The following is a 72,089-nucleotide window of genomic DNA, read 5'->3' as shown; positions in this document are numbered from 1 at the left end:
TTGAATTGAATTGAATTTTATTTGATCCTGTAAGATTACATTGTGTACAGTAAATGTACATCTAATATAGGACATGTCAAAGTAGTAACATTCATTATCACTTATTTTTCTACCCCTTTAGCTTACATTTTTGCATCATTGATAATGAATAACAATATATACAAATTTAATGGCATAAATATTCTGCAACACTGTAAAACTCTTTTTCAATGGGATAGTCTTCAAGTTTCTTTGGAAAGTCATTGTCAAGTACACTATCTTGCAGGTTTTTAGGCAGACTTCTTAGTAGTCTGATACCAAAGTACTCGGGTCCTTTTTCTAGCATTGCCAGTCGGTGGGGTATGCTCCGTACTTCTTTCTTCCTTCTTGTATTGTGGGTCTGTACACTAGCATGTGTAACTAACCTTCTGATATCCCTACATATATGCATAGTTGACCACTGTGTACAAAGTATTTTCAATAGACGCTGTACTTTTCACAAGATTTGAACTATTTGTTGAAGAGAATAAGGTAATGCAGTTAATGCAAGTTTCCTTTCAGGTACTTGTCAATAAAATAAAAAAAAAATTTTCATTAACATTTCGTTTATATTATTCCCAAAGGTATTAATTTTTCTTATGTTTCTTGCACCATCATGGTTTCTGCTCAGTCAATGGCTCACCAAATGAATGTTTGTCATCTAGGTTTGGTGATTGAACACACTGGTACTATCTTCACTATTTTTAATATTTGTTTTCGCACAAGGAAAAGTTTTGTGTGAGCAACTTCCCAGAAGTGGATGCCATATGCTATTAAGGATTGTACGTTTCTTTGATACATTGTTTTCAGAATGTTTATATCAGTGGCTGTCTGAGGATTCTAAAAGACTTAACAGTGGAGATGAATACACTAAGCAGATTCAGAGGGATGTAGGTTGCAGTAGGTACTGGGAGATAAAGAAGCTTGCACAGGATAGAGTAGCATCGAGAGCTGCATCAAACCAGTCTCAGGACTGAAGACCACAACAACAACAACAACAACAACAGTGACTGCCCAGTATTTTTAGTAGTTTCTCTCTGAGGTGTTAAAATTGAAATGTATTGTCGGTTCAAACTCTCAAGAATGTTGTCATTCCTTCTTGTTCTGCTCATCTGTAATTTATTTTTAAGGGTTCTATGTGGGGAGAATTATTTCTGGATAGATGGTTTTTAAAATCCAAGTGGTGTTTCGCCAATGATTCCATTTCATTGAGAATTGCGGTTATTATATTTTATATTATTATTTCAGTTACCTTGGTTACAGCTGGAGTATGGAAATAGAATGATAATTATGTATATCATGAGTGTCCCCCTTCTTGAAGTTTGGAATTAGCTTTGAGTTACTTAGTATGTCTAGGAACCACTCTCCACTTATTGAGATGTTTATCACGGTACATAGTTGTTTGATAATCTCCACAGAAATATGCTTTAATAATCTGGAAGACCATCAACTATACATGAATAAAATGATTTTTTGACTCCTATGAATTTTAATCTGTATAGTTAAGTTACTTGGGTCAGAAAATTGGCATGGCTGATGCTGGGAATGAAGGTATGTATGTTTCCAGTGGTACAGAGATTCCTGACAATATATTATCACCAGTCTGTGAAAAATGCAGATTAAATAATTTATCTGAGAAAAGCCTTTAATTTTGTCTCTGAGAACTAAACAGGCTAGATGTAAATGTGATTGGTACCTATATATGCCACATTGTAATGTGATTACCTCAATGAATCACTCTTCAGGGCCAGTTAGCAGTAAAATGTGATTATCATTCTTATTATTTTACTGACCTGATTCAATTAAAATTGACATCTATTCTTTCTCTGATATGTGAAGGACTTGAAACTGTTAGCTTGTGTCTACCTGTTGACAAAACCAATCGAGATGTTGAATACTCAGTCACTGATTATTCACTTGGTTATATTTTCAAACCCACACCTTCATGAGATTATTCCAAAGATTAATTTCATTTCAACTTGCAACATTTATCATTAATATTTCATATTAATCAGTGGTTAGGTAACACATACAAATATTTGTGCTACATCTGTGACAGGGGGTAGTGTAAGTTATAGAAAATAAATTGAAATATAAAACTGATAATTCTAAGAATCTAAAACAATTTGTAAATGTTGTTCTTTCTGTTTCACTCAAAACCATTAAGATGCTACAAATGGTGGACAACTACCTGAAAAATAACTGTAATCAAGAGAAAAACTGATCAAATTGAAAATATGTATGACAAAAGGAGGAAACTTCCATTGGTGGAACTTGACACGAATGAGAAAAATCTTATCTATTCCTATGCTATCTTGCTTGCTAGCAAGTTGCTCTCTTGGACTAGTTAAAAATTAGCAGTTAAACACAGTTCCCTCTGATAATAGTGATGTAGCTGTTCAGATTTTGATGTTATGGTAAAAATAGCTTAGCAGTTAAACAGGGATCCCTCTGATAATAGTGATGTAGATTTTTGTCCATGCAAGCAACTATATCAACAACACAGGCTAAGATTTCAGCAAAAGAAAATGGTATTATGAGGAAATTTTGGAGAAGCAGGACACACTATTGCCCAAAATTTTCGAACCAAAGTTAGCTCAAGCTAGCCTACCAGGAGCAGTGCACAAATTAACTGATGAGATTGTAGTTATGAAGCAACCACAAGCTGTGCTGACTGAAGCTTTTCATCAGCTTTTTGAGAAAGTAAATAATAAAGCTGTTGAGCAAGAAAGAATGATGCATGATCAGTTCAAAATACAGAGACAAAAACTTGCGGGTGAATTTGCAGCTTGGGGGCATGAAAAAGATGTACCAATACTACTGATGTGAAATTCCAAGTGGCAGTGAATGTGACTGTTCAAAAAGACAATTTCAGACTGTATTATGTGATATGAAGGATAAATTAGGACATGACTTTTCATGATGGCTTGATGCCATAAGTGTACAGATTGAGTAGGTAAACAAGGAACAAACTGAGATATGGGACATGATGGCTTACAATCAATTGATTGCATGTAGCTTGGAAATCATGCACAATTCGAAACTGATGTCTAATACACAGAAGCAAGCCCAATGTGAGCCAATGGTCAGTTATTGAATGAAATCGTGTTTACTATGGGGGTTGCATTGATTTTTACCGCAGCATTGCTGGAAGAAAATTTAATAATACACAGGCAGTTTCAATTGTTTTTACCTGATAGGAAGAGCGTCCATTCTGTGGTTTTTATAAAGTCATTCTGCAAAATATTGTTATTCTTCCAGTCTGATGTTTAGATGGTAGGTTTCATAAGAAGCTGTATTCAAGGGAATGCTGCCCTCTGGGCTACAGAGTATATAAACAAGATATTGTTGAAAACAAGACAAAACACACACACACACACACACACACACACACACTCACACTCACACACACACACACACACACACACACACACACACACACACACACACACACACACACACACACGACCACACTCTCTGGCAGCTGCCAGAGACTGTCATCATGTGTGCGTGAGTTGCATTTGAAAGAGAGACAGAGAGAGAGTCTGTTGTCTTTTTTTTGGCAAATCCCTTGTTGGCATAAAGTTCATTTTGTGACAGCCTCTTTGTTGTGCCTATGTGTGACTCAGCACCTCCGCAATGTGGTGAATAATAGTTATCCTTTTCATAATATTGTTACATTCCATACTGGATTTTCCATTGTTAGATGTGATACTGCGATGATCTGATATCTTTCAGAACATTCAGAAGGTACCCAAGGCAACATTTCTGATCAATATCTGAGAAAAATTGGTCAATGTACCTGAGTCAAATTAAGAGGACTTTATGTCTCTCCTTGATTTAGTTTATTTAATTCCTGAGGATGCAAAAGCCAGAAAAAATTACATAAGTCAACTGACAGCTGTGACCTACAAGCCTGATAATAATCAAAATAGCTCAGCCCACTGTTTGGGCATGAATTATTGAGAGTGTCACACTGAACAATAAGCGAATGTGAAAAATGAACAGCACAACAACAACCATAGCAACTCTTCTTCTAGGCATAGACAGAAACGTCAGGAGTGCAGGTACAGCTCTGGTTACATGAATGATAACAATAATCAGTGACAAGCTAACCAATAGAACCAACAGAGAGACCAAATCTGGCATGGAAGAACTTCTGGGAGTATTGTAGAGGACCAAAAGAATTGCCCATCCACCTCTAAGCAAAAAAACTAGATATGACCTCATTATACCCTAAGATGGCAGCCACAAAGAGGGGTAGGGGTTGCAACAGACAAGTTCATCTACTGCGCTACAATAATAACAATGATATAAATCTGTGTGAATATCAACATTCCACAGTGCTACAGTCAGCTATTAGTGTGCATAAGTAGGTAATATTCTGGTCATCATAATTTTAGACATAAGTTCTGCTGTTAATATGGCTCAAATGATCTTTTCAAAAGAGTATGAAGCTCCAAAAGTGCCCACTTAACGCATCAATAAAGACAAGAGTCTGGGAAATTAGGCATCAAATCTTGTAATATAAAAACGCATGGCCTCCTGCCTGTTAAGCTGGGAAATGTGATAGAATTCACGTTCTTAGTCATTCATTGTTTAATGATGGGCTGTATATTAGGCATTGAGTCCTATAGGAAAGGAATACAAAGATTTACTTTTCTTCCAGGAAATGTCACTTTATACTTGACAGTATTGAGATATTTGTGGATTTGCAAGAAACTGATGATGACTACAGTAAATTTTTGCAGGGCATAAAATTAAAGTTTACAAACAGAGAGAGTGGCAGTATAAATAAACACCACCCATACTGTATTGCCATTCTTCATATTAAGGGGCACATTATGAATAAAGTAGCCAAGACCATAGATCTGATCTAACAAGGATTTTGTTAAGGTATTTACACGCTTTTGAAGGAAAATCTGGTAAAATCTATGTAGGTATTAGTCAGTTAGTTTCGTTTTCCATGGATCATTTTGTACAATAAATCTTAGTGGTGTGGCGTGGAACAAGTCATTTTACATTCAAATTGCAAATTAATTTGTAAATATGGCTAGATACTGAATATGTATTAAAAAAATTGTACACACAAAAGAATTCGTAATTTCTGCCCACAACTTTTTACATTTTACAATAATAGATGATGATGATGATGTTTGGATTGTGGGACCCTAAACTGCGTGGTTATCAGCGCCCGTACAAATTCCCAACCTTTTCTCAGTCCAATCTTGCCACTTGCACGAATTATGATGAAATTATGAGGACAACACAAACACCCAGTCATCTCGAGGCAGGTGAAAATCCCTGACGGCGCTGGGAATCGAACCCGGGACCCCGTGCTCGGGAAGCGAGAACACAACCGCGGGACCACGAGCTGCGGACACAATAATAGAAATTCATGTACAGAATAATAGATGGAATGGTAAGGAGAGACTTTTTCAGTTGTTTTCAAATTTTACTTTGCTGTCTGTCGGACATTTTATATCACTGGGTAAGTGATCAAAAATTTTAGTTGTACCAGTGTGCCCCTTTTTGTGCTAGAGACAACCTTAATGTGGAGTAGTGATTGTTATTTTCCTTCTGGTATTGTAATTATATATGTAATTGTTCCTTTTGAACTGCAATGGATTATTTACAATAAGCTGCATGGGAGAATAAATGTACTGTAAAGCAGTAATCGAAATGCCCATCTCCTCGACAGATATCTATAAGATGATCATGGGTAAGCACCACATTTTATTGTTACAGCACATTTTTGAGCACTGAAGGCTTTTTTTTTTTTTTATAAAGATGAGTTACCCAGAACATTATTCCATCAGACATTATTGACTGAATATATGCAAAATATGTGAACTCACTGATTTGCATCTTCGAAAGATTTGCAATAATTCTAAGTGCAAATGTGACTGAACTAAGTTGTTTTACTAATTCCAAAATGTGCCTTTTCCAGATCAAATTCTCATCAGTATGGACCTCTAAAAATTTTGAGGTTCCACCATATTTATTATTTCCTTACCACATGTTAGACTTATCATTGGTGTGGTACCCTAAATGTGCAGAACTGAATACATTGTGTCTGTTTAAAATTGGTGGTAAGACCATTTGCAGAAAACCAGTCAGTAATACTTGTTTTCTATTTCTTCTGTTTCTGTATGTGTGATTGGATTGATTACAATACTAGTGTCACCTGAAAAAAGAACTAATTTTGCGTGTTGTATATTAGACAGAAGATCACTTACATATAGGAGGAACAATAGTGGACCTAAGACTAGTTCATGGGGAACACCACATGGGATTTCTCTCTAGTCATGATAATGTCCCTTGACTACATTGGCTGAATTACTAAGTACAACTTTCTGCGTTCTTTTGGTTAGATACGACATTATCCACGGGTTGGCTATACTATCAATTCCATAAAACTCCAGTTTATGTAGAACAATACAAATACAAATATTTTGTTCCACCTTTGAGCATATTTACATGCAATTGGTGTTGTTAGTATGAACACAATAATAATAACAATATAAACTTGGACAAATGTCATTAACTACAATATAATAATCCAAGAGGGATACAATACATATTTATGCAAATGTCAAAAACAACAAAAAGTGTCCTAACAGATCATTTACAAGATAAATGAACTACATAGTTCAGTGAATGACAAATAAATAATCAAACAGATAACTAACAATAAGTACGTGAAACAGCAATAAAATAGTTGCACATTGTGGCATATGTATAGTTTGCAGTTAATTTATTGTTAATTCTCATAAGGAAAGTGGGTCATTTGTCACATACTCAAAGAACTCTTGAGCAGAGTAAATTACTTTGCTTTTCATCCACCTTGAAAGACTAGTTTTAAATTTATTCACTGGCACTGTGTAGGCATTTTCAGGTAGTTTGTTGAAGTAGACAGGACCCAGATATTTGTAACTGTTACGTGTCTTTGCAAGCCTAGCATATGGCATATTAACTGTATGTCCACTTCTTACGTTATGGTCATGAACTGTCCTCCTTAAGTCAAATTTACTCAGATTCTCTTTAATGAAGGCAAGGAAGTTATAAATGTACAGGCACTGTTGTTATATTTATTTCCTTAAAATAAAAAACAAAGATGAGGTGACTTACCGAACAAAAGCGCTGGCAGGTCGATAGACACACAAACAAACACAAACATACACACAAAATTCAAGCTTTCGCAACAAACTGTTGCCTCATCAGGAAAGAGGGAAGGAGAGGGGAAGACGAAAGGAAGTGGGTTTTAAGGGAGAGGGTAAGGAGTCATTCCAATCCCGGGAGCGGAAAGACTTACCTTAGGGGGAAAAAGGACAGGTATACACTCGCACACACGCACATATCCATCCACACATACAGACACAAGCAGACATATTTAAAGTCAAACTCTTTGACTTTAAATATGTCTGCTTGTGTCTGTATGTGTGGATGGATATGTGCGTGTGTGCGAGTGTATACCTGTCCTTTTTTCCCCCTAAGGTAAGTCTTTCCGCTCCCGGGATTGGAATGACTCCTTACCCTCTCCCTTAAAACCCACTTCCTTTCGTCTTCCCCTCTCCTTCCCTCTTTCCTGATGAGGCAACAGTTTGTTGCGAAAGCTTGAATTTTGTGTGTATGTTTGTGTTTGTTTGTGTGTCTATCGACCTGCCAGCGCTTTTGTTCGGTAAGTCACCTCATCTTTGTTTTTTATATATAATTTTTCCCACGTGGAATGTTTCCTTCCATTATATTGATTTCCTTAAAATAATCTTGACATGATTGATATGACCTAAGTGCTGCTTGTGCCTTATGGCTTTCTTTCGCCATTTAAACATTAATTTTGAGCCTACAGAATTGCCCCATAATAGTATTCCATAACTCAGGTGGGAATGGAGGGATGCAAAATATGCATATAACAGAAGTTCTTTACTGACACTACTTCTGAGCTTCTACAGCAGACAGATGACACATGCCAATTTGCCACATAACTTCCCCATGCGAGTTTCCCAGCCGAGCTTTTGTTCCATATGAAATCCTAATAATTTTACTGTTTTGTTATCATGATTGGGAGCATTCAGACTGAATACAATAGCTGCAGTTTTACTATAATTCTTCTGCAGTACATTTACCTCAAATGAAGTAGTGAACCTCTCCATTGCCACTGCTATGTTGTGTTGCACATTTTCAATGTTGGTATCACATGTAATGAGTGTTGTGTCATCAGCATATAGCAATGCATCACATGGTACAACTGCAGATAAATCATTTATATAAGTAAGGAAATTGAAGGATCCAAGAACAGATCCTCGAGGTACACCCTTTACAACTTGGAGACATTCTGAGATTTATTTATTTATCTTAAGTAACTGTTTTCCATTGTCCAAGTAAGATGGCATTAGGCTTAGAGCATTCTCTATCACTCCATAGTGGTAGAGCTTCTTTATGAGAATATTGTGGGAGACCATATCAAAAGCTTTCCTGAGGCCAAACAGTGTTGCACAGATAATATCTTTATTTTCAAAACAATTGTATGTTTGTGCTTCCAACTGCTTTGACTGTAGAAAGGCTGGATCTGAAACCATACTCTGAGGAGGTAAATATATCATTACATTCAAAATATTGACTCATCTGTTTATGCATGCAGTATTCTATTATTTTTGATATTATAGGTATAAGTGATGTTGGCCAATAGTTATTTGGAGACACTATATCTCCTTTCTTATGTACTGGTTTAACTGCAGATATTTTTAAACATTCCAGATAATCACCTTCATTTAAAATTCTGTTGATTATTTTAGTCAGTGCCATTATAATTTGATTTCTGATGTATTTAATAACAATATTAGAGACCATAGTAATTCTCTGCTCTAGAATTACTAAGCTTAGCTACTGATTCACTGACCATCTTCTCAGTTATATGATCCACTGAAAGCTGTCTGTCTGTTTACTGTTCATTTCTGGCAGCAGTGCCTCTGCCTTACTCAAATCCTCCATTATGCTGTTATCTGATAGAGTACTGCCAAAATGTTCATTTAGAATATAGGTGGAATTGGTGTCTGATATACTTTATCACCACAGCTTATTTCTGTTTTAATAATTTCCCATGCAGCTTTGCATTTATTCACTGAGTTCAGCATATATGTATCATTTGCTTTGCACGTAGCTGCCTTGATTTCAGACCTGTAAATCTTTTTCACTTTCATATACATTTCCTTGTCAGCTTTATTGTGCTTCGACCTATCATGATAGAGTAGCGTTATGATTCTTATTCTACTTAGATGTGGGCTGTACGAGCTTTTTAGATTTTGTGGTTTGGTGTAACAATTTTGCTTCAATATTTTCTTGCATTGTTTAGGACAACATGCTTCAAAACTGTCAGTTAACAGTTCTAAAAAATTTTTGGTAGATTCATTTGCACCTGCAGTGATTATTATTTACTTATCAACTTGTTTAGCTTTGATTTGTTAATTGGTCTTATAATTTTTCTGCAGTCTGTGGTAGTTTCAGTTGCTTTACTGTTAAATAAGAGTTTGTCTGAGCTGTAGTCCCTAATAATCTGAAATGCCTAGCTTGATTGTGTCGAATTCTGTTTTGTTTAGATGAAAATTACATGTTATATTATCTAGACATGCTTCCTGTCTTGTGGGTTTGTCATTTATGGAACTGAAGTTCAGGGTTTTTAATGTATTTAGCAAGTGATCAACATTTCTATTCTTAAACCTAATGTCTATATTGATATAACTGAATAGTAGTATTGTGTTTTATTTATTTATTTTTAATTTATATATTTATTTGGTCCTGTTGATTACATATTATACACCCAGTGTACAAGTAATATAGGACAAGTCAATTGATGCAATTACAAAAGTACATGAACATTTATACATTACATTGCACAGACATTGGTTTATTTAACAAGAACAATTACTTGCGTGCAGTATTAAAGCCTGTATTGTGCCAAAAACAGTTTAAGTGATTGTTTAAAATAGTAGAATAAGTGACAGTGCATATTTTTATGCTACTGACATATATAAGGAAGTAACTTTTCTTCATGGTTGTGGTTTGAATTGAATACAGATTTTAACTGCATTCCTTAAGAAGAGCTTTAAGTGAATGCTCAAGAGAGTGGGATACATGGGAGTTCACATTTTCTCGTAATGAAACAGATAAATTTACATTTACTACAAGTAACAGCATCACACTTTATCTTTAAGGGAGTGCTTTTCTTAGGCAGTTTCCCCCACTCTTATACCTTATAACTCAAAGTATTAATAATGTTTACATTTGAATAGCAAGAGTATCAGTTTCTCCAGAAGCTCCACAAAAAGGTCTTCATTGTGTTCTGGGGAGCGGTATACTGAAGCTATTGTAATGTCCTGTTTTGGCAACTTCATGCTTGCAACATCAAATTTTGCTTCTAAGCACAGTCTACTTACATCTATAACTTTACAGATTAGGTTCATACTATTTTAACATGTGCAGATACACTACCGTGTTTAGTACTTGTTCTACAGTAGCTGGTTGCCAATTCATATCCAAATGGCACATTTAATTTTAGTTCCTTGTTGCTAATGCAGTGTTCATTTATTGAAATCACAATGCAGTTTAAGTTTTCCAGCCAATACTGCAGTTCATTAACTATGTTCTTAAGAGACTGCACATTAACATGTAAGAACATTACACTTGTACTTATCTTACTGTGGTTTTCCTGTAGCCGTTCAGCAAAAAACCATTGTGATAGGATGGAACTGCTGCTTTCCTGCTCGTCAGTATAAGACCATTTGATGAGTTTTCTAATGTTGACTACTCCTTCAGATTGCATGCTGGTGAAATTCTTGTCTTGTTAAGGAGATGAGTGGCTTCTCTTACTTCTGCCAGTGTTGATGTTGCATGTTGCATTTTCTGTTGTTGGTGTTGATTCTTCTCTTGTTACCTGTGTTTCTGATCATAATGATTCTGGGGAATACTGTGATGCACACTGTCAAATGCCTCAGATAGGTCAGAGAAAATAGCACTATTTTATTATTTAATGCTTGTAAAATTTGGTGAGTAAACATGTAAAAGGCATTCCCAGTAGAAGAACTCTTCTGACATTCAAATTTTGATTTATTGGGCATATTATTGCTGCTTGGGTGAGTTAGTTATCTAGAATACATCAGTTTCTCAATTATTTTGGAAAATGATGTCACCAGTGAAACAGGTTGGTAACTATGGACACCTCTCCTATGACCTTTCTTAAGCAAAGGTTTGACAAAAGTATATTTCAGTCTCTCTGGAAAAATGCTTTGAGTTAGTGATGCATTACATATTTAATGTAAAACTGGGCTTATCATAATGGAAGTGATTTTTCTCTTGACCTGTTTGTTCTTATACTTCCCACTATATTTAAGAATTGATCATTAAATTTATTTACTTACTGTGACTTATCATTTATAGCCCCTCTACTCATTTCAACAGTGATTTTATTCTGTTCTGTGTCATGTTGTACTGTCTCTTGTTTCCATACATTCCACATAGCCTTAAGTCAGTTGTTGCATTTTAAATAACTTATCTTAGTGTTTTTTAGTAGTTTTTGTAGTGTCCAACTACTGAAAGATCTCTACTTGTTCTTGCCAACAAGTATATTTTACTTTTCTTTTCACAAGATACTCTAATCCCTATTTTTCATTTTCCCTTCTGATTTTTACTATGTCACTTTTTGTTATAATTACTTCCATGCCTGCTTCTTCGATTACCCACTGCCATTATGAAGTTGTAATATTAGACTAAGAGATGTAGAAATATCAAGTGTTTCTATGGAATCATTTCACAAAATTGAACTGACAAATTTTATAGTGATAAAATCACGCAGAATGGAAGACTGCCCCATGGGAATGATGCGCACCTTGCAAGAGTACCTTATATGCCTTCATAAGGGATACATTACATTGATAGTATCTTTGCATCTTTGTTGTGGTCTGTTGTTCAAACTGCTTGACAATCTTCCCATCTGAATTGTTCCATTACCACACTGTACATTCAGCTCCCTTCATACTGGTCCCTCATATAAGTTGTCCTCATGTGAAAATGAACTAAATTCCAGACAATGGAAAACCCAGGATGGAATAATGAGAGTATTATGGGAAGGGAAGATTACTACTCTCCATTTAGGGGAGATGTTGAATCATGGACAGGCACAATGAACAGACTGCTGTACATTTGAGCTTTTGGCCAGAAGGTCTTCATCTAAAGCAGAAAAATGTGTGTGTTTTCTACTTTAGAAGAAGGCCTTTTGCTCAAAAAGTCAAATGTGTAACAGTTGTTTTGTTGTCCCTGTCTGTACTCAATGTCTCCTCTATAAGGTGAGTACTAGTCTACCGTTTTCATAATACTGACGTTATTCCATCCTGGGTTTTCCATTGTTTGATTTTGTCTAGCAGCTTTTATTCTATCCAGCAACCCTCTGTTATCTTCATTAGTTATTATTCTGTAACACATTACATTAGTCAGTGTCTGTCCTTCCCTTATCTTCTCTCCTGAGTTTTGTCTGTCACATTCCAGAGTTTGGCCTCAGCAGCCAGAGACTGTGGTCATGTGATTGAGAATTGTGCCTTTGTGAGTATATGTGTGTGTGTGTGTGTGTGTGTTTTCTACTTTAGTAGAAGGCCTTTTGATTGAAAGCTGCAATGTATAGCAGTCTGTTTGTTGTGCCAGTCTGTGACTCAACTTTTCCTCTATATAGTGAGTAGAAATCTACCCTTTTCATAATACTGTTATTATTCCCTCCTGGATTTTCCATTGTTTGTTTTTGCCTAGCAGCTTTTCTTCCATTCTGCAGCTCAGTGTTGTTTTCCTTTGTTACTATTCTGTAACACATTACATTACTCAGTGTCTATCCTTTCCTTTCTCTTCTCTCCTGTGTTTTACCTGTCATGTTCAGAATTTGGCAATCCATCCTTTTCATAAAATTGTCATTGACCTAAATTCCAGTTTAGACAACTACTAAATAAAGGCTAGTGTTCTCAGCTTTACCCACTCCTATATGACTGTCTTTATCCACTTCACTGTGTTCTATCAAAGAGTGGCAATATTTGATTACAGAGGAGTCTCAAAAACCTGCTGGAAATATTGCTCTTTGTTGAAAAATTTAATTCTTAGTGTGTCAATACTTTTCCTATATTGATCAACAGATGATGGGAAGATGCTTATTTCAGTGACAGATTTGAGGAAATAAAGTTTCAAAATATATACACAATTTGGTTTTATATCTTGGTGAATACAGTTTTATTTCACTGAAAGTACACACATACTTTTTTTGTTCAGAAACACGTGTTAATGATGAATGTATATAGACATTACCTTTAAATATACTTTCCATATCTTTGAAATGGTAATTATAGAATTCATACACATTATTTTAATGCTAAAAATTTAGCTTTAAAATTTATGTTATAGTACTGTTTATTACTAAACACCATATTGTAAAAATAATCAACTACCATTATCCCAAATAAAACAGAAACTTGTACAATCCATGATTAACATGTTGTTCTACTCTGTGCAGAAAAGCAATCTGCCTCATTAATTTCTTTCTGGCTATAACAAGAATGACAGTGTTGATTGCTGGTGTGGATGTGATAATGATTTTCCAGAAATCCTTCTAAGGAAAGGGGCTGGTGGTAGTCCATTCTTTTAATCCATAGTGCTCCTCTAATATGAAGTTTTCTTCTTATCGACTGTTCAGGTTCTGAAGCAATGTGTAGTAAGAGTAGGTCACCTGCAAAAGCTGCCATATTGGTGTAACAATTAAAATCCAGATTGGCTTCACATTTACAAGAATAATAACTTTTCCAAAAAATCATGTAGTCAAAAAAGACAAAAGGATAGAAATCTTTTTTGTCCCTGTTATAAGTGTAACACCTCTTTAAAAATATGCTTATCTACCTTCATAATATAATATAGCACTAAAAGTAAAGAAATTGTTTGTAAATGTATAAATATTATCATCAATACTATCTACATTGTTATGCCAAGAAACTGAAAATAGTTTTAAAATGAACTCCTCCTGTGGCCATGGAAAAGTGATTCATAGTTCTTCCAAGATTTTAGACAATCTTACAGCCATACAATTTTAGTTTCTTTGTTAGCTAATTTTACACACACTACAATTTGTGAAAATTTTATCACTAAGAAGGATACACCTGATCAAAATAAGCTTTATACCACAAATTAGGTTATCAACAATACACTAATGATCAGGATTCCAGAACACTATACAATATCTTATTTTTACAATCCATTATGTGTGAAGCCCCCATATGCTGGAATCAGAGCCTCTAAATATCAAGACATGGAATCAAAAGGATGTAGAATATGTCTCTTGGGACTTTCCCTCTACATTATTTTATGTAAATCTACAAAGCATAAGAGCAGTTGTTAGTGTACCTTGAAGAACAAATTTTCTACCAACCAGGTCCCAGGAATTCTCTACATATGGCACGCAAAAAAAAAAAAAAAAAAAAAAAAAAAAAAAAAAAAAAAAAAAAAAAAAAAAAAAAATCGAGAAAATATGTTGGTCAGGAAAACTGTACTTCTTTGAAGAAAGCATGAAAACTCCTTTTCCTCATGGTCTGGCCTTTTTATGCTATAATATGGCAAAGGGTTCCTCAGCTGCCGAAAACCTCCCTGATGTAGCACTTGCTTGTTACAGAAAAATGAGCAAGAGAGGAAGAGACTGAAATCTACAGCCATTGTACATTTTTTCATGAGATTAATTCAAGTGGCTGAGGAGAGCTTGGACAAAAATTTGGGAGTTTAACCAGCTGACGTGACTGGAAGCCCAAGAAGATTTTATTAATTCATATCAACACAATATGATGCTCCTCTATTAGAAGGATCCCAAATAGATTAGTTCTCATCATTTGGCACTTACTACAGGACTTGTGATAAAACTTCACTAATTTTTGGCTGCAGAAAACTGTTTACATTTTGTCAAGTAACAGATAACATCTCCACCAAGTGACATCAGAAAATAATGATACTTGTTCACTTGTGAGCACATATTCACTGAAAATTGTTAATATAAACTAAACTGACAGTCAGTACACTACAAAAAATTGGAAGTAATAAATTAATACATGATATGAGACAGTCTGTTTATTGCTCATGGTAAGGAAGTTTCAACTTTTGAATATTTTATTAATTTTATGATTCTGTTTTATTTATTGTACCCATACAGGATTTTACAAACATTGGAAATGCAAAATCAGTTCATCAATTCATTCTCCTCTTCAGTTTCTCCATCTTCTCTCTAAGCAATTGGCAGGGAAGTTTGTGAAACCAGTGTAACCAATATTGCTCATGGAATTTCATCAAAACTCACATTCTGATAACTTGTTCTCAAAACTGATATCACCCGTGGGTTCTGAGTTCAGGCTGAAAAGGCTCTGTGACAAACTAGACTGCAACATCCCAGACTCACATCTTGGGTTGAGAACTATAAGGTCTGGCTCAGGTGCGCACCCCATGTCAGAGAATGCTACCCAAATATCTGATTGTATGTGGGTGCATTCTCCATCCAGTCCAGATATGAGAGGTGTAGGAGGCTCTAACAACTACAGCAGATGAGGCTATTAAAATAGTAGTGATCAACTGCCAAAGCACCTGCAACAAAGTGCCACAGTTTGAAGTGCTCCTAAATAGCAGTGGAGTTCACACAGTACTTGCTACAGAAAGCTGATTAAAACATGAAAGTGATAACAGTGAGATTTTTGGGGTAAAAAAATTGACTGTATATTGAAAGAATATGTTACTGTCAAATGGAGCTGGTGTATTTGTCATAGCAGACAAGACTCTCAAAGCACAAAAGATAGAAACTGAAGCTACATGTAAGAACATTTCAGCAACACTCAGTATTAAGGGTGTGCATAAATCTGTAATTGACTCTTTCTACTGACCACTGGACTCAATCCCATACGTATATAAAAACTTAAGAGGAAACCTAAGTTTGCTGATATGCTTGTTCTCCAATCACAATGTCATCACAAGAGGAGTCTTTAACCATCCCTCAATCAAGTTTTGTAAGTGAAGGGCATGAAAAGACAAACTGTGAAAAAGTACCAAAGACCTTCTCTGAAAGCTATCTAGAACAGATAATGTGGAAAAATATTGAAGTAAAGGCAATAACTTGGCCTTATCTCGTTGATTTTATTATCGCTGAAACTGGGATCAGTGACCATGAGCAGATTTTCTAACAATAATGTAATAAGCAGGGCACAAAATAAATAATTAGGCAAGTAATGATGGAATGATAAGGAAGAAATACAGTAATCAAATACTAACTCAGGACACAATATCCAGGAAATGCGCCAGCAGAAACAAACTCACCAAAAACCTCATACTAATTCTAATACAGTCAGGTAACAAGAGTAATAGTAAATAGATAACAAAAACATGGTACAATGCTGTGGACTACAAATATCTACATTAATACAATGTTACATGTACAACTAGTACACTTTAATAAACAAATAATTGCCATAAATTGTTTATTAATTTAACATTATAAAATTCTGTTTCATTCTGAGAGGTGTTCATTTACAGAGTAGAAACTGTGGTCCATCAGAAATGACTTCTGCTTTTTTTGAACAAGCTGTCTTGCTTTACCAACTTGATCCTGTTAGGAAGTTGGTTATACAATTGTGGCCTCTATGAAGGACACTCTTCTGGTAGGCTGATGTTCTGGCATATGAGAGACGAATGCTATTGCCATTTCTTGTTGTCTAATTGTGCACAGAGCTGTTCAGCTGATAAGCATTGGAAGTTCTTAAATATTCTCTTACAAAGACTATTGTTTCAAATATATATAGGCATGGAAGGTTCAGTATCTTTAGAGTAGGAAAAAGAGAGCAACATGAACCTTGCCTCTTTATGTTACAGATGATTCTGATAGCTCATTTCTGGGTTTTGAAAACTGATTGACTAAAGGGTGCATTTCCCCAAAATATTATTTCATATTGGATTGCTGACTGGAAATTACTATTTCTCTATTACAGCTTGTGCTTAGTATCCATAGCATGTAATAGATTGATGATAGCTTGGTTGTAAGAGCTTTAATGTGTGTATTCCACTTGAGATCACTCTGCAGATATATTCCTAGGAACTTAACATCATCAACTAATTTTACAATTTTGTTGTTTATTTACAATGTGTGTTCATTTTGTTGTTTATAGTAGGATATATGAAAGTTCATGGCCACCATTTTCCCAGTGTTAATTGTAAGTTTATTTTTTTCAAACCAGTGTGTTAGCTTCAGCAATAGTGCATCGGTAGTTAATAGAAGCTCTTTTTGGTCTGACCCTGTAATCAAAATACTGGTATCATCTGCAAATAAAGTTTTCTGTTTGGCATAAACAGTGTCATTCAGGTCATCAATATACAAAAGAAAGAGGATAGGACCTAATGTTGATCCTTGTAGCACACCTTACTTGATGGTAGTTTTTTCTGACATATATGTTGTTGTTCTTGAAATGTTTTCAGTTATTGTGTCTTGTTTGAGAACAACTTTTTGTTGCCAGCTAGTAAGATATGATCTAATCCATTCATTTGGAATACCTCTAATTCTCTTTCTTTCCAACTTACGTAGTAGAAGACCATGATCTAAAATGTCAAATGCTTTGGACAGGTCCAACAATATTTCAGTAGCCATTTCCTTTTCATCTGCAGCTTTTAGATTGGAGTGTAATTATTCATAGACTGCTGTGGTTGTGGATCTAGATTGCCTGAAGCCATGCTGATGATTTGACAGCAATGAGTTTTTGTTAACAAACTCTAGCAGCCTATTATAAAAGAGGTTCTCAAAGATATTTGGGAAGCCACTAAGCTGTGCTACAGGTCTGTAATTGTTAACATTGTCTGTGGCTCCCTTTTTGTGCAAGGGGGTTACTTTTGCAGTCTTTATAAGATTTTGAAAGGTACCTGTGGAAAAGGAATGATTGACAATATGCTTCAGAGGTTCTACAATATGATATTTTGTTTGGTTTATAATACAATCTGGAATCTCATCAAAACCACATGAAAGCCAGTATGAGGTCACTCTGTGTGACCTGCTTGAGAAACATAGACCCCATGGGAGGTTTACAGTTCTCAATGTAGTGCATATTAGTATTCTGAAAGTTGCTTTAGATAAGATCATTTGCAGCTTTGATAGAGTACTCAGTGAAGATATTAGCTACAAAGATAGCATCGGATACTGGTTTGTTTTCCAGCTTTAAGTTAATATTTTTTGCGACTGATTTTGTGTTTCAGATCTGATGATGTTCCATGCGCCCCTGTTTTGTTTTTTCATTTGCGGATATATTCATCATTTCCCCTTTTCTTTGCCTCTTTAATAACTTTGTGGTAGATCTTACTGTATTCTTTGACATAATTTTGCATTTCTAATTATATATTATTTTGTTACTAAATGCTGGCCACATGTCACAATAAATGAGATCAATAATCCAAGCAATACCAGCAGTAAAAGACACAACAGAAAATTCATTGAGCACAATCTGCAAATAAAAAAATATAAATCCTTTAGTGCTTGACAAACTAGGCCCTGCAACATCCTCACTGTTGTGGAAGTGTAATAGCCAGAATAATTTTAACCAAACCTAGCCAAATACATCCATTTATACAACTGAAGCTATGCACTGAAGACAACTGCCACAGCTTTTTCTAACACCATAGCTAATATCAGGTCATATCTTGCCAGTGCTTCCCTGTCTGGATCCAAGATGTCAAGCACCATCTGTTTGCCCAGTGAGAACCAATGCCCTGTGTTGACAGCAAGCTGCCTCAAGCCAAGACCACAAAATCCACCAGGCTGCCTACACTGCTTTGCTGCCTGAACTTTCTGCTCCGCCTGATCCAGCTGACTGCTTTCTCAGATACTCACTTGCTGCTGTGCCTTCTTACTTGCCATCTTCATACTGTCCTGTCTCTGCTGAGGCTCTTCACAGCTTTCACAATGACAGTGGTCGCACCATCCTCTAGATACATGGGTCACTATCACCAGCTGCCAGCAGCCAAACACTAACTGTCCTCAAAGATGCTGCCACTCACTGATCATCTCCCTGAGCTAGCTGTTACAGTACATAAACTAGGTTGGGGAAAACATCAACCACGGCCTGGTGCCGCACGCAATGTCTTATACCACTGCTGTCCAGAGCCCCTGATGCTGGCTTTAAGCTGATGTCAGCTCACTGTTTCACCAATGATCCTCTCCACTGTCACCACAGGCTGCTCTATCCTTGATGTTGTGCTGCATTAAGCAGTTTTTTAGATGTGGGCACACTCTGGCATGGAAGGAATGCAACACCCATGCTGGTGCCAACTGTGTTGTGGATCATTAATTCAAGGCACAGAAGAATTGTCACACATACCCAAGAGTAACGATGTATGGGGATACTACATAAAATAACTGTGTGGGTTCAGTTGTTAGCATACATACATACAAAGCAAATGTCAAGGATATTTAGGAATTGCAGTATCTGTTTGAAAGAGACAGTTTGTAAAACGCTTGTGTGGGATACGTACCAGACCATACAAGCAGTGTATACAAAAAAGGCACAGAAGAATTGTCACACATACCCAAGAGTAACAATGTATGGGGATACTACATAAAATAACTATGTGAGTTCAGTTGTTAGCATACATACATACAGAGCAAATGTCAAGGATATTTAGGAATTGCAGTATCTGTTTGAAAGAGACAGTTTGTAAAACGCTTGTGTGGGATACGTACCAGACCATACAAGCAGTGTATACAAAAAAGAGTGGTGCAAATAGCCACAGGCTTATTTAGACTCCCAGGAGAGTGCCACAGTAACTCTGAAAAACCTCAAATAGTAGATATTTTAAGAAAGGCACCAGGTACATTGTGGCTAAACAATCAGAACATTCTAAGAACTGGTTTTCAGATCAGAAACTATGATAATTTTCCAGGTTTCCAAGAACATGATGATAAAAGTAGTCTTATAACACATAACACAAAGGCAAATAAGTGATTGGTCTTCCCTCTATTGACTCATGAAAGGAATGGGTACAAACAAAACATTTTGGTACAATGGAATATAGATGTGCAGGATGGTTCATAGGTCTACCATGATCTTTCTAAAACAAAAGAACAAGTGGATAAACAGAATTTAAAGTCAACTGGTATGAGATGGGAGAGGGGGAAGCCCTATGATGCTATGTTACATGGTGGTCATTGCTGAAGCCGCCATCTTGAATGCAACTAATAATTTTCATGTGGAAAGGGGGTCACATGACCAATCAAACAGACAGAGTTACCCAAGAAAAACAGTGGTGCCTCTTACGTAAGCATATATTTATTCCTTCTCTAGTTATGTCTTATGTTTCATCCTTACAGGTGATGTGAAAGATGGTGATATTAACACAAGCCAAACACACTGAGTTCATCCTGATACCAGAAGATTTCATTCTTGTCACCCAGACTGAAAATCCATTACCTCATCCATTAACCACAGTATGGCAGTGAGCTTCTCACAAAATTCTGAGAAACTGGCTACATTGCAAACAGAAAGCTGGATTATTGAATATGGCTATGGGTGAAGCAACATCAACCGCTGTTCAGGCATCATTTGGTAAGAGTCCAGAGCACAGTAATTGCCAGATACTGTAGGAAACAGGTCTGCCGTACATCCACTTCTTTTGCTTGTACCTTTGTCCTGCATCGCAACAGGGTCAGCATGGTTATTAATGATTTGTGTGCTTAGATTAAGGGATGACTGGCTGCCCTTCCTGTGGACACCCCAGTACCCACACCAAGACACAGAGTGTACCCCAACTGCAGGCATATAGTGTTATTCATGTAAACGCAAATGAAAGTTTTGTAAATCTTTGTGAATTGTGTAACTGAGGTGAGACTTAGATACCAGTCTGGTATTAACTGAATGGAATGTAGGAAAATGGTCAAAAACCACACCCAGTCTGACCGGCACACCGGCTCTCATTGTTAATCCAACTGACAGATTCAGTCAAGAGCCAGTGCACCTCCCTATCCCAGAAACGAAGCTTTAACACACATATATCTGGATGGGTGAGGTAAGTCAAGTATCAATAATGAGAATGTTGGCTACACACAGATGCCACCTTTACAAACTGCAAATGTTACATCATATCTGAGAGAATGATTCATACTGAGGGTTCAGTTCATAGAATGGGTAACAAGCAAGCTGGATGGAAACTGTGGTTACCCCTATGATGTACTGTTTATGGAGAAGCTAATTTCTATGTGTTTTGGAAAGTTAAATGAATAGAGTCATAGATACAGGTCAGATGTCAACCCTGTTTGGAAGGATCCATTGAAAGTAGTTGGTGTGTGGTACAGGTAAATGGTACAGATCAGATGTCAACCCTGTCTGGAAGGATCCATTGAAAGTAGTTGGCATATGGTAAGTTATGTTTTGGTGTCAAATATGGGTTTCTAATATTATTGGTCCTTCTCCGTTCAGTGTACACTGACAGCAAACTGATAAATTTAGTTGTTAAATGAAGATATGCTGCCATTACTGCTGACTGAAGATGGGCCATATTCAACTTTCTTTCTGCATAATGGTGGCCCACCTAATTGTACCTGGATATCCAGTTTCCCCGTAGGTGGAAATGTCATAGAGGTCTGGTGGAATGGCCACCACATTCTCCAGATTTTAGTCAATTAGTCATGTGAAGGAAATTATGTATGTGGAGAAGGTCAGAAAATTTGCATACGTCAGGGAGCGGATTGGTGGTGCTTGGGCATGCATTCTGACAAACGTATTGGTTGAAGTTCATGAAAAAATTGTTGAAGCATGTAATGGGACACCCTCCTTTAACATTACCTTTTTTATAAAGTAGCTGATACTATGAGTACTCTTGAATCTGGTGTAGGTGAACATTCTCAGCTGTTTAACTGAATGAACTTCATATGATTCTTTATACTATGTTTATATTTCAGGCTAAAATGTATAAAAAGAAATTGTTAGTACGCTGTATGTATGGTTAAAATTACTCTCTTTTTTTTAAAAAAAAATTTAATTACAAAATTTCTGGCATACTTAACATTCATATTATTAATTGTACAATCTAATGCTAATCATTAAATTTATTTCTGGATGCATTTACAAAATCATGATATATTTAACTGACGATTCTACTAGGAAAAGTCTTTGAAGGCATAATATATCAGCAGATGTATGAGTACCTAGAACTAAATGATATGATAAGTGCATCACAGTTTGGTTACAGAAAAGGAAGGTCAACTATACATGCTATAGAGCTCTTAGTCAGAGATATTTTAGCAGCATTCGAGGACCATGCTCACGCACAGGTAACCTTACGTGATCTGAGCAAAGCCTTTGACTGTGTTGACCACTCACTTTTGCTCTCTAAACTTGAGTACTATGGAATATGGGATAAAAGTTTAAAACTTATCAAATCATACCTCAATGAAAGGAAACAGGTGGTGAGTTCAGGAAGTCATCTGTCAAACACACTCGAGGTTCAACACGGAGTGCCACAGGGATCTAAGTTAGGACCACTTCTCTGCTTTGTACACATAAATGACTTACCAGGTAATATAGATGTAAAGACATATATGTATGCAGATGATACAACTTTTCTATCTGTAAACCATGTATTTGATAACCTTGTAAGTGATATGAAATTGGCAAAAGAAAATGCAACATCATGGTTTAATGCAAATCATGTGCTATTAAATGAGGAAAAGACCCAGAATTTGTGTGTTCAGTCCATCAAAGACTACAAAAATAGAAAAACAAAAGACAAAGTTTTTAGGTATCATATTTGACAACAGTCTCACATGGAACTCTCATGTTGACCACATAGTGGTTAGGGTGTCAAGAGTTATATATTTGTTGAAGAGACTGATGTGTTGTGTGACATTTGAGAATGTCAGGACAGTGTACTTTGCCTTTTTTCAATCTGTTTTAAGGTATGGGTTTATACTCTGGGGAAACAGCAGAAAGATAAATGAAATTATGGTGATCCAGAAGAAAGTGATCAGAGTAATGGCTAAGGTAGATAATAGAACACATTGTAAACCATTGTTCATTAAATATAGAATTTTAAGTTATTAATTTGTATATTCTTGACAGCGTTAACTACATACTTGCTGAACTACCTAACTTAAGTGTAACAAATCAAAGGCATGAGTACTATACAAGAACCTGTACTTCTCTGCTGTTGCCACAAAATAGATTAGCTAAAACTAACAAAAGTCATAAGTATATGGCAATTAAAATATATAACAAACTGTCTAAGAAAGTGTCAATCAAGCCTGACAAATTATTTAAAGAAAATGTACATAACTTCTTGTTAACTAATCCATTGTATACGTTAGAAGAATTTTTAGAAATGCCCAATATCAACTTAAATATGTAAAAATTTATTTTGTAAAATTAATAGGTTAAGTGAACTGATGAAGTCTATTGCATGTAATAATGCTGAATGACCAATAAAGAATCTGAATCTGAATCTTTGGTCAAGAAAATCTGTAAACTCTTTTCTTTGTAAACTCTTTGGAATATTGTAACACCACAGAATATTAGTAGTGTCTTTAAGTATATCACTAATAATTTAATTTTTTGGTGTGATAGATGCGAAAATTGTAAAGTTGGTGTGATTTCGAAGAATGGGATGAAATAAAAGAAAATCATAGCAACAGATAATTCTTCATCAGTTATTTTGTCTTCAGGAACCCACAACATTTTAAATCAAAATTTCAGCCACAAGAATGTACCCCTAGACGCATGAATTAGAGCCAACAACAAGAGGAGAAAATGAAGATAAGTAAAAAGTTTTTCTTTTGTATATCTTACGCCTCTCGAAGCTTTTGAAAGTAATGAAGACACTAAGAGAAATGTAATAGTGATGTGTGGGAGGGTAAGATTACAAGCAGGTAGTAACAACCTTACAATGTGCTGCACAATGCAATGAGTGCGTCATGTAGCATGTATGTGTCACCACCAACAATTGACTTGTTCTGTGCCAATTGTGACATAACTTGAAAATAATAAGGCTATACTCAAATTAAAGACAGCATTATTTTTCTCATGTAACCAGCTATTTGTTTGATATGGTCATCAGGCCCTTTCCATCAGAAACTTTGAGTTGTATCTAAGGTGGCTACTTCCAAAATGGTCACCATATTTTACTGTAATGAGTGACTGCAATAATGTTGCTGTCGACATTACTGCAATGTGGCTGCAGTATAAAACAATACTGCAGTAGAGCTGAGTGTGGTGTCACCGCCAGACACCACACTTGCTAGGTGGTAGCGTTTAAATCGGCCGCGGTCCGTTAGTATACGTCGGACCCGCGTGTCGCCACTATCAGTGATTGCAGACCGAGCGCCGCCACACGGCAGGTCTAGAGAGACTTCCTAGCACTCGCCCCAGTTGTACAGCCAACTTTGCTAGCGATGGTTCACTGACAAATTACGCTCTCATTTGCCGAGACGATAGTTAGTATAGCCTTCAGCTACGTCATTTGCTACGACCTAGCAAGGCGCCATTATCAATTGCTATTTATCTTGCGATGCATGTACCGTCAGACCGATGTTCATCAATGATGGATTAAAGTTAAGTATTCCAGAAGCTACGTACTTTTTTTACTAGACTCAACTCCTTTAACTGTTCCAGACCTCACGCCAGCCTGCGTGAGCTTAAACGCGTGCCTTTCGGCTACCTCATAGTGGCTTGGCTGTCTTGCCAAGTCACAACACTGAGAAATGTTGACAGTGGATCAGCTTATTACAGTTAGTTGCTGATTTTTCCACCAAATGTGGAAAATATTTCTAAATCCAAGCAATTCCACCAAATGTGGAAAATATTTCTAAATCCAAGCAATATGTCATGGTCTATAAAAGCCTCCCTCTCAATCTCAGCTTTGTTTCTTCTTCCTCATGATGACAGTGCTGCAGTGCCTGGTCAAGTACTCTAAGCAGTGAAACAATATCATTTTGCTTCATTTCAAAAGATGGCATAAGTACATAAGTAGCAATGGGCAATAAGTAAAAGTGGGCAAAGGAGACCACCAAAAGTTTCACACATGTAATGCATACATTTACAACCTGAGCTCTGGAACATATAATGTAATATGTACAAAGACTGAAATCTGAAAAAGGGCATTTTCACTGCTACTGTGTGGTAGAAGAGCTGCTGTAGTCAGCCATAATTTGATTCTACATACATTCTAAACCTTTTTGAAATTTCATCACTTTTTTTTCATGTTCATTGGCAGCGACTTACCAAATGTTCTTTGCTCTTTTTTTTTACAGTTTTGGTATACATTACTTTTCATGTACAACCCTGGTCATAAATGTAATACATTTATGTAATTCCTATTCTGTACTCGTGATCCACAATAAAATATTAACGTCAACATTTGATTGTTTTTTCAAATCAATTTAAAGGATTCCTTGTGTCCTTCCATCAAAGCAGCACAGATGCCTGATATCAAGCGGCCTGTTCATGAAATGTGTGCCTACACTTTGAACAGGCACATCAAACTTTTGTGTGAACAACCAATAGCCAAAACTGAAGATGATCATTAGTCTGGTTGTAACTGGTATACCGTCCTTCATATTCGTTTTGGTCTTACCAGTTCTTGAATGAACTGTATATAAATAATATATTCAGAATTGTGTTTCATCATTCTGGTGTAACCAGATAAACCACAGCAGTGCTTAGAACCGGAGGCAGTGCTCCAGGTCCTGGGCATTGTCCACCACTGGTCAACACCTTCAGGCATTGTGCACCTCAGCAGAAATCACTGCTCCCATGTTGTCAGGCTTCTGCATGTCAATAGCTTGTGCATCGTACAGCCTACAGGAACTTCTGCTTTTTGACTAACTGCTATGTGCCAACAGCTGCTATTGTCATTGCCTCTGTTCCAGAGCAGTTCTGCAGTGACACAAAAATGTCACACTTGGGCAACATCAACCTAGAGCAGCTACATTTAAACCCGCCTTTAGCCAGCCTATCATTGTCAAACAGCTGGGCAGTTATTTGAAGTTCAGTCTATGTCGTTCAATGCTGGGCCTCGAACCTCTCCCCTCCACCTGACCACCCATGCACCTGGGTAACACAACACCCTGTCACATTCTTGGGACTATGACAGTAGGGTACTGTCAGCCCTGTGTCTACTGAGGTACCAGCAGAGGATCACCCTGGGTCACTGGGGTAGAGTGGCCAACAGGGTTTTCCATGATTTCCCTAAATCACTTCAGGCTCATGCCATGATGGTTCCTTTGGAAGGGCACGGCTGACTTCTTTCCCTAATCCAATGAGACTGATGACCTCGCAGTTTGGTCTCCTCCCCAAATCAACCCAACCCAACCAACAGGCTGGGCCACACATGCCATGGATGAGTAACATAGCCTTCCCCATTGCAGTAGCCACATCATGAGTGCACAGTCAGTGTTATTACCTGCACACTGGGCTGGGATTCGGCACACTGGGAGATGCTAAATGGCATATTCACTTCACTCGCCACTGATGCCAGCACCTCCAAAGTCTAATAAATGTAAACAAACAGTAATAAAGGAATACTGGTATCTACAAACTGTCTTCTGTTGCTACACCTGCATCCATCTTCAGCAGAGAACTGTCACCAATACCCAAACTTCCTCAGAAATCCCATTATAACTGACAACGGGAGAGTTGCTTGTAATGTATCCAGTTATAATTGACATCAGAAGTGTATCTAATTCTTTTACACCCATTACAGCAGGTGTCAGAACTGTGGAAGATGAAGATTGACAGCCAGAAGACAGCAGCCAGTTCCATGGTTCTGCAGCAGAGATGCCTGATGCAGTGGTACGAATAAGTGCCGATTATATAGCTTTTTGGGTCTGTATGGTTGTTTCCCTATCCTTTCCTCCTCCATTTCATTTTATTTTGGTGTACTGTATACTTGTATTGGCAGTAAATAGACAATAAGAATAAACAACTTTTGGCTCAACTTCTGATTCAGTAACTGATGGATGAAATAGTTCAGTTGCAGACTGAAGCAGGTTGACCAAGGGAGGAATGCAGGGGATGGTCACATCCTAGTGCACCTACCCTTAATACTGACACCACTTGATTGGACACTCCATTTCCCTGGAAATCAGGAGAAGATGTCTTTGTATTTTTTGATAAATTGGCTACAGCTGCTAGGCTTGGAAACTGGAGTAGGCTTGGAAATTGGAGTAATGAGCAGTTACTGAATACAGCTAAACTATAAGATAGTGGAAGACACTAGGGCACACATAATATTCCATGAGAAATTAAGATAGGCATATTTATTTGACGATTTCAGAAAAGGACTGGTAGAAAGAAGACTGCATACCATGCTCTAATTTCCTGTCACCTGAATTATGGAATAAAAATATGGGGAGCAACAACCAAAGCAAATCTAAATAAGCTACTGCTACTTCAGGAAATGGCTACAAGCATCATCTGTGGAGCAAAATATAAGGAATCATGCCGTGGCTGTGGCTTGTTTCCAAAAACTGGTGTACTAACTGTACTAAACATGTACATTCTAAAAGCCATATTACCTGTTAAAAGACTGCAACCCAACATTTGTTCCAATTTGATGTACAATTTTTCTTTATTTCTGGTATTATACTGGTCAGTAAAATATTTTTCTTTATTACTGGTATTGTACTGGTCAGTAAAGTACCATAAATAAAGAAAAGTTGTACATCAGCAGCCACATAACAGCACTCTTTTGAGTCCACAATACACGTGTTTAAACATAGCCAATGTACTGCCCAGTAAAGTTATGGCCCTACCCACAACGAAGCTTAAATTTCAGCTAAAGAAATTCCTGCTACAAAATCCATTTTACACATTAGAAGAATACCATACTTACATGCAGAATAGGTGCTTCGAAAAAATATGTAAATAGAGTTAAGCAAACCATTTTATTTGTAATTTAATCATTTTGTTAATCAATGTAATCAGAAGAATGTATTATTGTGTTATGTATCAAGAATTGTAACCTGTTTTTATATACCTACGGTATATGCAATTCTGATTATTAGTTTTTGGTTTTATTTAGATTCTATTTTTATTTTGAATCAGTTTGGTTTGGCTTCGATGATGGCGTGTATTCGGTATCGCTCGTCCTAAAAATTGTAAATTAAACCTAAAATAGTTAAAGGCCTCGAAGATTTCGACGCTCAGCTACAAAACTTAAATGTTGTTTGGTAGCCTAAAAACTGAAATGATTCTTTAATTTTATTCATATAACTTTCGGAGCCTGCAAAAGTACAATACATTACACAAATGGAGCGTGGATATATAACTGGTTGCGTTGCAAATTCACAGAAATAATCACGGAATAATGTTCTTCTCGATGTTCTGATCGCATCTGCAGATTCGTCAGGGTGCATCAAGTATCATTTTCTGTGTCTTGTAGAAATATTCGCCGTCCACAATATCAAGTAAATTACTTTCGAATGAGCAAGAAATATTTTTTACCTTTTAATATAAACTGCTTTATTGAAGTCACGATTACAATCATTTGTGAACAGAATATTATTACAGCCACACAATTAACTTCATACAACATGCAAATTAACATCGACACACTGTAGTTGCTGTTGCAACAATAACCATAAGTTCCCAATGAAGCTAACTCGATATACGGTCCGCTGTCATTCACGTCTATAAGACTTGATCGCAAAATTCTTTTGTCAACTCTCAGCCCCCTCGAATCACTCGCCACGGAAAACGGCGCAACGATATATTGCACTCCGATTCCGTCCCGGTAATGCCACACAGACATTCTTCTACTAGCAAGGTGCAGAGTCCCACAATTGCAATGCTTAGATAACTTAGAGAACATTCCAGCTGTTACGCAGCGCCTTCTGTACAGCTGCTAAAGGAAGTAACGAGCTACCAGAATAGCTTACATCTCAATATAAGAGCTTCCGGCAGTCTATGCAATTAAAAAGAGGACAACTTTTACCGCAGGGTTGCGACGGCAGGTCCTGACGCTTTACTTATTGTTTAATTATGAACGAACTCCTGTGGACGGGGCTGAGACGGCACAGAATCGATCGCTCTTCTGTGGAGCGTGGGAAAGCACACACCCGTCTGCTGTGCAGACGCAGGGACGCCAAGAGTGGCCCACCGGCATTCTGCGCTCTGCTCTTGTTTTCCACCGAAGCTCGTCAGATTTCACCTAGACTCGTGGCGTCGCCTTTAGTTTTCCCTTATTCTGACTTGCTTCTGTTACAGATTTGATATCCTTCTCGACTTCTGCTCAGCCATTACTTAACTAATACACTAAAATACGTCAGACTATCCTTCGACCATAAATAAAATTGGAACCGCAGCTTCAAGCCTTCAAAGAGGAAGACAGATGAATGTGGGGATTGCCTTTCTTTAACATCTTCCACAAGTATAAATCTTGATCCAGCCTACACTCTCCCGTTTGTTACGTGGACATCGTAGCCACCACAAATCTATCACTCCCTCCAAATCCACCTTATTTACTACATGCACTCAGCTTCGCTTATCAAATCCCCATCTGTCCTCTTTCACACTGAACACCTACGTCTACTGTATATGCAAGGTGGATTACGGTAAATTGCTTTTTTAGAATTCACGTTGTGGCGGCACTGTTGGTCGAATAGAGGGGAGAGTGGGTGTGGTTTATAGAGACTGACGGGAGGTTCGTATTCAATTGTTGTTCAGTTGCGATAATGCAATGGACACGTGAGGAGCGCTTATTTTGTGTTGAAGTGTATTGCTCGAATTTCCACTCGATCATTGGAATGAAGTGTGCTTTTTGTTTGCGATGTGCAGTACCTCCACGTAGGTGTGTTCCTGGGTGGCAGTAATTTTAAATTAGGTAAATTCATTCAGAACAACAGGGGATGTGTCACCTGTACGAAGAGGACCTGAGAGAAGCGTTACAACAGCACAAATGGTCGAACGAGCAGCAGAGTATGCAATCTCCTAAACGCTCAGCTCGGAAACACGCACTTGCTCTTGGCATTTCAAGACGCTCTCTCAACCGGATTCGTCATAATGAACACTGAATGCCCCCCCCCCCCCAAATAAATGCGCCAGATGCGGCCTCCTGCGTGAGAGAGGATAGACGAGCAGAGGTGCGGTGGTGGAGCTCTTCGTAGCGCTGGGGTGCAGACGACACATCGTTCAGTTAACGGACATTTGACGTATTTCCTGACGCTTTCCCTACGGACTAGTTGTAAATATGTCTCTCGTGCGAGATGTTGGATGTCGTTGCGAAATTTCCGCAATATTTCGTTGGCGCAACTGACCGACATCTTCAGGTGCAGCCAACGCACTGCTGAGTGTGGAAGCCAGTTTCTTCTCAGACTTGGTTTGGAATAATAAATAAACGAAAATAGAGTACCCAAAGTGTATAATTTATTGCACTTGATGGCTGTTGTAATTCACTGTCAAAGCTAAGGAGCAGCCGTGGGTCTGCTGTCTTGCGCGACGACATATTGGAAGATTTAAATGGGAAATTTGATACTGTGACAGTTCCCGACACAAAGCATCGAATAACTTACGAAATTTTGATAATCTGCTTTCAAGTAAAGTGGGAGCTTTATGCCAAAGATCTTGTATTAGCAAGTGGAGGAAACTCTTTTGAAGACGTTTAAGCCCACATGACAGATGCATTAAGAGAGTTGAGTGTCCGTTACTCAAACAATCAACTTCGCCCAAATCTAGCTAACACCCAACTGCGTGAACTGTATCTAAAGCACAATCAGACACGTTGCACTTACATGTCGAGGGACACAATCAGTAAATACTCCCATCCTAAAGAGTAGGAAGTCATTGTGGATCGTACTGTGACGTACAAGAAGAACTGCATGAATATGAGAATTAATGTGTAAGCCAGAAATAATATCCTTCGCAAGATCATTGGTAGCATGGGGACTCTCGATCACAAATCCTGAGGACCACGGCACTAGCAACACGTTACAGCACTGCACAGTATGTGTGTCCAGTCTGGTACTAATCTACCAACACAAACATAGTGGACAATGCGCTAAACGAAACGTGTATATTTATTACAGGCTATCTGCAACCAAAGCCACTTGTGAAACTATTGGATCAAAGGCAGGATTGAGGGCCGGAAGACCACTTCAGTCTTGCAAACAACAGCAGCTACATGAAGGAAACTATTGTGATCTTCTCGACTTGAGAATTAGCTTCACCTGACTTGTCCCTTTGGAAACCCTGCCACCTGGGTGTGAACAGAACTGGAGCATATGGAGTACAATTCAGCCACTTCATTCTGGAAATGGAGGAACAAGGGGTAAACTCCAGAAATGGCACTTTGCAGTGGCTCAAATGGCTCTGAGCACTATGGGACTTAACATCTGATGTCATCAGTCCCCTGGAACTTAGAACTACTTAAACCTAACTAACCTAAGGACAGCACACACATCCATGCCCGAGGCAGGATTTGAACCTGCGACCGTAGCAGGAGCGCGGTTCTGGACTGAAGCGCCTAGAACTGCTCGGCCCTTGGCAGTGGATACGGCCAACAGTGACTGCGAAGGACCAGAGATCGTGGAACATTCTAAATTGTCAACAGTGCCTCGCATCTTGCAGAGAATATCTTCTGCTTCCAACTCTGAGCGCAGCTTAACATGTGAGATTTTGGTCAATGATTGAGAAATTTTATTATTCTTTTACTCACTTCTTGTAATGGTAATAGTCATGTATTGCAGCCGGCCGAAGTGGCCGTGCGATTAAAGGCGCTGCAGTCTGGAACCGCAAGACCGCTACGGTCGCAGGTTCGAATCCTGCCTCGGGCATGGATGTTTGTGATGTCCTTAGGTTAGTTAGGTTTAACTAGTTCTAAGTTCTAGGGGACTAATGACCTCAGCAGTTGAGTCCCATAGTGCTCAGAGCCATTTGAACCATTTGTATTGCATTCTTTTCTGTCTGCAATAAAAAAGTAATACTGATTTCGATCTGCATTATAAGAACTTGGCATTCAAGTGAGCAAGAAAGAATTCTATTAATAAGCATCTTATGGGTGATGGATGTTCACACAGACCGGTGAGCACAGGTGGCATATTCAGTGACAGGTGGCCCTGGGAGCAGTGGGGTGGGAAGAGGCGGAGTTCATGAGAAGCTGTTAGCTTCAAGTCTAGGTGCCAAAACAATATAATTTATTGACGATGTTAATTAACAGCCTCCGAAGAGGACTTGAGGGTGAAACTCTCTATACACTGTCACATCACAACCAGAATCAAAACCAAATCGGAAAATAGTGTCATCAATTAAGTGGGACACTTAGCGCTGAAAGAACATTTATTAAGAACACAAAGATACAGCCAGAACAGAAATGAATTCCCGAAAAGAGAGTGCTGGTATTTATAAAAAAAAGCACTCCGTCTTCAGGCCACGAGTGGCCTACCGGGACCATCCGACCGCCGTGTCATCCTCAGTTGAGGATGCGGATAGGAGGGGCGTGGGGTCAGCACACCGCTCTCCCGGTCGTTATGATGGTATTCTTGACCAAAGCCGCTACTATTCAGTCGAGTAGCTCCTCAATTGGCATCACGAGGCTGAGTGCACCCAGAAAAATGGAAATAGCACATGGCAGCTTGGATGGTCACCCATTCAAGTGCCGACCACGCCCGACAGCGCTTAACCTCGGTGATCTCACGGGAACCGGTGTATCCACTGCGGCAAGGCCGTTGCTCGCTGGTATTTATACAAACATCTAATATTCCAGCATATACAAACATTACGAACATACAGCATCTGGACGAAAATATGGATACACTCCGGTAAATGCATGCTTGAACATGCAGATGCTAGCCAAGTATGCAGGTTGCGCTGTTGTATTTGTCAACTAACGGCAACTGTGCAATGTCCTCAATACGTTGCAAGTGTTGGACTGATCATAATAGTGTTCTGCCAAGTTGTGAGTGCGTTAAGTTGGGGCTAACTAAACTCGAACTTGGACAAGCTATTAGTGCTCGTGATGGCGAGTGCTTCCCTAAAAAATGGAGCCGAAGTGTTTGGTGCTTCAAGAAGCACCATATCGAAGTTTTAAACCGCATACAGGGAAAGCAGAGAAACATCATCCGCTAAGGCACATGTGTGTGTTGAGTGATCGTGACAGTCAATTAGTGAAGATGAGTGTGGCGAAAAATAGGACGACAGCTGCGAAAGTCATTTCGGAACTGAATGTGGCACTCACGAACCCTGTCAGCATCAAAACAACACGAAGGACGCTCGTTGAGCAGGGTAATGCAGGTTGAGCTGAAATTCCAAGACGGCCGATGTGGCCGAGCAATTCTAGGCGCTTCAGTCTGGAACCGCGCGACCGCTACGGTCGCAGGTTCGAATCCTGCCACGGGCATGGATGTGTGTGATGTCCTTAGGTTAGTTAGATGTTAAGTCCCATAGTGCTCAGAGCCTTTGAACCATTTTTTTGGAATTCCAAAAAATACCCTCGGTGATGCAAACGCCCATAACAGGCAATCGTAACGACGAAGCCATAAAATCTGGATATGGAGCAATGGAAGAATGTAATATTGCCGTTGAGTCTTGTTTCACACTGTTTCCAGCTTCTGGCTGAGTTTACGCTCCTAGAGTGAACCGTAGTGGAGGTTCGGTGATGATTTGGGCAGCCTTGTTGTGGTATTCCATGGTCCCCATCGTTACTCTGCGAAGTTACGTTACTGCCAAGGATTATGTAATCGGTTTGGCTGATCAAGTTCATCTCATGGTACAATGTTTGTTCCCCAATGGCGATTCTCTGTTCTGAGGCCACAGGATCCTTTTCACACATTTTGCATGATCCAGAGGTGATTTCGTGAGCACGAGGATGAACATCTTCCCTGTCCACCACAGTCACCACCACATCTCAATATTATTAAGCTATGTGTCGCCAGCCAGAGACTCTAACCGCTGTGCCACACTGCATGCAGCACAGCTCGCCAGAATTCTTACTATATTCCTACTGTTTGAATGAAACTGAAATTTATACGAAGCATCTCCCGCCATTATGCCAATCCAAAAAGGTTGGAAGGTAATACGAAGGCTTATAAACATGCTGTGAAGAAATTCTGCATGCTGCAAAGTCAATAACTGCTAGTGTCTACTAGAGAGAACAATGCACATGTGTTTGTTCTGTTTCGGTAACATGTACAAAGGGTGTTCAAAAAAGTTTTGCACAGTCGTCTCTATTTTTTTTTTATTTTTTGCAGAAGGAGAATGAAATTTTTTGTGAACATGCTTGGAACATTTAGCTATACATTCTGCCTACCCAGTGTAGCCTCCATCAGCTGTGACGCATCTGGCCCAATGTTCTTTCCATGATGTAAATGCACTTTTGGTAAAATTCTGGGGATTGACCTTTACATTATCGCTTGACACAGGAAATAAGGTGTTTCTCACTGCCAAATGTTTAACCGCGCAGGTGGGCCTTCAGAAGACCAAAGAGGTAAAAGTCAGACAGAGCAAAGTCCGGACTGTAGGGGGGATGAGGAACAATTTTCCAACCCATTTTCCTGATTTTCTCCTGCGTCACAAGGGCTGTATGGGGTTTGGCATTGTCATGGTGAAGTCTGATGAGCTGACCCTGTAGTTGTGGTCTGTGGGTCTTGATGGCACGTCGCAGCTTGTCCAATGACAAACAGTAACAGTCCCGGTTAATTGTGGATCCAGGTTCCAAAAAGTCAATGAAAATGACACAAAACTGATCCCTGAAGAAGTCTTGGTTTCTTCTTCCGAGGGGAACCAGGATGACGCCACTCCATCGATTGAGCTTTGCTCTCAGGTTCGGACAAAAACAACTATGCAGAGTCATCGCTGGTCTTGAAGAGGAACTCCATCACCGACTGTTGTCGCAACCTGACATGTACTTCACGGTCCATTATGGCTCACCTGTAAATAAAAGAAAATACTTTTATGTACAACTTACAGCTAAATGTTCCAAGTATGTTCAGAAAAATTTCATTTTCCTCCTGCAAAAAATAAAAAAAATTGAAGACTACTGTGCAAAACTTTTTGAACGTCCTATGTATTTATAGGGCAGCGAGCGCTTAGTTCTGGCTATTGCCATACCACAAGTGGTTTAGTATGACATATATTACTCAAGCAAACAGTTGGATTAGCGCGAGGATCACATATTTGTAGAGTGTAGAAGTTCTGTAGAGTTGGCTGCCTCTAATAAATGAGATTTGCCTGGTGTCTCTGTATTATTTCTGAACGACTGCTGCATCAGAATGCATGCATCAACTAGTAGCCATCTACATATACAGCCAATGAGCGCTTCTTGTGCAAAGTGCAACAAGAAGGAAACCAAATGGTTTTCCTAAGTTCCTGGGTTACAGACCATTGTCAGCTCAGCAGTGAGTACAAGTAAGCGCTTTATACACACAACATATCCCCGTGCCACGTGTCCAGCAGAGGAATGATACGGTAGCATCAGTGCAGCCTGTGGGTAAACTGGTAAGCTACATTCTTGGCCAACCACGCAAGCGGGAAGCAGTATCTGCGAAAGCAGTGGAACTGTCGATCTTTCGTTTTAAATTTAAGGTTATGTGGGGTATCTGGGCCATGATTTTACAACCTGAGTGTGTAGCTTCTAATTTTTTGCTAGCTTGAGAAGCACTAATATGTAAAAATAATATTTAAAATATCGTTTTTTATAATACAACATTCAGCCTTCAAATATGGTATATGAGGTACACACATGAATTAGGGCACCTGGGCCATAAGGGTCTTAGATTCATACAAATTATTGTTATTTGAATTGCGGTATTTGGGACTGTTGGAAAACATGTGAACCCCATGGAAAAATTAAAAAAAGACACTTCAGTGACACTGATGTGAAGTTATCGACAATTTAAGAAAACTCCTACACTGTGACTGGGCGTGAAATTCAAATTTTAGAATATCACAAATTTTATTAAGGAACAAGAGTTAAAATTACAAGTGAAGAGAAATCCAATTGCAGGAACTAGTATTTAAGTATAATACTATATATGCAATTAACAAAATGTTAACAAATGTTCGATAAGTCACTCAAATCATCAGTGAAGCTGATTACATCTTTGAATCTATCAGAGCTGCTTTTAAGGGGCCTTGACGGCTTCCTTACTAGGCAACGTAGGACTCTTCTTCTATTTCCATAAACTTCATTGTTTGGGAATTACGTTTGAAAAACATCACTTCATACCCAGCATTAGACTGATCTGTCAGTTTTGCTGTGTGCAGCCTGAAATTTTATTTTCCGTAGATTTTTACAACACAGTATTCACCCACTTGTGCTTGGGGTAAATCGGTTTGGGGCGGACCTAGATACCTCAAACACCTGTCTCACATAGCCCATTTTTTAAAGTTTTTGGGCGTAACTGGTCCATCCCCACAAGCTTATAGCCTGAAGAACATGTGCTGCTACTAACATTTCAAGTATTCATTACGCTTCTACTTCATGCTAAATTACTTGTAACATTGATAATACTTACAGTGAACCTGTAGATAGTTTGTCAAACCGAGATGGCACCACATTGTTATGGAAATCTAGCAAAAAAAATTGAAAAAATTTTCACACGAAAGCCGCAGCGCTGGGAAACATGAAACTTATTGTTGGAGGAAGACGCCATTGTTCTTAACCGCTGCCAACAACTTTAAGTGAAATTACTCTCACAAATTTTATGGCAAGTTAACACATGGCCCTGTTATCCCCTGGGCCCAGCTGACGTTACGTGTATTTGAAATATACTGGTGGCCATTCAAACTGTAGCACCAGGAAGGATACCAAATAACAAAATGTTACTTAATGTGCGTATATCGTATAGTACGAAAAGTACAAGAATAAAATCGTGCGTGATTTGTTGGTGTACAGGGCGCAAAATTTAGTACACTGGGCTACCGCCTATGGCAGAAACAACGACACTAACCCGGCTTGGCATCCAGTCAAAGGTACGCTTACCATATTTTTTTGGGTCCAACTTAAGACATATTTTTGAAATTATTTAAAAGTCATAAAAGTTTACTGTCAGATATGTTTTTCACGAGACTTAACTTTGTTCAGAAATGGTTTCTGTACAATCAACGACGAACAACCAGTTCCTAAAATAGGTCTATCTAAATCACTTTGAACATTTTTGAACACATTTTCATCATCATTTCTTTGTAGACGGCCGAAATAACTATTAGTATTATCAGCATTATAACAAACAAACCTTTCTTCAAATTTGTATTTTTTCACTCCTTGCCAGAAATACTGGGTCAAAATTTGAGCAGTGTCGCGTGACGCTTCATCGAAATTAAAACTTTAAGTTGGAAATCCCTCTTGCACACTGAAATATCTCACAACAATAAAAACAAGTTTTGTTAGAGCTCCTTTGTTATTGTTAGTTGAAAGTACTGGGTCACAGAATTTTTAATTAGTTTATATACTGAGTTCATGTGCTCCAGTGTGTTTTGAAATCGTAGCCTCTTTAGTAGCACGTTCTAGTTCACAACACCCATCCTTGCCCTGGGACAGTGTATTGATAGCACTCCTATGTTTAGCTGTTTTCATGTGGTCTTTAATATCACCATTTCCTTTATACGCAACAGAAAATTCTCCAGCACATAGCAACAAACACGTTCATTGTTATTGTCATTATAGAATTTCATAAATTTGTATTTCTGTCCCAGGATAACATTACACGTACATTTTGTTTTGTGCATTGCTAAACGATGAGGCAAAACACGATTGGAGATATAAAATGATAAAAAAACATGTAGTGGACGAGTTATTTACGCACGAAAACAAACAGTAAGAGAAAAATTGTGGAGAAAGTTAACCACGCCTGCCAGTCGACGTTAGCTCTCGCTCCAACGTCGAGAGCCATGGCCTAACACAATTTTTTAAAAAGCAATGTCTGACGTATGGGTCTAAAATTAAAAAAAAATATTGTCCAATCATAAAATTATCAAACCTCGGACATTTTTACAACCCCGGACAGTACCACGGCACTGGAAAGCCAGGACTGTATGCCTAGTTCATAGGCACTCTTCCGTTCTTAATCTATGTAACGATTTAGGAGACAATCTGAGCAGCGGGTGCAGATGACGCTGTCGCTTACCGTCTATAAAAGTCTTCAGAAAATCAAAACGCATTTGAAAATGACTTAAGCAAGATATCTCTAGGGCACGAAAAGTGACCATTGACCCTAAACAGTAAATAGAGTGAGGTTCTTCAAATGAGTACTAAAAAAAGTCCGTTAAATTTAGTGTCACACGATAAATCGCACAAATTTAAAGGTTGACGATTCAATTTAATGACTAGACATTACTGTTACGATAAGATGGAACCGTCACGTAGAAAATGTTTTGGGGAACGTAAACCAAAGACTGCATTTTATTGGCAGAACGCTTACAAGATCAACAAATCTACTAAAGAGTCTGCCTGCACTACGCTTGTCCGTCCTCTTCTGGAATTCTGCTACGCGATATGACATCCTTACCAGAAAGGATTGGCAGAGGACACTGAAAAAGTTCAAAGAAGGGCAGCTTGTTTTGTATTATAGGGAAATAGGGGAGAAAGTGTCATGGATATGATACGTGAGATGGGGTGGCAACCACTAAAAGACATTTCTCGTTGCGGCGTGATCTTTTCAGGAAATATCAGTCACCAACTTTCTTCTCCGAATGCCAAAATATTTGGTTGATTCCCATCTACATAGGAGTAAATGACCTCAGCAGTAAAATAAGACAAATCAGAGCACGTGCTATTTGCGAGTGGAACTACCGAGAAATAGTCTGAAAACACGTTTAAGTGTGAATTACAGAGTAATCGTGTAGTTGTAGATGTAGGCATATATGTAAGACAGATATCGGTACGTGTTTCCATGCTGCTTCAACTCTTATGTCGGAGTTCATCAACTGTAGTAGCTGGTGAACAGTCGCGTGCCAGTCTCTCGGCAAACCGCGGCCAGTAATTTCAACTGTATGAGAGGTCTGGAGAACGTGCTGGCCAGGACAAAGACGTACGTGAGCATAGCAAGAGCAAGATCTGGTCTTAAGCTATGTTATTGAAGGATAGCGTCAAGGAAGTTTCAAAGGTAGGTGGACAGCCACCGGCCTCAAAAAGATCAGAAGCGTAACGGCTACTATCCAAATTATCGGACATGCAAATGAGAGGTGACAGTGTTATGAAATCAATCGCACACTGTACCGTTCCACCGAGCATGGGGCCTGTGTTACAATGACGAATGCAACCTTTGTAGTGTTTACAATATACACTGATAGATGGCGCTGAGCGACGTCAGGCAAGTTGGAATATATGTTGTAATTTTGTATTATATGTTTTATATGAGTTAATGTACTGAAAATGCTTGTTTTGTTATTGTTTCATGACCTACTGTCGGGTTCGGCAAGATGTTTTAGTGTTGTTCTGACGATGCGGAAACGGGTGTCCGGGCGCTATCGGGGTTCAATCGACTGCCAGCCGGCGGCATTATCAAGACTAATTTTAACTATAAGAATTTCTTACTAATAAATTAACATAAAATTGTATTCCCTTCTGTATCTGATGTACTACTATTAACATTAAAAAGTTGTGATATATCAGATCGGTATGTGTTGGTGATTAATTGTATGTCAAAAATTCAGAGAAAACTTATTAAGATAGTTCAGTTGAGACAATTGGCTGATACGACAGTCTTTAATTTTGATACTTTCTGGTTGCATGAAGATTAGCCATTCTTATTCAAAAATGGTTCAAATGGCTCTGAGCACTATGGGACTTACCATCTGAGGTCATCAGTCCCCAGAGCTTAGAACTACTTAAACCTAAATGACCTAAGGACATCAAACACATCAATGTACGAGGCAGGATTCGAACCTGAGACCGTAGCAGTCACGCGATTTTGGACTGAAGCGCCTAGAACCGCTCGGTCACAGCGGACGGCCCATTCTTATTCATTCTATTCTTATAGCGCAGTTGAAGTTATTAGAAACTTGAACTGTCAGTTCAATGACGAGAAGTATTCTTGCGCACAGAATGAGATCGGAAATGTAGAAATACGAGGTGTGGCTAGAAAAAAACCGGACTAGTACTGGTGAAACAATAAAACGAATGCAATAAGGCTGAAATTCGCGTGGCCTGTCACGTGACTCTCGCTCCGCCTACTGCTCCAGTTTCATCTGCCTCCTGCACTCAGTCTGCCCGTGGCGTCTGTTTTAAATAGTTGACGTTTTGTCTGTGCGTCGGAAAATGTTAAGTGTACAGAAAGAACGGCGTGTTAACATCAAATTTTGTTTCAAACTAGGAAAATCTGCAAGTGAAACGTTTGTAATGTTACATCAAGTGTACGGCGATGATTGTTTATTGCGAACACAAGTGTTTGAGTGGTTTAAACGATTTAATGGCTCTGAGCACTATGGGACTCAACTGCTGTGGTCATCAGTCCCCTAGAACTTAGAACTAATTAAACCTAACTAACCTAAGGACATCACACACATCCATGCCCGAGGCAGGATTCGAACCTGCGACCGTAGCAGCAGCGGGGCTCCGGACTGGAGCGCCTAGAACCGCACGACCACCGCGGCCGGCAAACGATTTAAAGATGGCCGCGAAGACACCAGTGATGACACTCGCACTGGCAGACCATTGTCAGCAAAAACTGATCAAACATTGAAAAAATCGGTAAACTTGTTCAACAAGTTTCCTTGTCAACTCCTGTTAACTCAGACACTGCTCTGATTGTTAAACGGCTTGTCTTGCTGCACACAAGCCCATCTCCTGACTAAAGTTATGTGACGTGGTTACACTATCCTGTACAGCCCAGTCAACGGCATGTGTGTCCTTTCTGGCGCTAGTCGCGTGGTTGAGTATGGCTCTCCTGAACCCATAGATTCCATACTCGTAAGAGAGACATGGGATTCCGATCAAGCAGCAATACTATCACGGGACGATTAACCACAGCATCGATAGGACACGACGAATTCTTACACGCTGACGAATTCTTACACGCTGGTAGAAGCGGGGCATAACACTATCGTCTCACAAACATACAGTGTTAAAATACGATTTCTGAATGAGAAAACCGTTGCATAATTTATCCTTATATTCCTGCTTTGTGAGATCGTGCTTGATTTGCAAACCATTCACATGGTGAAACATATACAAGGTGAGCACAAAGTCTTGCCCTGATTGTAAAAATTTATAACAGAATAACCGTTTGAAATAATAAGTTACATTTGATGCCGTTATATAGGTTAGTGTTACTAGTTTTTTTGAAGACCACTTACGTTAGTAAACCTCAACGTGTGCTCCCTTGGTAGCACGGAGAATATCGAGGCGGTTATTCCAGTTCCCGCCAGATGTTTCGTAACATTTGTTCTGCCACAGTACAATAGCAGCTTGTATCCTAGCCTTCAGTTCGTCAGCGTCAGCAACTGGTGTGACAAAGACTCTGTCCTTGACATAGCCCCAGAAAAAAAAGTCAAGGGGCGTAATGTCTGGCGAGCGGGGTGGCCAGGGTGTTGGACCGTTCCTTCCAAACCACCTATCCAGACATTACTCCCCTCTACAGACATTACGCTCCTTGACATCTTTTTTCTGGGGCGATATCAAGGACAGAGTCTTCGTCACACCAGTTGCTGACGTTGACGAACTGAAGGATAGGATACAAGCTGCTGTGGGTACTGTGACAGAACACATGTTGCGAAACACCTGGCGGGAACTGGAATACCGCCTCGACATTCTCCGAGCTACCAAGGAAGCTCACGTTGAGGTTTACTAACGTAAGTGATCTTAAAAAAACTAGTAACACTAACCTATGTAACAGCATCAAATGTAAATTATTATGTCAAACGGTTATTCTGTAATAAATTGTTATAATCAGGGCAAGGCTTTGTGTTCACCCAGTAGTAAACTTCACGTCAGTTTAAAGGTTATTGCATGCCATGTTCATAGCATTACAGTTTTAACAGCCAGCAGCTTGCTTGTCTTCACACGACAGATAAAGGACACATGGCGGTCATAATAGATGATGCTGTTCCATAGCTGCAGGACGACTACTGTGGAGGTATAAGAGAGGCGTTCAATAAGCAATGCAACATATGTTTTCTGAAAGCAGGTTGGGTTTATACAGTGTTCCAATACTCCATAGTATTCTCTACTCTTCTGGCTACAAAATCCTATTTATCAACATAACCTCCATTCAATGAGACGGCCTAACACCACGTTACTAGGAGGGCGTGTATGCCAGCGGTACCACTCTAGTGGTCGTCGACGTTGGAGTCAGCTTGTTGTTGCATCAATAACGTCCCCATCATCCACGTACTGCTTCTTGTGGAGTGCTTCCTTATTGGGCCAAAAACATTTACACTACTGGTCATTAAAATTGCTACACCACGAAGATGACGTGCTACAGACGCGAAATTTAACCGACAAGAAGAAGATGCTGTGATATCAAATGATTAGCTTTGATGAGCATTCACACAAGGTTGGCGTCGGTGGTGACACCTACAACGTGCTGACATGAGGAAAGTTTCCAACCGATTTCTCATACACAAACAGCAGTTGACCGGCGTTGCCTGGTGAAACGTTGTTGTGGTACCTCGAGTAAGGAGGAGAAATGCGTACCATCACGTTTCCGACTTTGATAAAGAACGGATTGTAACCTATCGCGATTGGGGTTTATCGTATCGCGACATTGCTGCTCGCGTTGGTCGAGATCCAATGACTTACCAGAATATGGAATCAGTGGGTTGAGGAAGGTAATACGGAACGCCGTGCTGGATCCCAACGGCCTCGTATCACTAGCAGTCGAGATGACAGGCATCTTATCTGCATGGCTGTAACGGATAGTGCAGCCACGTCTCGATCCCTGACTCAACAGATGGGGATGTTTGCAAGACAACAACCATCTGCACAAACAGTTCGACGACGTTTGCAGCAGCATGGACTCGGAGACCCTGGCTGCGGTTACTGTTGACGCTGCATCACAGACAGGAGCGCCTGCGATGGCGTACTCAACGACGAACCTGGGTGCACGAATGGCAAAACGTCATTTTTTCGGATGAATCCAGGTTCTGTTTACAGCATCATGATGGTCGCATCCGTGTTTGGCGACATCGCGGTGAACGCACATTGGAAGCGTGTATTCGTCATCGCCATAGTGGGGTATCACCCGGCGTGATGGTATGGGGTGCCATTGGTTACACGTCCCGGTCACCTCTTGTTCGCGTTGACGGCACTTTGAACAGTGGACGTTACATTTCAGATGTGTTACGACCCGTGGCTCTATCCTTTATTCGATCCCTGCGAAACCCTACATTTCAGCAGGATAAAGCACGACCGCATGTTGCAGGTCCTGTACGGGCCTGTCTGGATACAGAAAATGTTCGACTGCTGCCTTGGCCAGAACATTCTCCAGATATCTCACCAATTGAAAACGTCTGGTCAATGGTGGCCGAGCAACTGGCTCGTCACAATACGCCAGTCACTACTCTTGATGAACTGTGGTATCGTGTTGAAGCTGCATGGGCAACTGTACTTGTACACGCCATCCAAGTTCTGTTTGACTCAATGCCCAGGCGTATCAAGGCTGTTATTACGGCCAGAGGTGGTTGTTGTGGGTACTGATTTCTCAGGATCTATGCTCCCAAATTGCGTGAAAATGTAATCACATGTGAGTTCTAGTATAATGTATTTGTCCAATGAATCCCCGTTTATCATCTGCATTTCTTCTTAGTGTAGCAATTTTAATGGCCAGTAGTGTAAATCGGAAGGTGAGAGATCCGGGTTGTACGGTGTAAATGTGAGGAAGGACAGTGCAATGAAGCTTTGTGAGCTCCTCTCGGATGCGCAGACTTGTGCAAGGCTTTGCGTTGTCATAGAGAAGCAGAAGTTCGTTTGCATTTTGTGCCGACGAACGCGCTCAAGTCGTTTCTTAAATTTCCTGAGGACAACAAAGTCACGTCAGAGTTGATCGTTGCACCATGAGGGAGAACATCAAACAGAATAACTCTTTCAGAGTTCCAGAAAACAATCGTCGTGATTTTACCGGCTGAGGGAGCGGCTTTGAACTTTTTCTTCTAAGGCGAGGTGTTGTGGCGCTATGCCATGGATCGCCGCTTTGTTTCCGGTTCGATGTGCATGTTTCTTCGCCTCTGACGATGTTTGACAAAAACTTGTAACGACAAGCCTTGTGACGCACAAGCAATGCCGCACAAATGGTCCTTCTTTGATCTTTATGGTTTTCTGTTGGGCGAGAAGGAACCTAGCGGACGCACAGCTTTGAAAATGGTTCAAATGGCTCTGAGCACTATGGGACTTAATATCTGTGGTCATCAGTCCCCTAGAACTTAGAAGTACTTAAACCTAACTAACCTAAGGACATCACACACATCCATGCCAGAGGCAGGATTCGAACCTGCGACCGTAGCAGTCGCGCGGTTCCGGACTGAGCGCCTAGAACGCACAGCTTTGAGTACCTCAACTAGTGTGGTCGAGGGTGTCAGCACTACCAACAGAGACGTCCAGTTGAGCAGCGAGGTGTTTGATTGTGAACTGTCGGTCACCTCGAACGAGAGTGTCCGGACGTTCCAGCAGTGTAGGAGTCATAGCTTTGGGCGGCCGGCCGGCACGTAGGAGTTCGGACAGGTCTGCGCGGCCTCGTGCGACGATGACAGATGTCTCGCCAAACGACACACACTGCGCTCTCTTTCATTGCCAGGTCTCTGCAGACAGTCTGCAAGAACCTATGAATATCTGCGATGCTCTGGTTTTCCGCCAAAAGAAACTCAATGACAGCTCTCTGCTCCTCCGTAACAGACGCCATTTTGAAGGCTACGTACAGTGCCGCCACCTGTCTGAACTTCATGAAAGAATAGGGGCTAAAGCGGGGGTAATTGTTCGATGTCCCACAACAAATTCCGCATTTTTTCAGTCGAAAATTTCCGGGAATAAAAAGTGCTACATGACGTATTGAACGCCCCTCGTGTATGTACTTATGTGAGATTAATGGTGTACACTTATACAAGAGTGGTTGCCTGACACTGTGCCAAACTGTGAAATGCCCACGAGTTAGTCACCTGGTCTATTTTCTACATCTACATCTATATCATCTACATTTACGTGATTACTCTGCTATTCACAATAAAGTGCCTAGCAGAGGGTTCAATGAACCACCTTCATGCTGTCTCTCTACCGTTCCACTCTCGAACGGCACGCGGGAAAAACGAGCACTTAAATTTCTCCGTGCGAACCCTGATTTCTCTCATTTTATCGTGATGATCATTTCTCCCTATGTGAGTGGGTGCCAACAGAATGTTTTCGCAATCGGAGGAGAAAACTGGTGATTGAAATTTCATGAGAAGATCCCGTCACAACGAAAAACGCCTTTGTTTTAATGATTGCCACTCCAATTCACGCATCATGTCTGTGTCACTATCTCCCCTATTTCACGATAATACAAAACGAGCTGCCCTTCTTTGTACTTTTTCGATGTCATCCGTCAGTCCCAACTGATGCGGATCCCACACCGCACAGCAGTACTCCAGAATACGGCGGACAAACGCAGTGCAAGCAGTCTCTTTGGTAGACCTGTTGCACCTTCTAAGTGTTCTGCGAATGAATCGCAGTCTTTGGTTTGCTCTACCTACAATATTATCTATGCGATCGTTCCAATTTAGGTTATTTGTAATTGTAATCCCTAAGTATTTAGTTGAATTTACAGCCCTCAGATTTGTGTGACTTATGACGTAATCGAAATTTAGCTGATTTCTTTTAGTACGCATGTGAATAACTTCGCACTTTTCTTTATTCAGGGTCAATTGCCACTTTTCGCACCATACATATATCTTATCTCAATCATTTTGCAAGTCGTTTTGATCATCTGATGACTTTACAAGACGGTAAATGACAGCATCAATCTGCAAATAATCTAAGACGGCTACTCAGATTGTCTCCTATGTCATTAATAAATATCAGGAACAATAGAGGGCCTATAACACTTCCTTGGGGGACGCCGGATATTACTTGTGTTTTACTCGATGACTTTCCGTCTATTACTACGAACTGTGACCTTTCTGACAGGAAATCACGAATCCAGTCGCGGAGCGGAGCAGGAAAACCTCTTGTTGGGGTGTGGTGTAGTGGTAGCACTTACCGAGAGGAATGTGGGCCTGTTGATAGGGTAGAGCTTGCCTGCTGTGAGCTGCAGCGGCCTCTGGGCTCGGCACATGACCAGCAGCAGCGCGCGTCGCCGCCTCCGGTCCGCCCCCAACCAGGAGCAGTCGTAAGCCGCGCTGGACACCGTCTCCGCCTGTGCACAAGGGAACACTCAAGATAGGGTGACCGTCCGTCCAGTTTTTACCAGGACAGTCCCGTTTTTTTTTTTCAAAATATCCCGCTGTCCCGAAAGTTCCTCTGGGGGCGTTCAGTTGCCCCACTTTCTTCTGATTCTGCTTGCTTAAATTAATTTAGGCTAGATTATATACCTTAGGAGAGCCACTTGTACAACTTGTTCTACACTGTTAATGTTTCACACTGTTGGCAGTATCGATTCATGTTAAGTTTTGTGTTGGCAGAAGAGCCAACACTGTGTTACAAGAGGGGGCCGAAATGCACGCGTTTTAGCTCACGCAGGGTGGCGTGAGGAGGGAAGAACTATACTGACGTGAGGTCTGGAACATGACGAGGAATGAGAATTCAGAAAGCGGACGTAATTAGTTTCATACTTAACTTTAATCCATTAATGATGAACGTCGCTCTTGACAGTACATGATTCACAATGTTATCTGTTCAGAATAGTAGCTGAATATGGCGCCTTGCTAGGTCGTAGCAAATGACGTAGCTGAAGGCTATGCTAAACTGTCGTCTCTGCAAATGAGAGCGTATGTAGACAGTGAACCAACGCTAGCAAAGTCGGCTGTACAACTGGGGCGAGTGTTAGGGAGTCTCTCTAGACCTGCCGTGTGGCGGCGCTCGGTCTGCAGTCACTGATAGTGGCGACACGTGGGTCCGACGTATACTAACGGACCGCGGCCGATTTAAAGGCTACCACCTAGCAAATGTGGTGTCTGACGGTGACACCACATTAGGTTGTACAGCAAGGAGTAGTTAAAAGTAGCCCGCCTCCACTTTGAATGCGAATGCATTTTTTCGACTCCTGAATCAGAGTAAACAGCTACAACACTGGACAGTTTTATGCAATAACCGGTTATTAATATTCTTATGTCAGCATTTCTGTTATTTCATCAGTGAAATTAGGTGTCTCTTTGCTGTCTGCTAAATGACTTTCTCGATTGAAGAAAGAATTGAAATTGTGGAAGCATATGTTAAAACAGTTTCGATTAAGGAAACTCGCAAAATTTTCGAGGTCAAGTTCAAAAATGGTGCAAATGGCTCTAAGCACTATGGGACTTAAGATCTGAGGTCATCAGTCCCCTAGACTTAGGACTACGTAAACCTAACTAACCTAAGGACATCACATACATCCATGCCCGAGGCAGGATTCGAACCTGCGGCCGTAGCAGCCGCGTAGTTCCGGACTGAAGCGCCTAGAACGACTCGGTTACAACGGCCGGCCGGGGTCAAGTATCCGGATGGAGGCGTACAACCAAAGATCGCAGTATAGAGTGTGTATAAGAATTGGCGCACCTATGTATCTGTGCAAAATGTAAAAGGACAGAGAATTCTTTCAGTTATTGGAGACATTCGCCGAAGAATTATTCAGAGGTCAAAGCCGTCTACACGCAGGTCGGCCAACCAGGCGCATGTAAGTAGGAAGAGTTGGCGGTGGATATTGAAAAGTCTTAATTTTGTACATCTACATCTACATCCATACTCCGCAAGCCACCTGACGGGGTGTGGCGGAGGGTACTTTGAGTACCTCTATCGGTTCTCCCTTCTATTCCAGTCTCGTATTGTTCGTGGAAAGAAAGATTGTCGGTATGCCTGTGTGTGGGCTCTAATCTCTCTGGTTTTATGCTCATGGTCTCTTCACGAGATATACGTAGGAGGGAGCAATATACTGCTTGACTCCTCTGTGAAGGTATGTTCTCGAAACTTCAACAAAAGCCCGTACCGAGGTACTGAGCGTCTCTCTTGCAGAATCTTCCATTGGAGTTTATCATCACCGTAACGCTTTCGCGATTACTAAATGATCCTGTAACGAAGCGCGCTGCTCTCCGTTGGATCTTCTCCACCTCTTCTATCAACTCCATCTGGTACGGATCCCACATTGCTGAGCAGTGTACACGCAGTGGGCGAACAAGCTTACTGTAACCTACTTCCTTTGTTCGGACTGCAGGTCCTTAGGATTCTTCCAATGAATCTCAGTCAGGCATCTGCTTTACCGACGATTAATTTTATATGATCATTCCATTTTAAATCACTTCTAATGCCTACTCCCAGATATTTTATGGAATTAACTGCTTCCAGTTGCTGACCTGCTGTATTGTAGCTACATGAAAAATGATATTTCTTTCTGTGTATTCGCAGCACTTTACACTTGTCCACATTGAGATTCAATTGCCATTTCCTGCACCATGCGTCAATTCGTTGCAGATCCTCCTGCATTTCAGTACAATTTTCCATTGTTACAACCTCTCGATATACCACAGCATCATCCGGAAAAATCCTCAGTGAATTTCCGATGTTATCCACAAGGTCATTTATGTATATTGTGAATAGCAACGGTCCTACGTCACTCCCCTGCGGCACACCTGAAACCACTTTTACTTCGGAAGACTTCTCTCCATTGAGAATGACATGCTGCGTTCTGTTATCTAGGAACTCTTCAATCCAATCACACAATTGGTCTGATAGTCCATATGCTCTTACTTTGTTCATTAGCCATATTGTGCGACGGTCGTGCAGCATAACGGGAGGGTAACAGTCAGAAGCGAGTAGATTACTGCACATGACTGCTGAATAACATCATCGATAGTTTATTAGACCTTTTCCATTACATCATGAGTGATGAAGCATGATTTCATCTTACTGGTCATGCGAATCTACGGAACATGAGATACTGGGCAACGGGAAACCCTAGCACTGTGTGTCAGCGTTGGCTGGTGTGGCCGAGCGGTTCTAGGCGCTTCAGTCTGGAACCGCGCGACCGCTACGGTCGCAGTTTCGAATCCTGCCTCGGGCATGGGTGTGTGTGATGTCCTTAGGTTAGTTAGGTTTAAGTAGTTCTAAGTTATGGGGTACTGATGGCCTCAGTTGCTAAGTCCCATGGTGCTCAGAGCCATTTGAACCCAACTGTGTGTCAGCAACCACTCTATGACGAAAAAATTGGCCTTTGGTGCGGTGTAACAGGAACGCGCATCATTGGCTCGATATTTTTTGACATTGCCTTCAACACGGTTGCGTAAATGAAAATTTTTGATGCATTTTGTGTTCAACTCACTGAATGTGAAAGACAATACTGCTTCTTCCAGCAAGATGGGGCAACGTGCCACACTTCTAAGATGTCCCTGGAACGATTCCATGATGTCTTCACTGAAGAACGAACTGTCAGCAAACATTTATGGCCACCACGTTCGCGGGATCTAACAACATATGATTTTTTCGTGTGGGGTTATTTGAAGATCAGGTTTGAAAAAATTCACACACGATACAGGAAATGAAAGACATCAGCCGTGAAGTTGCCGCCCTCGATATCCGAGCTTTACGCCGGGTGTACCTGAATATGCTTGGACGTGTAAAGCCGTGTATTGATATTGCGGGGGTCAGTTTCAACATAGTCTACACATGTATTTTTCACAGTGTTTTTGGTAGTAAGTACACGATAAGCCCATTTCCTTTATACAGCATATCCTTTATACCTACATGGGCTACTTTTATCTACGCCACCCTGTATTTTCAATAGGTTTAGTTAGCAAGGTTTTCCCTTTACATTCTACTAAGCAAGTCTGAAGACGTTATAGTGGATACTTGACAATTTTAAATCGATGCAATCACTATTTTATCATGCCAAAATAAAAGTGTAATTTTAACAGCAGTATAAAAAGTGAGGTTCCTGTTGTCACTGGTACTAGATAAATTGTAGAATGTGCGTGTGTTCTCCGTAGTGAATTCTTACGCGTCAGCGAAAAAAGTGAATGAGAGATAAAACAGGAAAGGCCCCTCCTCATTGTCAAAATAACTCTTTATTGTGGTATCATACACTCATTTTTAATTAGAAAACGAGCGAACCCGGCAATGCTTCGCAATTGTTAAATATTGAAACATCCCCTTAGAAAAATTTATGATCTACAGTGCTAGAAAATCTCTACGTTATTTGATTTTCAAACAGCTGAGCAAAACTGAGCGTACTCAGACATTTCTCTCTTTACTTATTCTGATCAACACTAAACTGACACACAATATTTTTATCGCAACGCAGTCTGACTTTCAATAATCCCTACAAAAGAATGGCCCTGACTAACAATAACCTATCCTTTCATGAATCACTTACCTCACAAAAATCTTCGTTACCCGAACTACTGCAATACAGCGAGCGCTAATGCTGCCAGCTAAATAAAAAACTCAAACTACTGAAGGCACTAACTACTGATAGGCATAGTTAGCAAATGAAAGATTTTGATTGAGAACAAAGAATGTATTTACCTTAATAGTGTTCAAAAGTCATTATATATATATATATATATATATATATATATATATATATATCAGTTCATGACATCCAGTCTTACAAATTTCGTTTTTCTGACGGACACACGTCCAGATCGTCCGCTCTCAAAACTCTGCCATCTCTCTTCCCACATCCACCACTGCTAGCGGCTCACCTCCAACTGCGCAACGCTACGCGCTGTTCACATCCAACTGCCCAACACTACAATAGCGAATATTCCAACAATGCCAACCGGCTACAGACTGAACACAGCGCAGCCAGTGATTTTCATACAGAGCGCTACGTGGCGTTACCAACACAAAAACCTAAACAGCCTACTTACAATATGTATGGGAATTGCACATACAGGCTACATTCCTTGCACCCTCTATGCCCATCTTCTCATATCCCCCCTCTCTCTCCGTACATCTGCTCCTCCCCCCTACATGTCTCCCTCTGTCCATCTACTCCTCCTCCCTCTCTATGCCCATTTCCCTCTGAATGTTTAGTAAAGTATCGTGTAAAAATTTGAACTAAATCGGCCAAGAACTTTTCGAGGTTAGTGGTAAGTACCCTTCCCCTTTATGTATTACGTACGTACGAGGGTTGGAACGTTAATAGTGGCAACTATTTATTTACAGCTCGTACAAAATAGATACGTGTTTCAAAGTTTTACTGACCTTCAAAGTCGTCACCAGCATTGTGTATAACCCGTTGACAGCGATGTAGAAGTCGTAGGATACTCTTAGCAATGCCAGTTGTGATGACAGTTCGAGCGGCGCGGTCTATTGCCCGAAGAATTTGTAGCAGTTCTGAAGCGAACGCCGTGAAGTGTTTCCTTCAGTTTAGAAATCGAGTTGAACTCACGAGGGCTTAAGTCAGGGGAGTGCAGTAGGTGGTACAGCACTTAGCAGCCCCATCAGTCAAACAAATCGTAACAGCTTGTACTATACGTGCTTGAGTATTGTCCTGCAAAATGATGGTCAGGTTCTGCAGAAAGTGCCATCACTTCTGTCTCTAAGCTGGTCGTAGGCTGTGTTCCAAAAATGAAAAGCATAGAGGCAGAAGTGATGAAACTTTCTGCAGGACCTGACCGTCATTTTGCAGGACAATGCTCAAGCAAGTACAGTTCAAGCTGTCACTGATTTGTTTGACTGATGGAGCTGCTAAGTGCTATACCACTTACTGCACTCCCCTGACTTAAGCCCTCGTGAGTTCAACTCGACTTCTAAACTGAAGGAAACACTTCACGGCGTTCGCTTCAGAACTGCTACAAATTCTTCGGGCAATAGACCGCGCCGCTCGAACTATCAACACAACTGGCACTGCTAAGAGTAGCCACATCGCTGGCAGCGGGTTATACACAATGCTGGTGACTACTTTGAAGGTCAGTAAAACTTTGAAACGCGTATTTATTTTACGCGCTGTAAATAAATAGTTGCCACTACTAACGTTCCAACCCTCGTATGTATATATTATGCATATTACAAAAATGTATAGCCTACATCCGTACGAACGTTCATTAGAGTGAAATTACAATTAAATCCAGACCATTAGATGCTTACAGGCGTTGATAAATATCAGTTTGTCACCTCAATCTAAATTGCCGTCAGGGAAGATGTCCATCTCACCTAAATTCCAGCCACGCGGGATTAGCCGAGCGGTCTCAGGCGCTGCAGTCATGGACTGTGCGGCTGGTCCCGGCGGAGTTTCGAGTCCTCCCTCGGGTATGGGTGTGTGTGTTTGTCCTTAGGATAATCTAGGTTAAGAAGTGTGTAAGCTTAGGGACTGATGACCTTAGAGGTTAAGTCCCATAAGATTTCACACACATTTGAACATTTGAACCTAAATTCCGATCAAGCACTGCGAAGGCATTTGCGTAAGTTGACATATTTTGTGGTTGGGTACCTCGCAGAAACAAATAAGGCTACACTTCTTCATGGCGCCTAACAACTTAGAAACTGGACAGTAGATGCCTGGAGGGCTGTTGTCTGGTGCGAAGAGTCGCAGCTCCCTCCCTTTTCAACTCATGCGAGGCGTCACGTATATCGCCGGGTCAACGAGGCGTGCAATTTTCAGCGTTTGGAGGCTCCAGTTGAGGCCGAAGGTGTTTCTGTGATGTTTGGGGCTTCTTGTATCACCATGACTTGGTCTCACTCCTTCACTTAACGTGAACATGGACCAGGATGCTTGTTTAACATCCTCCGTGTATCAAGTGTTTTCCTTTCTTCCACATGTTCGTGTTGAGTTTGCTGTGAACATTCCAGCCTTCCAAGATGGCATCAGCTATGTTCACATGGCTGTATACTCATGTTCCCGGTTCGACGAATACTCAGACACCACATTGCGCCTCGACTGGCCCATTGAATCACTCAATCTTAATCCCATAAAGAATGTTTCGGACTGTTTGGAACAGGGGTGAACCGCACCAGTCAACACAACCAGCAGTTTAGTAACTCTATGGGATCCAGCCATCAATGAATGCATTCAGCCATACATGTTACAAGTGAAGAAATTTGCGGACTGTCTTGCTTGCTGAACTATAGAAGCATATTGGCCATGTTACACTGTACACTCACATTAATGTGACTACCCGTCAAAACCTTGAATAACCACCATTCGCAGCGCGGATAGCTGCGAGGCGTGCAGGAAGAGGGTCACGGAGGCTCTGGAAGATACTGACGGGGATTTGGAGTCCTGTTCTCGATTGGGTTTGAATTCGCACGTACGCTGCTAATTGTGTGACACGTTGCATTGTCCTGCTGATAGATGCCATCATTTAGAGAAAAAAAGAACTCCGTGTAGGAGTGGACATGGTCCCCAAAGACTGATGCATACACTACTGGCCATTAAAATTGCTACACCACGAAGATGACGTGCTACAATCGCGAAATTTAACCGACAGGAAGAAGACGCTGCCATATGCAAATGATTAGCTTTCCAGAGCATTCACACAAGGCTGGCACCGGTGGCGACACATACAACGTGCAGACATGAGGAAAGTTTCCAACCGATTTCTCATACACAAACAGCAGTTGACCGGCGTTGCCTGGTGAAACGTAGTTGTGATACCTCGTGTAAGGAGGAGAAATGCGTACCACCACGTTTCCGACTTTGATAAAGGTCGGATAGTAGCCTATCGCGGTTGCGGTTTATCGTATCGCGACATTTCTGCCCGCGTTGGTCGAGATCCAATGACTGTTAGTAGAATATTGAATCGGTGGGTTGAGGAGGGTAATACGGAACGCCGTGCTGGATCCCAACGGCCTCTTATCACTAGCAGTCGAGATGACAGGCATCTTATCCCCATGACTGTAACGGATCGTGCAGCCACGTCTCGATCCCTGAGTCAACAGATGAGGACGTTCTCAAGACAACAACCATCTCCACGAACAGTTCGACGACGTTTGCAGCAGCATGGACTATCAGCTCGGAGACCATGGCAGCGGTTACCCTTGACGCTGCATCACAGACAGGAGCGCCTGCGATGGTATAATCAACGACGAACCTGGGTGCACGAATGGCAAGACGTCATTTTTTCGGATGAATCCAGGTTCCGTTTACAGCATCATGATGATCGCATCCGTGTTTGGCGACATCGCGGTGAACGCGCATTGGAAGCGTTTATTCGTCATCGCCATACCGGCGTATCACTCGGCGTGATAGTATGGGGTGCCAATGGTTACACGTCTCGTTCACCTCTTGTCCGCATTGACGGCACTTTGAACAGTGGACGTTACATTTCAGATGTGTTACGACCATTGGCTCTACCCTTCATTCGATCCCTGCGAAACCCTACATTTCAGCAGGATAATGCACGACCGCATGTTGCAGGTCCTGTACGGGCCTTTCTGGATACAGAAAATGTTCGACTGATGCCCTGGCCAGCACATTCTCCAGATCTCTCACCAATTGGAAACGTCTGGTCAGTGGTGGCCGAGCAACTGGCTCGTCACAAGGCGCCAGTCACTACTCTTGATGAACTGTGGTGTCGTGTTGAAGCTGCATGAGCAGCTGTACCTGTACACGCCATCCAAGCTCTGTTTGACTCAATGCCCAGGCGTATCAGGGCTGTTTTACGGCCAGAGGTGGTTGTTGTGGGTACTGATTTCTCTGGATCTATGCATCGAAATTGCGTGAAAATGCAATTACATGTGAGTTCTAGTATAATATATTTGTCCAATGAATACCCGTTTATCATCTGCATTTTTTCTTGGTGTAGCAATTTTAATGGCCAGTAGTGTAGTTGTGTTCATCCATTTTGCTTACCAGGACGACGAGATCACCCAGGGAACGCTATAGAAACATTCCCCAGGCCATAACGATCCCTCTTCCGGCCTGGACCCTTGCATTCCGTCCACTCAGATGACGACCAGTTGTGCCTCTGGCGTGTAAATTCCAGCCTTCGTCACCTATGAAAAGCAATCAGCATGTATGCATGAACCGAGCACCTGCTGCAGTGGCCTGTACACAACAACGTTTGTTGAACAATCTTTGAGGAGACACTGTTGGTAGCTTTTTGGTTCATCTGAATGGTCAGTTGCTCAACAGTTACACGTCTATTCGCCTATATACATTTCCGCAGCCATCGTTCACCGCAGCCATTTATGGCCCGTGGTACACCACTTCCGCCTCGGCGGCGATTTTGGATAGCGCCATTTTGCCATGCACGGTATATTTTAACCACGGCGGTACGGGAACAGTTTTCCAACTTAATCTTCTCGGAAATGGTCCCACCCTTGGCCCGAAAGCAATGATTATGCCCCTTTGCACGCTAAATCGCTCGGTTTCCGTATTACGACATCGACTGCACTGTTTCCCGCGTCCCCCCCCCCCCCCCCTCCCGTCCGCACGCTTTATATTCCCTCCACTGCTTGTGTTGCCACCTGCCTTATGTGAATGGTTATTGCGCGCTGGCGTCGAACATACGCTGTGGTTACTTACATTAACGTAACTGGACCGCGTTTTAGCGTAATGTGTTATGGGGCTGAAACTTTCTGGCAGATTAAAACTGTGTGCCGGACCGAGACTCGAACTCGGGACCTTTGCTTTTCGCGGGAAAGTGCTCTACCAAGCTGTGAGGACGGGCTGTGAGTCATGCTTGAGTATCTCAGTTGGTAGAGCACTTGCCCGCGAAAGGCAAAGGTCCGGAGTTCGAGTCTCGGTCCGGCACACAGTTTTAATCTGCCAGAAAGTTTCACATCAGCGCACACTCCGCTGTAGAGTGACAATTTCATTCTAGAAACATCCCCCAGGCTGCGGCTAAGCCATGTCTCTGTTATATCCTTTCTTCCAGGAGTGCTAGTTCTGAAAGGTTTGCAGGAGAGCTTCTGTGAGGTTTGGAATGTAGGAGACGAGGTACTGGCGGAATTAAAGCTGTGAGGACGGGGCGTGAGTCGTGCTTGGGTATCTCAGTTGGTAGAGCACTTGCCCGCGAAAGGCAAAGGTCCGGAGTTCGAGTCTCGGTCCGGCACACTGTTTTAATCTGCCAGAAAGTTTCATATCAGCGCACACTCCGCTGTAGAGTGAAAATTTCATTCTAGTGTTATGGGGCTGACTGTTTTAATGAGGGAGTAACTGAAACAGTCTGCCGCAAAGCGTTGAATATGTCCGACGGACGGCGTAATTATTGAAAAGTTGCACACAAATGGTTCAAATGGCTCTGAGCACTATGGGACTTAACATCTGAGGTCATCAGTTCCCTAGAACTTAGAACTACGTAAACCTAACTAACCTAAGGAAATCACACACATCCATGCCCGAGGCAGGATTCGAACCCGCTACCATAGCCTGAAGCGCCTAGAATCACTCGGCCACAGCGGCAGGTGTTGCACATATATTTAGATATTTTCCAAGTAGCGAAAACGGTGTTGAAGAAATATTCACTTTGCTCCATTTCAGACAGACTGAAGCGATTTAAATGGATCCTACTTCGATATGTATCATTAAATTTAGTAGTCAATAAATTGTTGATGTATCATTGTGGCTCTGATACCTTGTTGTATTGAAGACTTCATAAAAGGTTTTCCTATATTTTGATATCGAATCACTAAAACGTAAAGATTACGACGCGCTTCTCTGTTACATGAAAACGTCGGCAAAAGCAACGAAAGGTGCAGAAATACTCTGACGGGCCGGTTCATTAGGACCACTAGCCACCGCGCAGATCACTACAGTACCGCTGCTGTGTTAACGTTGATGAACGTTAAGATGGACCTACATGCAAATTAGGCAAGTGGTCGTAATGATGTGGCGTGTTAGTAGGTATAGGAGTGACAAATTCATCAGTTTTTTTCGTATGTCCATGCAGACACCAAGAAAGTTTGAAACGTGGGACAGTAATCATCATTTTGCAACATAGTCGCAATTAAGTATGCAGAAAATTAGAAACGATTTTAACGGTCTGTGTACTATTAACATTACAGAATGAAGATTGTTTAGCAATAAGAATACATAATTGATGGTTTTCTGTTACATTGCAGCACCAACAAATTCTTTGGCGATAGATAATAGTGTTTGAACATTACTAATATCATATTACAGGACAAAATATTTACTTTATACGGCAAGTAATTATTTCTAGATTTCCATAAGATGGTTTTATGATTCCTTTTACCAGTCAACCACCATTGTCCTCCTCACCTTTATCTGCTGAAACAGGAATAACTTTTACAGACAGCAGTAGAAAAATCATGCATAATTTTTGATTGTAGCTCATAATTATGCACGTTAGACTAGTTTTAACCAGTAAACCACGTTAAGTGAACATTTAGCATACGTAAGCTGTTGTGAATATATAACTGTCAAACTATCGCTACAGAATCGACTTATTGTCCGAGCGTTTACGTAAAATGGTATGGTACAAGACCTACGATAGTGCGGCTACTTCATATTCTGATATACAAGTAATGTGGCACATAATCGGTTTTTGGAGCTACTAAAGAACCTACTACAGCGCATGCTTAATGTTGTGTACGAGGCGGAACTATGGGCCTCATGGAACAAGGGTGACCCGGCTGAGTCACGCAATTTGACTCTTAGTCTGATCACGAGGTGTGGCCATCAACTGCAAGCGTTGATCACGTAGGCTGACGTGAGGATCAATGAACTGTACTTGACGGGATGTATCTGGAACATCTTAGGTGATCAGAAGTTAGTAGACAGGAATACAATTAAATACTTAGCTTTAATTCAGCATCAGCGGTGAATGTCGATCTTGACTTTGTACAATAATATTTACAAGTGCAGTTATAGACTGAAGTGCGAATACTTCTTTACAATTCTGATTGCTTCACACATATAGATCAATTGTCAATGCATAAACTGTATGTGGCGCCTGGCTAGGTCGTAGCTACTGACTTAGCTGAAGGTTATGCTAACCATCGTCTCTGCAAATGAATCTCTGAAGCTGTAACAAGTGAACCGTTCCTACTCAAGTCGGCTGTAGAACTGGCCAGTGCGCTAGCTTGTCTCGTAAGACCAGCCGAGTGCCGGCGCTCGGTCTGCTAGCGTCGACAGTGGCGACTCGCAGGTCCGATGTGTACTGACGGACAGCGGCCGATTTGAAGCCTACAACCTAGACAGTGCGGTGTCTTGCGGTGACACCACACTTAACGCTGTCCAATGAGGCACGAGACAGGTAAAGACATGTCGTTCTGAGCTTCCTCCAATCAGGAACAGTACAGAACCGTCACTGGTCACTATTTTCAAGGGAGGTGGGGTTCGATTCCGGGCCGGGTCGGCGATTTTACCGCTCGCTGACTGGGTATTGTGCCAGCTTCATCATCATTTCATCATCGACGCGCAAGTCGCCAAAGTGGCGCCAAATAAAGAGACTTACATTAGGCAGCCGAATAACCCCAGACGAGTTTTCCCGGCCAATAATGCCATACAGTCATTTCATTTGTTTCTCACAACAGAGGAAGTCTATAACAGCACATTGCTTCAGACATATCGTTGGAAACTGTGTGGGAGGGGGTGGCGAGTGGCGATGCGACTGGCGTGAAAGGGGCCCGCATCTCGTGGTCGTGCGGTAGCGTTCTCGCTTCCCACGCCCGGGTTCCCGGGTTCGATTCCCGGCGGGGTCAGGGATTTTCTCTGCCTCGTGATGGCTGGGTGTTGTGTTCTGTCCTTAGGTTAGTTAGGTTTAAGTAGTTCTAAGTTCTAGGGGACTGATGACCATAGATGTTAAGTCCCATAGTGCTCAGAGCCATTTTTTTGGCGTGAAAGGGGGAAGAGGAACATTTAAAAAATTAAAAATGAAAAAAACTAAATTAAAAATTTTTTAGTAACAAACAATTACTTTTATATTTTACTTCGGTCAAAGGGGACGCCATTGATCTGGCCTGAATTTCAGCCGGCGTCGACGCGAAACGCCGTCAACGACAATGAAACCGCGGTCGTATTTTTAGCATTGTTTGGGACGTTCGGGCGAGCTAGGTGACGTCAGCGGTCGGTAGAATCGCCCGTTGTCGGGTGTGCTGTGTATCCTTAACTATCGCACGCAATGCAAGCTTTGGTTCCTGATCTCGAAACCTCCTTGCAGTCTTCCAAACTTCGTGAGGAGAAATTGATTGCAGCATGAGGCGGTTCCTGGTTAGTGACGGACATGAAGATACCGGTGGTCCATCAATTGGCGCAGGGGAGGTAGATACTCCAAAGACGAAAACGAGAAGGTATGACGAAAGCTTTTTATTGCTATGCTTCACGAAAACTACAATCAATGATGAAGAATGTTCACAGTGCTTAATTTGTGTAACTACTTCAGCTGCTAATAGCGTGAAGACCAACAAGCGATGTCTTGTAACCAAACATCCTGAATTAACGGGGAAGCCAAAAGAATTGTATGTAAGTGAACTAAATGTTTTATTGTCTACCCAGATTTCGCATAGAGTTGTTAAATGCAGGAGACCACATAAGTTTGTAGAAGTCTGGGTTTACAAGTGCTATTAAATAGTATAAACAGTCTTTAGTGACACATTTGCTCAATAGTTGAAAAGTATTCCTGTCTCCTATGACACAGTCCGTAGAAGAATATTGAACATTTCTCACGATTTACTCTAGCAGCTGCTCGATAAATTGCGAAACAAATGTTTCGTACTTCAACTATAAGAAGTGACTAACATTCATAAAGATGCTCAGTTGACTGCTTATGTTCGTTTCGTTGATAAGTTTAACATTCGAGAGGGCCGCGCAGTTTGAGATGCCATGTCACGGACTGCGCGACCCCTCCCGCCAGAGGTTCGAGTCCTACCTCGGGCATGGGTATGTGTGTTGTTCTTAGCATAATAAGTTAGTTTAAGTCGTGTGTAAGTCTAGGGAGCGATGACCTCAGCAGTTTGTCTCTTAGGAATTCACACACAAACAGAGATTCTCGCTCAGTGTCTGGAATTCATGGTGGGTTGGGAGCGGAAGTTAAGCTGGTGCAATAACTCCTGATGCAATATGAACTCACTCCATGATACGTTGGGAGGCTCTGGCCACTAAAGAACTTAGCCCACTCCTTCATGCAGCGCTGCAAATGATTATAGAAATAGTTAATATTATTAAAGCAAAATCTACAAATTCAGGGCTTTTTAAAGTGCTATGTGAGGAGATGGGAGCTAAACACACTCAGTTGCTCCTTTTTAGAAATTCTCCATGGCTTTCGAGGGGTAAAGTACTAAAAAGAATGTTTCAACTGAGAAAGGAGGTATTCTGTTTCTTAACGGAATGTCACTTTCTGGTAGACTGTTTCAGCAACGGAGATTTTCCATTGAAAATGGCTCACCTCACTGGCATTTTTGAGAAACTAAATATTCTTAATACTTCACTTTAACTGTACTCTCATGGAGCGGAAAAGTGAAAGCGTTCGTAAAGAAAGCTGCGGCAAACCGACCGAAAGTGACTTGCTAGGCAGCTAAGTATATTCCCTTCTCCAGTTCACTGTTAGACGTCACAAATAGGCCGATATCTCAATGGAGATAAAAACCTCACTTCTTCCATCATCTTGCAACCATAAAACTACTCTTCGATAAGTAAAAAAAATCTATATTTGTGAATAAAATACACTTGGGGGTGTGATATTATTTTTCCTCGTGAAAGGAACTTAGAGAAAAGAAGATCGAGAACGGCCTTTAGATGAACTTAAAAGTGTAGCAGCCATCTCGACGAAGTGCTACAATAGCGTACCTTGTAAAAAATGGTTGCATTAAATTTGAATACAAGCGGCAAGGATGTTTCTGTTACCTCTGTAAATAACAAAGATGTAGAAGAAAAGTTGGATTTTTGAAAAAAAGTGTATTTATTTTGGAGTGACCTTGTATAACGGACAATGCTTTGAAACCGATAAGTTTGTTTTGTAAAAAAAAAAAGAAAAAATAGAAAATAAAATAAAATAAATAAAAAATAATAAAAACGAAATACATAGGTTTAAAAATGCCATGTTTTTGAGCACTTCCTCTTTCTCTGCGCGTGATTAGGTGCTTTAAATCTTTCTATCAAGTCAGCCGCGCGAAAAACTATTCAGACAACTAAATATAGTGACTGTTCCCTCACTACACAGACTGTTTTGCTGTTATGCCCGAGCCGTTTATTCACACGACATGAAAGACAATAGTGTGAGTTACCAAACTCTCAGACCTATATCTTTTCGCTTCCCACCTAAAAAACTGTGACTTCCGTATTAACTGTGAAGTTAAAGGGAGACACTATGCTACAGTGATACCTAACGCCTCATCATATCCTTGGTACGAAAATTGCAAGTTTAATCGCGGAACATTCCCTCAATATTTCTAACGCTTCAACATAATCCAATCTTCTACATGTGCAAGTGGCAGTACGGAAGATGTTAATCACAGCGTGTAGATGTTCTCTGACTGTGCATTACTAACGAACATTTATACTGTTTTAGCGACAGAAGATCTAAAAGTATACAACTCCTGTACGATCATTTTATAGCAGGAGAAATAAGGAATTAGGAAAAGCGATTTTATTGCATTGTAATAGAAATCGAATAAGTATGGTTTGCATTATCAACTATCATTTTATATTAATGAATTAATTCTCTTAAATCATGGACTCAGTTTCAGGTTACATGAACGTAATCGATAATTTCATTTACAATAGTACTTGTATTGACTGTTTCCCTTTAACGGATTTAAGTTGTCACAAATTTAATGTTAAAAAATCATCCTGTGAAGAGTAACCCTTACTTTGAAGATGACCTGTTTTGTTGTTTTTCGTAGCTGCTTCTTAACATGTCAAGTAAGCTTTCTTTGTGTCAGACAAAATTCTAAGAAATTTCAGAGTGCAAACTGCTTCTTCATGCATGAAGCACAATGCCACACAGTATGGTAATATGTCTTGTGGACATTTTCTCATATGCCAGTTTCATTATTTTACTGCAGGCAATTTCAAATAAATCATTGTATAACACCTACCTGTTAACCACCTTTCAAGGTGCCTAGATACCCCAAAAATCACTTTAGTTGTGTGTTGTAAGTAAGTGGGTTTGCTTATACATTTGTTCAGAGGTAACTACTGACATTAGGTTATCATATGACAACGAAATATCCGGCATACATTTGAAAAAATCACCTATATAAAAAGTAAATGTGCATGTATAATACAAAATATAAGAATGATCATTATATTAACGGGAATCAGTAAAATTTAAGTGAACAGACCCCTATAATTGTTAGTTACATTTTACATGAACACTTAAAAACAGCAATAAAAGTGTAGAAAATGATTCTTGTTGTTGTGGTCTTCAGTCCAAAGACTGGTTTGATGCAGCTCTCCACGCTACTCTACCCTGTGCTAACCTCTTCATCTCCGAGTAACTACTGAAACCTACATCCTTCTGAATCTGCTTAGTGTATTCATCTCTTGGTCTCCCTCTTCGATTTTTACCCTCCACGCTTCCCTCAAGTACTAAGTTGGTGATATCTCGATGCCTCAGAACGTATCATACCAACCGATCCCTTCTCCTAGTCAAGTTGTGCCACAAATTCCCCGTCTTCCCAATTCTATTCAGTGCCTCCTCATTAGTTACATGATCTACCCAACTAATCTTAAGCATTCTTATGTAGCACCACATTTCAAAAGCTTCTATTCTCTTCTTGTCTAAACTGTCCATGCTTCGCATCCATACATGGATACACTCCATACAAATACTTCCAGAAAAGACTTCCTGACATTTAAATCTATATTTGATGTTAACATATTTCTCTTCTTCAGAAACGCTTTCCTTGCCATCGCCAGTCTACATTTTATATCCTCCCTATTTCGGCCGTCGGCAACGGCCTTGCCGCAGTGGATACACCGGTTCCCGTGAGATCACCGAAGTTAAGCGCTGTCGGGCGTGGCCGGCGCTTGGATGGGTGACCATCCAGCCGCCATGCGCTGTTGCCATTTTTCGGGGTGCACTCAGCCTCGTAATGCCAATTGAGGAGCTACTCGACCGAATAGTAGCGGCTCCGGTCAAAGAAAACCATCATAACAACCGGGAGAGCGGTGTGCTGACCACACGCCCCTCCTATCCGCATCCTCACCTGAGGTTGACACGGCGGTCGGATGGTCCCGATGGGCCACTTGTGGCCTGAAGACGGAGTGCTTTATTTCGAACGTCACCCCTTATTTTGGTGCCCATATAGCAAAAATCGTCTGCTACTTTTAGTGTCTCATTTCCTTATCTAATTCCCTCAGAATGTTGTGAGAACAAACGGTCTTCACCTCACCCTTCCACGCGATGTAAACGAGACTGTAATCAAATTATTTCATCTCCGTTTCTGTGTATTTATAATCCGAAACGCATCAAGCAATGGTGAAATATTACTGTTGATTCTTAGAGGGTATTACTCTACAATACCTCGAAAAAACGAAGCACTTACGGCACATCACAAATCCCTCTGTAGTCTCAGACTTTGTCACGATTTTTCGTTTTAAGTGCAGCTTGCGGATCGACCGATAGAGGTGCCTCATATTAATATCTGCTACTAGGTGTCCTGATACTTTTGATCAGATTGGACATCATTAAAATGGAAGCGAATTATATAGTACGTTTTCTGCAACTACAGTGGCGGTTGGCGGTGTGTCTGCTCCCCGCTAGGGCCCCAGCTGACTTCCATAGACACGTCTGCGGGTGGATGGATGGATGGGGAAGACGTTTATAGAGCACAGAGGATCATTGTTCTAGCCACCACATGCATGTGTGTGTCCAGCGGAGTGGAGGTTTTTATCTCTATTTCAGGATATCGACTGAGGCTTAACCATATTATTTATCTCCTTTTGTGTCGATTTAGAAGGCGTCGTGATATCAACAAGCATACACTGAAGTAGGCAGCAGGAGCGTTGCGATGGACCGACAGACATTTAGCAGAGATTACAAGGAAAACTTTGCGGTGGCACTCTTTGGAGCGGAGACAGGGGTTAGTGACGCAATGCTGCGCAAAGACAGGACGAGCCCGGTTGAGTGCTGTGCTGTGGCGGGCTTTGCGTGGGAAGTGGGGAAGACATCCAGTTCAAATGGCTCTGAGCACTATGGGACTTAACAGCTATGGTCATCAGTCCCCTAGAACTTAGAACTACGTAAACATAACTAACCTAAGGACATCACACAACACCCAGTCATCACGAGGCGAAGACATCCAGTATTTTACGTGTTTTTACATAAAAGTGTTATTGCTTCCCCCATCTTAAATGGTTCAAATGGCTCTGAGCACTATGGGACTTAACATCGATGGTCATCAGTCCCCTAGAACTTAGAACTACTTAAACCTAACTAACCTAACGACAGCACACAACACCCAGCCATCACAAGGCAGAGAAAATCCCTGACCCCGCCGGGAATCGAACCCAGGAACCCGGGCGTGGGAAGCGAGAACGCTACCGCACGACCACGAGATGCGGGCCCCCCATCTTATCCCAGTGGTAATGGCACAAGTATGCGATCTTAGTGTAATTTACCGATGTAGGCTCTTACTGTAGAAACATTCCTCTCTTTATTTACCAATTCCGTGTAATCAGACCTGTTAGTGACATCATTATTTTTAAGTCACTAATAATGCACGGATAGTTTCCTTACAGTGAAACGTAGACCTGGTGCGTAGCAAGAGTAGATTTGTTGTTAGATAACGCACTGCAAAAATTGTATAACATGAGATCTTGGTGGTTACTGTTTATCATTAATTCTCATGTGTGTTTGTAATACTGAGATGGAATTGAAAAAACAATAACGAATTTCCCCAAAACTGTAAGCAACAATCGAAAGAGTGGAGTTATGGTATGTTATGTTATGTTAACCGGGGACCTAGAAACGACAGAGAGGCTCCGTCCCCGCCGCAGCCGCAGTGGTCCGCAACCCCACGACGACTACCGCAGTCCACTTCACCCCTCCGCCGCCCCCGCCGAACCCAGGGTTATTGTGCGGTTCGGCCCCCGGTGGACCCCCCAGGGAACGTCTCACACCAGACGAGTGTAACCTCTATGTTTGCGTGGTAGAGTAATGGTGGTGTACGCGTACATGGAGAACTCGTTTGCGCAGCAATCGCCGACATAGTGTAGCTGAGGCGGAATAAGGGGAACCAACCCACATTCGCCGAGGCAGATGGAAGACCGCCTAAAAACCATCCACAGACTGACCGGCTCACCGGACCTCGACACAAATCCGCTGGGCTGATTCGTACCGGGGACCGGCGCTCCTTCCCTCCCGGAAAGCGGTGCGTTAGACCGCACGGCCAACCGGGCGGGCAAGAGTGGAGTACTAGCAGATAATATATAGCAGGAACGTATTTGTTGTTAAATAATGTATTCCAGAAATCGTTTAATGTGGGATATGAGTGTCCTTTGGAAGTTGCGTTTTCTTGAAAATTGGGGGAAAATCGGCAGAATTGTAACAAACAGCCCTAGAAATGTAAACAGCCTCATATTAAGGGCTTATTTCAATAGTGGTACAAGTCCATTTTTGTTCATATTGAGATACAGAGTCGTAAAGTTAAATGAGCGCTGAAAAATCTGCCGTTGAGATACCAGAAATATTCAAGCATATGGCTTCTTGCTAGAGATGAACCTTTCTTTCTGTTTGTTTGGCTCATTAATTTCAGAAGCTTTATAGACAGAAAAGTGGAGGTAATGGACTTGTACCACTATTGAAGTAAGCCTTTCATATGTAGATGTGCTTGCAGAAAATACTATTGGGCGTGGAACTCTGCTAGAAATTGAGAAAAAACGAAATTGTGAATATCACCTGAATTTGTTGCTACTGTTGTTTGACCGAGGAACAGAGCACGAATGCTAAGTTGTGTCTCATGATGCTGGGTACCAGAAGAGAGGTGGTGATGGGCAGGGTGGTGGTGCGGGATTAATAGGAATGCACTAACTGAATGGGGAAAGGAAAACAGACATTTTTGGATCATAAAATATGGTCAATAAGGTAAAACGTACTGGAGTCATAAATTATGGTAATTAACATTAGGCTAAAGCAGAGCACAGGTGCACTAATCAGTGCCCATCTTGGATCATAAATTGTGGTGATTAAAATTATGGCTATTGGCCATTAATTAGATGTTAAATAAACACAACTAAGACCACAAGTGAGTGGTTTGTTTACATAATGATACTAGAGTAAGTGCCAGTTTGTTTGCACAAGGAGAACAGTAGACCCTTTGGCTCATAACAGCCAGCATCTATACCACGTAGTCTAAGTGAGGAATAAAACATTTCATTCAAATAAGATGGTCGCAGCTGAACCACGATGCCTTTTAACCGATATCTGAGTGCTTTGGACTAAAGGCTTAGGAAACAACTGAAGTTGTTCCCCAGTCGTGCAACAATTCAACGACAATGTTGAGAAAATTTTTTCATTATCCTTAACTTTTACGCACTAGAGGATTGTCATGTCCCCGCTCTCTGTCTCATTCTGTTTGATGAAGTTTGTAGGTATCCTGCGCATCGTACAAGCTGCCACGCAGTTTATCAGTAGCACTAGCAGTAGGTTGCTGTCAAGAGGCTGCCTTACCTGCTCCATGATGTCGTGGGCTCCCGAGCAGTACAGGAAGATCTGGATGCCCACCATAGGCAGGGCAGCCCAGCACTTGAGGACGGCTCCCACGTCAGTGCTCTGCAAAAACAGCAACACGACAGGCGTATCGCATTTTCTGTTTTCATATATTGGTCAAATCTTTGAGCGGAACAAAAACAAGACTCCGTAGAAATTACACAACGGACTTTTGTACCAAATTTCATAGTCAGACGATGAGGGAGGTGGACAAACGGGGTATCCAATTGACCAGCGGGAGGTCTAGTTTTGCAGAGAAAGATTTATTTGCTTGAAAGTAATCAGAGTAATTAATGAAAAGTTAGTGATCTGAGGGGAAATTGAAATACTTCACGGACAGCTGCTGCTGAAGTATCAAAAAATAACAAATATCAGTATAAATTGAAACTTTTCTGATTTCTCTTGATCTATATACTCTTAATAATGATCGAATACCGATCGATATGTAAATACGTCGTAATTCATGCTTTCTGAAGAGAACTTAAAAATAAAAATAATTGATATAAAGAAATGGTGGAGGGCTTTATGAAGTGATTTGTCTAAAAGTAAGAAACATAATAGATTAGAGAATCATCCATCAGACATGCCTTTGAATGCTGGTCGAAATCATTTAAAAATGTGGTCGAGGATATTTGTCTGGCGGCATTTCACTCACTGATCTTCTTACGTGACTAACGTATGAGCATCTCGGCTGCTGTACACGATTTCGATCATAATTCAAAGACTCGTTAACATTACTCTATGTTGTTGTTGTTGCGGTCTTCAGTCCAGAGACTGGTTTGATGCAGCTCTCCATGCTACTCTATCCTGTGCAAGCTTCTTCATCTCACGGTACCTACTGCAACCTACATTCTTCTGAATCTGTTTAGTGTATTCATCTCTTGGTCTCCCTCTACGATTTTTACCCTCCACGCTGCCCTCCAATGCTAAACAGGTGATTCCTTGATGCCTCAGAACATGCCCTACCAACCGATCCCTTCTTCTAGTCAAGTTGTACCACAAATTTCTCTTCTCTCCAATTCTATTGAATACCTCCTCATTAGTTATGTGATCTACCCATCTAATCTTCAGCATTCTTCTGTAGCACCACATTTCGAAAGCTTCTATTCTCTTCTTGTCTAAACTGTCCACGTTTCACTTCCATACATGGCTACACTCCAAACAAATACATTTAGAAATGACTTCCTGACACTTAAATCTATACTCGATGTTAACAAATTTCTCTTCTTCAGAAACACTTTCCTTGCCATTGCCAGTCTACATTTTATATCCCCTCTACTTCGACCATCGTCAGTTATTTTGCTCCCCAAATAGCAAAACTCCTTTACTACTTTAAGTGTCTCATTTCCTAATCTAATTTCCACAGCATCACCCGATTTAATTCGACTACATTCCATTATCCTCGTTTTGCTTTTGTCGATGTTCACCTTATATCCTTCTTTCAAGACACTGTCCATTCCGTTGAGCTGTTCTTCCAGGTCCTTTGCTGTCTCTGACAGAATTGCAATGTCATCGGCGAACCTCAAAGTTTTTATTTCTTCTCCATGGATTCTAATTCCTACTCCGAATTTTTCTTTTGTTTCCTTCACTGCTTGCTCAATATACAGATTGAATAACATTGGGGATAGGCTACGACCCTGTCTCACTCCCTTCCCAGCCACTGCTTCCCTTTCATGTCCCTCGAGTCTTATAACTGCCATCTGGTTTCTGTGCAAGCTGTAAATAGCCTTTCGCTCCCTGTATTTTACCCCTGCCACCTTCAGATTTTGAAAGAGAGTATTCCAGTCAACATTGTCAAAAGCTTTCTCTAAGTCTACGAAGGCTAGAAACGTAGGTTTGCCTTTCCTTAATCTATTTTCTAACATAAGTCGTAGGGTCAGTATTGCCTCACGTGTTTCAACATTTCTACGGAGTCCAAACTGATCTTCCCCGAGGTCGGCTTCTACCAGTTTTTACATTCGTCTGTAAAGAATTCGTTTAGTATTTTGCAGCCGTGGCTTATTAAACTGATACTTCGGTAATTTTCACATTTGTCAACACCTGTTTATTTGGGATTGGAATTATTATATTCTTCTTGAAGTCTGAAGGTATTTCGCCTGTCTCATACATCTTGCTCACCAGATGGTAGAGTTTTGTCATGACTGGCTCTCCCGACGTCATCAGTAGTTCTAATGGAATGTTGTCTACTCCCGGGGCCTTGTTTCGACTCAGGTCTTTCAGTGCTCTGTCAAACTCTTCACGCAGTATCATATCTCCTATTTCATCTTCATCTACATCCTCTTCCATTTCTATAATATTGTCCTCAAGAGCATCGCCCTTGTATAGATCCTCTATATACTCCTTCCACCTTTCTGCTTTCCCTTCTTTGCTTAGAACTGGGTTTCCATCTGAGCTCTTGATATTCATGCAACTGGTTCTCTTTTCTTTAAAGGTCTCTGATTTTCCTGTAGGCAATATCTATCTTACCCCTAGTGATATGCGCTTCTACATCCTTACATTTGTCCTCTAGCCATCCCTGCGTAGCCATTTTGCACTTCCTGTCGATCTCATTTTTGAGACGTTTGTATTCGTTTTTGCCTGCTTCATTTACTGCATTTTTATATTTTCTCCTTTCATCAATTAAATTCAATATCTCTTCTGTTACTCAAGGATTTCTACTAGCCCTCGTCTTTTTACCTACTTGTTCCTCTGCTACCTTCACTATTTCATCTCTCAAAGCTACCCATTCTTCTTCTACTGTATTTCTTTCCCTCATTCTTGTCAATCGTTCCCTAATTTTCACCCTGAAGCTGTCTACAACCTCTGGTTCTTTCAGTTTATCCAGGTCCCATCTCCTCAAATTCCCACCTTTTTGCAGTTTCTTCAGTTTTAATCTACAGTTCATAACCAATAGATTGTGGTCAGAGTCTACATCTGCCCCTGGAAATGTCTTATAATTTAAAACCTGGTTCCCGAATCTCTGTCTTACCATTATATAATCTGAGACCTTCCAGTATCTGCAGGCTTCTTCCATGTATACAACCCTCTTTTATGATTCTTGAACCAAGTGTCAGCTATGACTATGTTATGCTCTGTGCAAAATTCTACCAGGCGGCTTATTCTTTCATTCCTGACTCCCATTCCATATTCACCTACTATGTTTCCTTCTCTTCCTTTTCGTACTACCGCGGCCCAGTCACCCAAGACTATTAAATTTTCGTCTCCTCTCACTATCTGAATAATTTCTTTTATCTCATCATACATTTCATCAATCTCTTCTTCATCTGCGGAGCTAGTTGGCATATAAACTAGTACTACTGTGGTAGGCGTGGGCTTTGTATCTATCTTGGCTACAATAAGACGTTCTCTATGCTGTTAGTAATAGCTTACCCCGCTCCTATTTTTTATTCGTTATTAAACCTACTCCCGGATTACCCTATTTTTATTTTGTATTAGAAACCTGTATTCACTTGACCAGAAGTCTTGTTCCTCCTGCCACTGAACTTCACTAATTGCCACTATATCTAACTTTAACCTATCCATTTCCCTTTTCAAATTTTCTAACCTACCTGCCCGATTCAGGGATCTGACATTGCACGCTCCGATCCGTAGAAACCCAGTTTTGTTTCTCCTGATAACGACGTCCTCCTGAGTAGTCCCCGACCGGAGATCCGAATGGGGGATTATTTTACCTCCGGAATATTTTACCCAATTGGACGTCATCATCATTTAACCATACAGTAAAGCTGCATGTCCTCGGGAAAAATTACGGCTGTAGTTTTCCCTTGCTTTCAGCCGTTCGCAATACCAGCACAGAAAGGCCGTTTTGGTTAATATTGCGAGGCCATATCAGTCAATTAACTATGTTGGTGTAATTTTCAGATAAAAAACCTCACTTCTTTGTCCTGTGTACAAATCACCACCATGGATACATGCTAATGATGGGGTCGTACAGACTTACTGTTTTTGCTGCCAGTTTTATGGCGTACTAGCGGCTTTTGTCTGTAAATCACTATCTGCGTTCTTTTCATATAATAGAATATGTATCGTTAAATAACATTTTGCTTACTGTCTGATCAATTCTTCTTAATTATGTATTAATTCTGATTTGGGCTCCATATACATTTTTTAAATTTCTCGCTTTCCCTACAGCAGTCATCCTAATATTTGTTTCACTATTCTTGCTTCTTTGTTGTTTCCAGAATGAGATTTTCACTCTGCAGCGGAGTGTTCGCTGATATGAAACTTCCTGGCAGATTAAAACTGTGTGCCGGACCGAGACTCGAACTCGGGACCTTTGCCTTTTGCGGGCAACTGCTCTACCATCTGAGCTACCCAAGCACGACTCATGCCCCGTCCTCACAGCTTTACTTCCGCCAGTACCTCGTCCCCTACTTTCCAAATTTCACAGAAGCTCTCCTGCGAACCTTGCAGAAGTAGCACGCCTGGAAGAAAGGATATTGCGGAGACATGGCTTAGGCAAAAGGCAAAGGTCCCGAGTTCGAGTCTCGGTCCGGCACACAGTGTTAACCTGCCAGGAAGTTTCATATCAGCGCACACTCCGCTGCAGAGTGAAAATCTCAGTCTGGAAGCATCCCCCAGGCTGTGGCTAAGCCATGTCTCCGCAATATCCTTTCTTAAAGGAGTGCTACTTCGGGAAGGTTCGCAGGAGATCTTCGGTGAAGTTTGGAAAGTAGGAGACGAGGTACTGGCGGAAGTAAAGCTGTGAGCACGGGGCGTGAGTCGTGCTTGGGTAGCTCAATTGGTAGAGCACTTGCCCGCGGAAGTCAAAGGTCCCCGAGTTCGAATGTCGGTCCGTCACACAGTTTTAATCTTCCAGGAAGTTTCTTTGTTGAGTGTTAGTTATTAAATTGTGTTATTCACATATTTTAAGTACTACTATTTACACTATTTCGAGTCTCAAAATCTCTATTTCATAATTATGTCCGTATTTCTCTGCTTCCTAAGTATGGTTAATCCATATCTTCCTCTCTTGTAGATAAACTGCGAGTCAAAGAGGCCTACTTCCTTCTTTCTCCCGATGTCCTGTAAATTTGATTTTTGGATGCGTATCATTCACTGTTTTTACCAATTCCCCATATAATTTCAACCCTTTACGGAACTTTTTCTCGCTGATCCGCCGCTCCACACATACAAAATAACGAAACGAAAAAAGTTTATGACTTACTACATTTTCGCTGTTCGTGGGGTGAAACGGCAGCATCAGGCATGACTGTTTAATTTATTGCATCTTTACTACTAACTCTATCCGCAACACAGTTTGCAAACAGTATCCATTTATACCGCTGAATGTACCTGCAAATTTGTCATTGCACGACGTATAGCTCAGGAGATACGACGTGACAGACATCCTCAAACGGAAAGGTATTTACCTAAACTATACTCATCCGGTGTTTGATATTGAGCTCACTTTGTTGC

The 72,089-nt window shown here is 40.8% G+C and overlaps 1 protein-coding gene across 1 annotated transcript; it reads right to left on the bottom strand.

Annotated features, from left to right (window-relative positions):
• Positions 1-13,505: 13,505 nt before the first annotated feature.
• Positions 13,506-66,728, bottom strand: LOC124612290 (odorant receptor 7a-like). Its single transcript, XM_047140397.1, has 3 exons — positions 66,633-66,728; positions 46,181-46,336; positions 13,506-13,780 (listed from the first exon to the last, which is right to left on the bottom strand). The coding sequence occupies exons 1-3, from the start codon at positions 66,687-66,689 to the stop codon at positions 13,724-13,726; spliced, it is 270 nt and encodes an 89-aa protein (XP_046996353.1). The 5' UTR covers positions 66,690-66,728; the 3' UTR covers positions 13,506-13,723.
• Positions 66,729-72,089: the final 5,361 nt, after the last annotated feature.

This window comes from Schistocerca americana, chromosome 4, assembly GCF_021461395.2.
Source record: "Schistocerca americana isolate TAMUIC-IGC-003095 chromosome 4, iqSchAmer2.1, whole genome shotgun sequence".
Classification (NCBI taxonomy): Eukaryota; Metazoa; Arthropoda; class Insecta; order Orthoptera; family Acrididae; genus Schistocerca; species Schistocerca americana.
Note: the sequence above shows the minus strand (reverse complement) of the source record. Positions and strands in the feature narration are given on the sequence as shown.

Bases quoted from the DNA above. Each gene is read 5' to 3' on its own strand.
- LOC124612290 (XM_047140397.1), bottom strand. From the start codon at position 66,689: ATGGTGGGCATCCAGATCTTCCTGTACTGCTCGGGAGCCCACGACATC. The intron at 46,337-66,632 runs GTAAGGCAGCCT...CCTTGTGCACAG, and splicing joins CCCACGACATCATGGAGCAG to GCGGAGACGGTGTCCAGCGC. The intron at 13,781-46,180 runs GTAAGTGCTACC...CCAATATGGCAG, and splicing joins ACAGGCCCACATTCCTCTCG to CTTTTGCAGGTGACCTACTC.